Source organism: Varanus komodoensis, unplaced genomic scaffold (assembly GCF_004798865.1).
Source record: "Varanus komodoensis strain SLA01 unplaced genomic scaffold, ASM479886v1 scaffold1, whole genome shotgun sequence".
In the NCBI taxonomy this organism is placed as follows: Eukaryota; Metazoa; Chordata; class Lepidosauria; order Squamata; family Varanidae; genus Varanus; species Varanus komodoensis.
The window spans coordinates 135,598,684-135,670,772 of NW_025335268.1; positions in this window are offsets into that span (position 1 = coordinate 135,598,684).

A 72,089-nucleotide genomic window follows, 5' to 3' on the forward strand; every position below is an offset into this window, starting at 1 on the left:
CACACATTTTCTAAAACTGGGAGCACTCTCTATACATTAAAATCTTTATGGCATCATGTAAACTCTACTAAAATAAGGGTCACCCTCTTGCGCAAGGAGGCAAAGCTAGGAATGAAAATTATTTGCCTAGGAAAATCTAGTTAATAGCTCATGCTTGTACCACCAGCTGTATAAGAAGCATTTTGCTCAAGGACTTCTATGAAGGCATCATAGAATACAGTGAAATTATTAGAGGATATCGAACTGTCTCCAATAGACATCAGCAGTGTGGATAATGGGTATAAGATGGGAGGAAAATTTATAAGAATTTCTAAAATGGGATATGTATGATTAAAAATAAAATAAAATAATAATATAACCCACAGATGGTGATTGTACATTCTGCAATGTCCCTGATCTACAGATTATTGTTTTGCATTCCCCGTTCCTTTGAGATGTGAACCATTTCTCTGAGAAATGGGAAATGATCTGGGGGAAGGTGTTTTTCTTTTTATTGTTTCCTTGTGAGGAAAGAGTACCAGAGACTAATGATGTTTTTGTAATCTCTGTTGATTTACAAAGGTTGCATAAATGTTTTGCATTATGTCTGCGTAGTTTCATTTTGCTGAACTTCTCTGGGAGGTAAATGAGTTGGCAAAGCAAAGGTATAAGCAAAAGTGCTTATATTTGTCAGGGATGCTAATTTAAATACTGGGACCATTCAAGGCATTAGGATTTGGAAGCTCAGACTTATTTTATTTATCTGGAAAAATTATGTCTGCTGACACAGAAGGCACACCTAACACTTGTGAATTTACTGTGCCATCCCTGGGAGGCATTCAAGGGACACTTCAATGGGCTGCCTGCTGGCTGAGATGTGAATGCTTTATTTGAAGAGAGCAGAATGTCACTTGACCATCTTGGTGGTATTGGGCCGAAACTGAATCCATTCATGGCTGAAGGGTGTACATACATAAAACCCTTTTGGAACATGTGTGGAGGAGTTCATGGGTCTGTGCAAGTTAGCTTTGCCCACCATTGATGATGCACACCATACCATGCCTCTGATGAAGATCCATTTGATGCACATTGGAAAAAGCTATTTTTGATTTTATTTTTCAATGCAATAATCCCAAACTGTTACAAAACTTCAGTTTAACACACATAGAATAGAAAGTTTCTATACATGAAGAGCCTATACATGAACCCTACACACACACACACACACACTTGCCAAATGGGATCCATCCTCTGGGCCTGTGGAGAATTCCTGTGGGAAAGCGTACATTTGTTGGGGGAGTATGGTTTTTTGTCTGGGTTAGACAGTAGGTTGTGAGAATATCTCAGGAGGCCCTATAACTCTCTGCAAATATAAAGTGGATGGGAGATGTTGTGTTTCTGTGTTTGATGCACTGATGGTTTGTAGATGGAGCAGTCAGGTGTGGCACCTGCCAGGGGTGTGCCTTAGCATTCCCTTGTTTAAATCCAAAGACATAGTTTGTCAAATTATCCCTGCATCTGACATCCCAGTATGCACTGGTTGCAGTTGCTTTAAAGTGTTCCACTCATGTGAAGGTGGCACCATTTTTAATCAGTTCCATACTTAATAACCATTATTCATAGCATTGAATAGGATGGACTATGTGTGGTCGTTGGCTTGAATAATGTGGGAAACTTGCATTTAGACTATTGTAATGCACTCTGTGTGGTCCAGAGACTTCAACTGGTCCAAAATAGGACAGCTAGACTGCTCATGGGAACTCACCAAGCACATATGCTGCCAGCCTTCTTTACATTGCAGTAGCTACCAGCTGAAGTCCAGGTTTGATTCAAAGTGCTAACACTAACATTTAAAGCCCTAAATGGTTTGGGCACAGGCTCTTCCTATATTTATTTATTTACATATATCCATAGGTGCCTATAATTGCTGAGGCCTTCCTAGGTGGCTTACAATATGAAACATACCAACAGTAAAAACACATTAAAAACCAATGAATACATAACAAATTAGACATCTATACAAACAACTAAAAGGGCCACAGCATACAGGCTACGCGTTTAAAAAGATAGGTATGTATGTACCTACCTGGGCCCTGAGGTCTTCATCTGAGGTCCTTCTTGGAGAACCTCCTCTAAAGGGAGCAAGGAGGGTGCCTACTAGGGGAAGGGCCTTTTCAATTGTTGTTGCTAGTTGCAAAGTTGTGTCCGACCCATTGCGACCCCATGGACAACATTCCTCCAGGCCTCCTGTCCTCCACCATCCCCCGGAGTCCACATTGTAGCACCCCATAATTCAAATCAGCTTCCTAAAGAGGGGCACCTGGGACCACTCTTCATTCCTTTTGGCACCAGGTAAACATCTTATTTAGCCAATATTTGACAGGCAAAATCTTCTATCTACCTTTTAACATTGTATTTTATCATATATTACTCTATTTTATTTAGTATGCTGCTATGCCTTTGGAATGATCAGGCTGCAGTTACTGGGAGTTTGCTGGGTTTGTGGTGGGTATATTGCAGGTTATATTGTTGTTTTTATCTGATGTATTATTTTTGTGATTTTATTGATAGCATATATTTTAATGCTGTAAACCAGCCGGAGAGCCATTTTTGGCTGTTGGAGAGCATAAAATGTTTAAGTAAATAAACCCATATTGGAGTGAACACTCCTTGTCAAAAGGCTAGGGAAAGACTAATCCTAGTAACTTCCTTAAAATGTACCGTCAGGAGATTCTGGGATTTTTCTGTGGTGGGAAAAGCTAGACGTGTCAGAAATAGTTAGATTGTTGTATCTAGTTGCCAGATGCTAATTTAGCTGTTAAGGAACACATTTTGCTTGAGCTGTAGCAGCTAAAACTGTGGAGTAATGTTGTGCTGCCTGTGTGTAATGGGAATAAGCTCTCAGCTCCACATTTGGGCTTGACCTAGTCCAAGCAGAGAAAATGAATTCAAAATATACCTATCCCTTGATGGCTTAGTTTCCTTGCAAGGCAGGAAACCCTTGTTTGGCAGTCAGCCCTTTTCTTTCAGGTCAGTGTATAGATCATGGAGATTAGTAACAGCAGTTTTCACACCCCGGTTTGCTGAGCATAATGCAAATGTATTATGCAGCATGTTGGCAGAGAAATAAGTTATTTAGTCTCACCATCAGACATATGTCTGCCTTCCTCTCACATGTCTTGTAAACAGCAGCTTGGATGTTTGCCTTAGTTTGGCAGTATTCTTTCTGGTTCAATGGTTAGGATTTTGTAACAAAAGGAACTAGATAAAATGGAATGCATTGGTGTAAATTTGATAGGAACTGAAAGGCAAATCTAATAAGAAACAGTGGAAAAATTGGACATCCTTGGTTCTAAGTGTGGATTCCTTGTTACAGAACTAAAATGATTTTTAAAATAACTACTAGGCCCCTAGTTTTGTTCTTAAAACTCATGAATGGGGATCAAAATTTCCACATTAATTCTATAAACATGCATTTAAATGGTGGAGAAATTCTTCATTTTTATATTGTTTAACCATTGTTCTTTCATGACCAAAGAGAGAAATTGTGCCACTCTACTAGCACATATGATGTTTTGCTAGGTGAAGGAACAAAGATTAACATATTCACTTTGTTGATCTTCCTTTGGAGAGGCATTTCTACAAAATAGAAATGTACAAACCTTGTTTGTGGGAGATACTTGCCTCTCATCTATACTTGGCAAACCAGAGGAAGGGGACCTGAATTCTGAATATAATACAAGCAAGGAAGAAAATAATTCAAAGTCTTCCCAAAAATAGAAGGCCCAGGTGTAACCACACAGTTGCCTTTGGAAGTGCTTGGGGCTAGTGCAAGGCTTAGGATGCAGCAACAGGAATTGCTTGATCACAGACTAGATGGACCAGCATCTCCATGTGAAGTCTAGGCATGCTCAAGATTGCATTGACAGCATAGGTACAGGCTGCAATTGCTTTTATCCATGAAGAGCACCGCACATTCCTTTAGACGTCATACTTGTTATCTTAAAACTCCATTTCAGACCAATGGCAATCACCACTGCCCATTTAAACCATGTAGCTCAGAGTGAATGCACTGAAAAGCATCCAGTTGTGTTTATGCAATACATTTTTGGCCAAATTTTCTACATTTATAAATTGCAATCATTAGCTCTTCTTGCCAGTCACTGCTTTAGTAAATTCTTTATAGAACTCTTTTGAAGTCAACTAAAAAACAAGGAAAAAGGAATACAGACACTAGCTTCACTGCTTCTAGTATTCGAAAACATGAAGCAATAAATGGCAGGGCATAATCTAGACAGAATTAGCCAGTGGCCTTCAAAACGATTGATGTTTGTTTGTTTGATTGATTGATTGATTGATTGAGTAAAAGACTGATAAATGAATAAAATGGCATGCCCCTGTTAGTAATCACAATGTAGCAGAGCAATGAGCAGAAGAAATAAAGACTATGAAGAGTAAAGAATAGTTACAAAAATATTTTTAAATGTCATAAAGTGTCATGACTCATAGAATGTTCCTCCTTCATCAATAGTCAGCAATTATGAAACAGGCAGTGCCCCATGCTTTCTGCTCAAAAGAAATTCAAATTGTATGCTGCAGAGAACCTTATTCAGTATTCAGGAAAAAAGTGCCTATTTTAATAATTTAGCTTACTTGAAATACATAATTTATTCTGACTTGAGACCTGTAGCCAAAGATTTCCCTGGTTACTTTGTCTCAGTGTATAAAAAAATTGGTTCTTCTTACCACCCTGCAGTGCTTCCCCCAGTAATCCCTCTTTCTCTATGCCCTGCCTAAGCAATGGCCCATCTTCATGCTGCATCATTGGTCCTGTGCTTCATTCCTTATCTCAGCAGCATTCTCACCTTTCTGTTCATAGATCCTGTTTAACAGGTTTTCTCCTCTTCAAAGCACACTGACCTTATCAGAAGCTGAACGGATTCCTACATGCATCATGAGCTTCCTTGTTACTCGAATCAGTTCTGAATCTGCACTTTCTATGACATCACAGCATCTCAAGCAGTGGGATTGGCTGAGTGTATATAGCCAGGTAACAGTCACATTTTAGTCTATTAACTGTGATAGGAAAAATCCAGGTTTGGGGACCACTTTAGGCAATACATACTTCTTTTTCATAGTTGTCAGTGAAGTTGGGTCTAGGGCATTGATGGTGAACCTTTTAGAGACCAAGTGCTCAAACTGCAACCCAAAACCTACTTATTTATTTCAAAGAGCTAACACTACCATAAAACTTGAAAACTGAGGTTTTAGTTTAGAAAAAACAACTCACAGCCAGTACAAGCAAATATATATATATATCCTTGGCAGCACACTGACTGGCCATGTGAAAGCTTGGACGAGTTGCGGCTAATGAGTTGCGGCTCATGATGCCATCAGCTGGTACCGCTACTCCTTTCCCTATGTGCCCTGTTATCCGATGCTCAGCTGCTGGGGCGATGCTGGGGCGAGTTGGCTCACATACTGACAAAGAGGGTTCTGCGTGCCCACTGTGGCACATGTGCCATAGGTTCGCCAACACTGGTCTAGGGCATACAAGGAATTATAAGACAGTTTCATTTCTGTTTGCAAATCATTTGGACTTGCCCCATTTGCAAGCATGAGCATGAAGGGGAGTACATTAAAATATGTACATTTCCTGAACTTATAAATGCATGTAGATCTTTTTTAAAGAATGCATTTTCACCTTTAGTCAATGAGGGGAAAGTATGCACTCTTAAAAGATATAGAACAAACTGTTCATTTCCATTCATATAAACAAAACAAAGCACAGTTCTCCGATGAAAATGGGATAGGACCAAATCAAGTTTAAAAGTGAATGTTGAAGTATTTCCACAAGGTTGAACATCCCTGATTTCCCCAATCCTGGCCATCTCCACCCTCCCTGCTTCTCCCATTAACTATAAATTCCAATTTAATTGCCTTTTTCTAATGTTAATTAAAAAAAGTTTACTTGGACAGTCACACTCATGGAGCAGAGTCCTGGGATACAGAGCAAATTTAGGTCTGCATGGGTTGTGGCTGCTTTTGTAACAATAAGGTTATAAGAGAGCTTTATAATGGCGATAGAAACCAATTAAACTGCCTTGTAACTTGATATCAAAGCACTGATATAATCATTTGCATATATCTCCCCTAGGAATATGGTTCGATTTACTTCAATGGGCTGAGCTGATGCAACACAAATTATCCATTGACATGAGAGGAATAATGTTCTTGCAGCAGCTGTATGTGCATAATTCTTCCAGCACTTTGCTGCCCGGTTGCAGTGCGGATCAATATGACTCATGTTATAAATTGAATGTGAAAGTCCCCTCTAACAGACCTTTTCCTACCCCTTCCTTGCACACAGCTGTAGCATACTTTCCTGTGATACATTCCACAATAAAACTTGAAGTCGCAGGAAAGTTTGGCTCATGGGGAAGTACATTCATGCAGGAAATCCAAGATGTTTTCTTCATTCTCATATCTTGCTCACAGCTAGATGTGACTACACACTCTTCCAAACTTATGAATTTAGAGCAGGAGCAGTAGGAACAGCCTCCCTTAGAATCCTTCCATACCTACTTGGTGGTACGTGGTTCTATGCGTAGAAGGGAGAGTCCAGTTGGAACACACATTCTGCTCATATATTTCCAGGCATCCGTCAGGATGACCAAGGACATTTCTACCAACATTTGGCCTAGAGCTCATGTGAAATGGACCTATAAAATTAGTTGCATGGAGTTGGTTAAAGAAACCATGGAGCTGGTCAGCCACCACTCACCTGAGTACTTTATCCAAAGAGGAGAGATTATGTGATAACTGGCTTATAGTTGCTATAAACTTCAGGGCTTTGCAGGAAGGCATTGGGATGAAAATGATCTTTTTAGGAATGGTGAAAAACTCATCAGAAGAATGCCCTTCTGAACAAAGCAGTGATGGCCCCAGAAGTGCCTCTTGGGTGTGGGAGGCTGCTTCATAATTCTGGTGCTCCATCCAAATGAAAGGGCATGAGCAGAGAAGGAATAATCATGGGTAGGTCTGCATGGTAGGAGCAGGCTCTGACCCTCAACTACAGCATGCTGAACAAGCAGGTAGCCCCTGCTTGTAGGTGTGGGAAATTGGGGAAGGAGCATGCCCTTGACCTGAGAAATAATACATCATTTGGTGTTCGACCTGAAGTGGCAAAATCTAGTGGGCTGGCCCTGTGTAGGTGGCAGCTCCTAAGATGCTTTAATCACAGGCCATTTAGGGGCTGAAAGTTTAAAACCAACACCTTGAATTGAATCTGGAAACAAACTGGCTGCTAGCAAAGCTGGTCCAGGATCAGGGTGCAGTTTATTTGTTATCTACAACATGCAGGGTCAGTATTTCAGGCTACCTGAACTCCTTATCTTTCACTCATTCATTCATCTCCGACACAGAATATGCTGTTCAAGGAGCTGCATCGTTTTTTATCAGACAAGGGGAGAAACATGAGTGTGGTACCACTGAAGCGAGTGATGCATTCCTTGTTCCAGGCTGCTCTCAAGCACAGCATCAGCCAGTCTGTTGCTGCCTGGTTCCATAGCTAGCTCATGGTGGGGCTGGCCATTTTCCTCCAGTTTCTTCCTCCACCCCCATCTCCCAGTCAGGTAACTGTTATCAGGTGAGGCAGGTAACAAAGCAGGTATGACTTTTTGTGCATGGGCTAAAAACAGTTTAGGCTGTTTTACACAATAGGTTGTTGTGCATTTGCATAAGCCAAGATAACATATAAAACAAGCAATAAAACTTGTGGCAATATTGCCATGTTCCCTGGAATGGATACAGGAGTGCTTCTCAATGGCACTTTCTCAGGCTGGGGAAAGGTAATGAGCGGGCTCATACCAGAAACCAGTGCTCTTCAACCTTTATGACTGAGATGAGTAGCCTTACAGGTCCCTACCAACTCCACTATTCTGATTCTATGAACTTTATTCTTAATATTATAAGAGCATCTCAGTTACTTCACTGAAGCTGAAGTCAGGACACTGCAACACAAGCTTTGTCCCATTCATTACTATAACCACTTTTTTCTTGTAAGATATAGAATACTGTTTCTGATGGGAGAGAAGTGGAGCAGCACAGCATCAGTGGGCCACGGGATTGTATGGGCAGCAGAGCTGAACATCCATGGCCAAGATTACTAATTTTTCTTCTCTCACATTCCTTCGGCAAGATGTGACTTTGTACCGCAGTCCTCACATGGGTAACAGGGCTGGAGCTCCATTTCTTCCATATTCCCTTCCCAGTTACTACAAGCACAGTCTTGGGCAAAATTTAGCTTTGCTTGGAGTGATGATATATCCACCTGACCCAAGAGTCCTGACCCAAGAGTTCATGTGCTGAAGAAGACGTGTCCAAGAAATCCCAAACAGATTCAAATAATTTTGGATTTTTAAGAATCTCATCCACAGATTCTGTAATGGAATATCTTCCAAGTTGCATGAATTTGTTTAGGGGTGGGGAGAGGATTTGTTTTGTCTTTACTTTCCAGAATAGTACACAAATTCAGTAGTGTAAAAATGAAAAAATTGCTGGAAAACACACTAATATATAGACCTATTATAACCACTTATCCCATACATAACATTTTAAACATTTTTGATCTCATTTTAGCTTCTGCTGGGTAGCTTGCTTGCTTTATTTATTTATTTAGGTCTGCATGTGTGCTGCTCACTGATTCTATGCTGAACTAAGAAAAGTATGAAAAATATTGCATGCCAGCAAAAGTTCCTTAAATTGTGGTGAATATTTTGGCAGAAGCAGGGGGAATCCAAATCAATGAGAGGACCATGGAATGAAAGTTGCCTGACAATCTACAGAACATAGACGGAAGCAATTAACAAACCCTATATATACCAATTTGAAGAAGTGCAAACGCCCCTCTGCTCAGTGTGCAGGGAGTGTGACAGCAGCATGGTCCTGCTTCCCGTTCCATGTGAGGAAGGGTCTCTTGTGAACATCCTAGCCATGTTCAAGATGGTATCTTTAATTTGGAAGAAATGAAACTAGGAGTGATCTGTTGTTAGCTATCTATCAGGGTCTACATGGTGCTGACCCAGAAAAAAGGAAAACAACAATGAGACCTTGGAAAACAACGACATCACTGAATGTTCAAGATGATTGCCAAAGCACACTGAATATCAGGTGTGTGTGTCTGTGTATGTTTGTGTGTGTGTGCATATTGCAGCAATGAAAACTGTTTTGGCTCTGCTTCATGAAAGCCCCAGGAAATATAAACCTTTTCTCCTTGGCTCAGTTTCAAAATTTAGCTCCTTTGTTTTCTTGCTTGCTTTAAAGCTAGGCTGGAAAGATATTTGGGTTTTATTCAAAGTAACTATATGGCCTGCAGTAGTTCTTTATTTTCTGCTTCTTGCTGCTGATTACTTTCTTCTCCCAGTCAGTTGTCCCATTTCTCTGCCTGGTTGGAACAGGACACATTTACTGATCTGTATGTTATGACACTGATCACTTGATGCTCTAGATTAGTTTGATTTCACAATGAGCAAGGGTATCTCATATTACCTTGACACATCCATCTGTTGCATCCATTTGTAACTTTGGCATAAGGTATGATTGTGCAGCGATAAGGCAATATGACCAGAATGACAGATACTGCAAAAAGAGGAGAGGATGCTGCATAAAAACATGATAACCTTTCCTGCCAAAACAACATTGACAACAACATGTGAGAATTGACTTAAAGATCAAGACTGTCAGTATATAGAAATAATATAATTCCTTGACCCTTCTAAGGATTGCAGAAGGCCCTTCCTTCTCATCACTCTGATGATGGTCCCATATATGCTCTGCCAAGTGACACCAGTCAACCAGCTGCCCACTGGAAACTCATGAACAGGCCATGAGTGCAATAGCAGGCACCTTTGGATATGCAACTGGACTATACAGGCATGCCGCTTCTGATAGTGTAGGCCAGGGGTCGGCAACCCTTAACACTCAAAGAGCCATTTGGACTCGTTTCCCACACAAAAGAAAACACTGGGAGCCACAAAACCCTTTTGACATCTAAAATGAAGACAATTCCACATATATTGTTTTTTACCTTAATGTTATGTATATCTTCATTATGATTTAGCTGCAGCTCTTGTTCAGTCACTAAAAACTGTTGTTTTCAATCTTATATTATAAACTAGTAGGACTCTTTTCATATATTTTGAATAGCTTCCTGAAGAGTCAAAGTCAGTGCTAAAGGGCTTCATTCATTAAACAGAAAACCCCATAAGTTCATCAGCAGTAAAAGCATATGAATCTACCCATGTATCATTAAACTTTTGGTTTTCTTCAGAAACTTTTCTTTTCTTTGATTTATCCATGGTTGGCCTATGGGGGGAGGGTGCTCAGAGCTCAGTCAATTGGCGATCAGTGACTGTGCCGGAGATATAGGTGTGTTTAGTGACTGATTAGCAGATAAACAGTCAAGTGCTGTGAATTGTGACAGGTCCCAAGCGCAGATTTTAACATTCAGATGAAGGAGATACATTGGGACAAAGAGAATCTTTTCAGCAGCATTTTGTTTTGTGTAACATGAGAGCCTGCAGGAAGCTTGTTTAGCAGAGGAATGTAGCGATTTACTTAACTAGCTGATTTGCTTAACTAGCTAGCGCTGCATTCCTGAGTGGAGCTTTGAGCAGATCAGCGGCTGTGCCGGCATGTGTTTTGAGCGATGGAGCCACAGCAGAGGGGTTCAAGAGCCACATGCGGCTCCGGAGCCATGGGTTGCCGACCCCTGGTGTAGGCTGTCTGCAGACAGTTTCCGTGGTCATGTGGCCAGCATGATGAAACACCAGAGTGCACTGAATGGTGTTACCTTCCCACCAAAGTGGTACCTTTTTATCTACTTGCATTTGTATGCTTTCAAACTGCAAGGTTGGCAGGAGCTGGGATTCAAAGTGTCGACCTTTTAATCAACCAGCCCAGGGGTTCAGCAGTTTAACCCACTGCATCGCCATCACCGTCACTGTCACCGCATCCCTTTCCTAGACCAACATATCTTGGACCACAAAAAAAAAAAAAAAAAAAACCCACCTTGCAAAAGCTGCATAAGAATGGACCTTGTGGGGTGCTTTTTTCTTTTACCTCCAAATAATATAAACATAACAGGGGCCCTTCCAGGAAGGAGACAAACGATGGGATAAAACATTGGTATTGTAAGTTGATAGTCTGATTTTAAACTGAAAGGCTAAACCTTTGTTATGCTGATTGCAGGCTGATGCAGAAATGATCCAGTCTGAAGTTATCTGTACTGCCTTAAAACCGAAATCCATTGTTATACTGGGAGAAGTATTCAGCCAGACAATGGCCTTTTATGCAGAACATTTGCCTCATCAGGGACATTTTTGTCCCTGGGATACAAAATTAACCCCAGAAACAGGTTTTGTTTTGTTCTTTTAATGCTGAGCTAATCTCAGAGGTTCAAAGTCCTTATGGTAATAATAGTGCACCTCAACCTCTTAGCGGCTGAAGGCCATCATTTTTCTTAACATTCCCAGAGTGACCATTGATTCTCTTTACAACCTATCTCTGATTGCTTTAGAATGCGCCACGTCGTATCCTCCAACATCCATGCTGTGAATGTTTTATAAAGGCAGACAGTATAAAGAAAGGAATACAAGGTTATATTTCCCCTCACAATACTGAGAGGTTAATATTGTAGTTAATAATAATATTCAATGAAGTGCATAATGCTTATGTTTATATTACCATTAAATTGGTTTCCTTTAAATTAGCATTCTTCTGGTGTTCTAAAGGAAGTGACAATGCTATGGAGTAGACTATGGAACATCTAAAACACACAAACCACACTAACTCGGGCTGATTCTAAGAGGCTGCGTATCCTAAGGTCCTCAAGACAAGATTTTGTGCTGCTTATTGGAAACTGATTTTAGATCCATAGTCTAGTTCTGACTTCAGTGACTCCAGCACCTTTCTGATTAATCAACTGGTCTCTCCTTTAGTAGAAATCTAACTGCAACAATGTTTAGACAGAAATCTAGGTAACTAACTGAATAATTCAGTAACTAACTGAATTATTTTAAACAGGTAAACTAAAAAACCATCAATAAATATACAAAATTTAAAATCAATTCAATACTATTCAGCTACTAAAATGTCTGGAAAATAGAACTGTCTTTGCCTGGTGGCTAAACGATTGCAATGAAGGCACCCATGGTACTGCTCTGGCGAGCCTATTCCAGAGATGGGATGAAACCACTGAAAAGGCCCCTCTTCTATTCATCATCCTCTTCACCTCTTTAGAGGAGGATTCTTTGAGAAGGCCTGATATGTTAATCACCCATTCGAACTCTTTACCTATGAATTTGCCATGTTCTAGTGTCAGTACTTCATTTTAACTTCTCTGTGTAAAGAACTCATTGAACATTGAACCAACTGATATTTTCTGATCAGATTATGAATTGTTGAAGGACTAAAGTACCATACAAACATAAACCACATTATTGCATACAATATACATATTTGAAAAATATGACACAGCAATCAGCACAAGGATTGATAAAACATTTCATACATTTTCAATACAGTAGAACAATAATTCTTGATTAACAAGGAAGAGCTTGTTTCTTAAGCTACAACTTGCCTCCTCCTTCCTGTCCAGGAAGATCCAGTAACAGCCTGGGAAGGCAGAAGCAGACCAGGGCCAGGCTATTTCATTAGAAGGCGGAATCTCCATTTCTGTTCAACACATGCACCAAGTGGATACAAATCCTGGTAGTTCCTGAAAGGGCGACTCAGTCATGGTGGACTACTCAAGTTGCTTCTTGAATGAATTACACTTGGCTATTTTTCAAACTGCACCAATAAATGCAAGAAAGAAAATAAATATCCTTTGGGCTCTAGGGAAATGTTCTAAACAAGTATACTGATTGTGATTGTGATGATGATGATGATGGCAGCCTGCAGCACTCTTAGCTAATCTGAAGTGCCTTAGGTGTTGATAGCTTAACTCTCATATTACATACTCATCTTAAGAAATGTGACATTCATGCTTAAGAAAGTAGTCAGGTTGATATAGAGTCAGAATTGGGGACTGAGTCCATTTCCCAGTTTAGTTGGGAGAAATCTAGAATCTGAATAAGAATGAAAGAGCCTTTGTCAAGGAATATACAATCTGCCGTGCCCCCTGCCCTGTGTGCATACTCAAAAAAACCCTTTGCTTCTTTTTGATTTAATTAGCAAGACTAATGAAGCATAGATGATAGAACAAATTTATCTTCTGATGTTCTAGAAGGCAGAGATGGAACAAAAGGGTTCAAATGACAAGGAAAAGGCTTTAGGCTTAACATAGGAAGAACTTCCTGATGATATGGTGGCACAGCTTTTTGGGAGCGGTGGACTCTCTTCATGAGAAAAGAGAAGCAAGAGGTTACCTGCTGAAAGTGCTATCTATAGGCAGGGTGTTGGGAAATAGATGGCTTTTTATGTCGCTTCCAACTCTATGAGACTAGGTAGGTATTTTTTAATGATCTATTACAATGAAGGAATAAAGCTTTTTTTCTTTAAATTAACTCTAGACTTTGCCATCTCTGCTACTCAGAAGAAATTTTTATCCTTGATTACAATAACAGCTGAACTACAGTAAGTTTGAATCCCTGTTAAACAATGAATTTTTATTATTTTAAAGTTCCATAAAAACACTTATTTACTATGTACATAAGAAACTCTTTAACCTTTTTTCCCCAGTCTGTCTTGGTCCCTGTAAAGAATCCCAACTGCATACTTGATAGCAATGTTGACTCAAAGCCATGCTGTGCACTGCCCTAATTCTGACATTCAAATGACCTGATTCTCATTGCATCCATCAACATGTCATTGTAGACTTGCAATGACTTTGCTTTGTCTTTGCGCACATCAAAAGTCTACCAAGATATCTTAAGGATGTCCCAGGGGACAGACATTGGCATCAACATGTCACTGTTGCAATATTGTTTAATGACAACACAGTCTATTGAAATGACTTCATTATTCTAACGGTTACTGCTACAAACTACTTAAATTAAACCCAGCAGAGACAAGACTTGAGAAACAAAGGCATTAACTTAAACATTGAGCAACTCATGTATTAAAATGATAATGGTTACCACTCTGAGTGTTATATTCTTGAAAAGTGTCCACCCTCCAACAGCTTCTCTCTCATCAACATGATCTTGGTTCCTACTATAAGTAGTATCTATAAGTAATTAGGCTAGGAAACTGATTCAGCAAAATATATTCATACATGCAGATTGTATAGTGTCATTCTGTTTCCTGTGAATCTCCAAAGAAGTAAATAATCTCCATAGACATACAGAAAGGTATAAAAGGCACACCTGGCCAGGGACAGAACCAGGTGTTCCCTTAAGTGGACTGAGACAAGCTGCCCTGACGTCTATGCTTACCAAGGGCAAGTGAATAATATTGTCTGTCTTTCTTTATCCCTCCATCATCCCTCCATCATGAGGCCTTTATTTTGCCTCTTGAGCCCTTACTCACACAAGTGTGTCCACAATGTCTTCTTCTTCCAGAACGCCTCCCATGTTTTCCAGACTTTTTAGCAAGGTTTTGTTTTGTTTCATTTCATTTTGAGTGAGCAAAGTGTGGTATTAAATGGTATTGCTATACTGCAGTGCCATGTTGTGGTTGGTTAATAGCATATATAGAAATGCAGAGAAACAGAAATTCCAGGGTGGGGGACAGATAAAGGACACATTTTTCTTCCCACAGTGAAAACAGAAGAAACCCACCAGTAAAGTGGTGGGTTAAGCCCCTCATGCAGAGAAGTCCTTGGTGTGAGAAACCAACGCTCAATGAACAAATGACACTGGAGATGTGCCGGGTGAATGGTGCACCTAGCATGTTGGCCAGGAACTGGCTTCACTGTGTGTGGGCTCCCTTGAGAGGAGAAAGCCTGCATGTTCCAGAGACAATGTTATGGAGCAGCCTCCTAGGCTGGAGACCCACATTGTCCATTTGGATCCTGAATCTCCAGGATATCATCTTGCCTCACCACCCAACTATCCATAGGCTTTTGCTGAAATAAAGTATAGGACCCCCAATGATCTCAGTCTCATCTGAATTACCAGGATGGCCTAGCTTTTTTGTTCACATGTGCTTCACCTCCTGAATCTCTTTCCGAAATCAAATGGTTTCCTCTCCACTGTCCATACAGAAAATCTCTTTTCAGAAATAGTGGTGGGCTTTGGAGACAGCGTCCTTTAAAGTCACACATGCACAGACACAGGGAAAGACTTTCAAGCTTATGTAATTATCATGTGCAAATTTGTGCATGTTTTCTGTACTTATCACCCCCATTCTGGACCGTGAAGCCACCCCACCCAATTAGGAGCCCATGAATAGAAGGAGCTAAGGAAGTGCCTTCCAGAGCTCCCACAGAACTGGCAAGTGTCTTCTCTCATCTTCTTCTTTCGCTGCAGAAGAAACATTGAAAGGAAGTTCTGGCTGATATATTCACACATACATTTGAGTAATTCAACAGCTGCAACATTAAGTGATAATTGAAATAAGTGAATTAGTCATCCCAGATCTAACACTACTGTCAGAATATTTATGCCAACTCGAAGAAAATATTTTTTCAGTAGTTTCACTACAGACATTCAGTTAGTAGTTCCCAAGTGATAACAAATCCAGTGATGTGCATACTTGTATAAACCACCAATGAAAAATGCAGAAAGTATATGAATACTATTAGACAAGGAGAGTCAGAAGCACCTGGGGATGGTCGAGTTGTTCACAGTTCTCTTCCAACATTCCTAAAAAGGGTCAAGGGTCATATATTACCTTTCTTTGGATAAACTGGTACTTCTCTTGCTTCTTTTCCTATGTTATTTGCCAAACATCATTCAAATAGAAATCCTTCTTCAAAGGTGGTCCTGGGTATAACCAACCTGAGTTTTTGACCTTCAACTTTGTTGCAAAAAGAAGGATTTACATTCAAAATGTATTGTGCCTAGCAAACATTATTTCTGTGAACCTAGACATTTCTTGCCTCATTTTCCTGTGTTTTGCAACTTTCAGCTTTTCTTTTTCTGTTTGGGAAAAGGATTCGTAACAGCTCTACTGCTTTTCCTATGATTGTCTGGGATTTTATGCCAGATTTTCAGGATGGCTCAGTTTTTCATAGCTGTTTCTTTATGTGAGAATAACCCGATGGCTTAAGCAATAGGTCCTGCTACAGTGAGAGGCATTTCAGCTATATATGCCTATGTATATAAAACCTACACGCATGACTTCAGCAAGGAGTTTACTATTTGTAATGCCATTTTCCAAATGTCAGAGAGACAGTATGGAGGTGAGGTCAGCAGAGGTCATGGGAAAAGAAAACAGCCCGATACCATTTCATTAAACATGCCGTCTTTCTTTTTTCATGTGCATGGCTGCTCTTCACCTCAGAAAGGTGCAGAATTTCCCTTTAACCGACAGCAGTGTAATGGCACTAATACCTCAGGGGCTCCAGCAAGCAGCCTAGGCAGTTACAATACGCTGTCCTAAAGAGATATCCTATTGAGGGCAACAGAAGTTTAATCTCATCCACAGATAAGTTTAATTGGTTATCACAGAACATCTAGAATTCTCTTGACCTTGGTCTGAGTCAGAGGAACGACCGTGAGGCTGACGCTCCACAAAGGCAGGATGGATTGGTTTGTTACCAGTCCCAGTTGTTATCTCTGTGTCTGTTGCCACAAAGAGTTAGTTTATTCCCTCTGCTGTTCTTTGCACAACCTTTGTCAGGGGAGTGAAATAGGCTGCCAGTCATTGGGACTGGGGAATGTGATACAAAGCAATCTCCAGACAGAAACATAATTTATCCAAGAAAGAAAAACTAGCCTGGATCCCAGCTGCTATCATCCCTGGCCATTTTATTGTATTCCATGGGGCAGAACAGTGAGAGAAAGGACGTGCACTTTTGAATGCTTGACTGAGAGACGATGTCCACTTAAACCAAGCTCCTGCAGGGAGGAAAAAGTGGGCTAAGTTTTCACCAGGACATACCAGATCTCAGTCCCAAAACCTGAGAGTTCAGTCCTAGGACATGGGCAGTCTCTTCATATGCAATGGAATTGGTTTGGAAGCAACCTCCAAGGTAGTACCAATTGCATCAATGAATATGTAAAGAAGGGACATCTTAAACTGCAACTGAAATGATGGTTTTAGGCAAGAATCAAAGTTGCTTTGAAAGTTATGTAGAAGTATTTCTCCGTCTCTTTTTGGAGAAAATACTAAATCACTGTCTACATAAATTTGTAAGTTGTTTCACTGTTCTTTTTTGTCCCCTGTATCTGGTACATTCTGAGAATAAGCTGTCACCAAGTGACATTTCCAGAGCCCATCTTGTAATTCTTTGTACATTTTCTGCTGACATGTAGGACATCTCAAATCTCCTCTTGTCAAGGGATGTAACTTCAAAGGTCTGCAACTCCTTATGGATTTAAGGAGAAGGGAAGTAGAATTCCAGACTACAGTCTCACTTTAACTGATGGGAGACATGTATGGCAATTATAATAGGAGGAAAGAGAACTAGTAATTTTTGACTCTGCCTTCACCATATTGATTCCGGCCTTGTTTGCTATACTGTGGTTTGTTTAAGTTAACTATGATTGTTTGTATATCCAAACCTAAACTATTAAAAAATAGTTTGCTTAGAGCCAACAAACTTAGTCTGTAAACCATAGTTGGAAATAAGTTTGCAAATCTTAGATTGTATTAACTGTGATTTTGATGTTATGTCACTATCTTGGTTTGAACCTGGTTTTCATCTGCACTGCTCACCTGCTTACAGAAACCAGTGAATGCTTCAAATCGCTCAAAATGGTAAAAACCTTTTGCTGGAACTTTTTTAGATCACCCCATCCCTGTTCTATCTGGCAATTGCTTCCTTTCTGGTTAGGCCTTTCTCACCAGTGTAGCTGTTTAGCTCACAATAGCCTTGCCAGGTAGGTAGAAAATTTTAAAGCTAACACAAGTATTTTTACCCACATCTAACAACAGATATGTGTTCCAAGCACATCTTTCTTCTTTGCAAGCTATTCTAAATGGATCAATACATTCATTTTCACAGTTTGAGCAACTCCCCATCACGTTCCACTAAATTCTGTTTCTGCCACCACCCACCCCACTCCTTTCTATCCCAACACATCATAAACACTTGTTCTTCTGTTTTTTGTACTGCAGGGGGAAATAATATTGCATATTTGGGCTTTTCCTCATGAAGCATTTATTGTGCACTTATCATTCCTTATTCATGGTTGTTTATGGGCTCTTTAGATAATGCCATGGTCCTCCAGTTTCACTTCTGTTTTTTTGAGTGCACTTTTCTGGTTTCTTTTAGGGCAGAAAAAAATGGAGCATTATTTCTGCAAGTGAAAGAAAACCTGTTTCTGAGCTATGTAATTGCATTATTGATATATAGCACAATGACAACCTGAGCTTATGCACTGGAGAAGCAGGAAAGGGAAAGTTCTTTGTAGATTGCTCAGATATACAAAGTTTAACAGCCTTGTATAGAAAGGCTCAGAATTGCCACAGGTGGAGAAAGAAAGTACTGGATAAGGTTAGAGGCTTGAAGTAGCTGCTAACTTAATTCTTATTCAGGTGTTCTGGGTAAAGTTGATGGCTGTGGGGAAAAAGAGATCACTTGGAATGTTGTGCGGAGATAGGGCATATTTTGCATGGCTCATTTGGGAGTTGGGTGCTTATTCTAAAATGGTTTCATGTGCCAGTTAGAACTGAAAAGGCATTTGGCATTCTGGGATGACTTGATGGGAATAATTGGGGAAGCTTTCCTACTGTGGTCTGTGAGAAACCAGGATCACTGAATCCAGGAATCTTTCTGAATTTGTGGTGGGAGGTTGTATGCATCCACAATTTAAGTTAGCTCTTTGCTGTTGGCTAGTCAGCTTCTGGGGAAGCAAAAGCTGCTATGGGATGTGGTCTGCTAATGTGTTGCATAAAAAGTCTGGGTGTGGGAGTAAGAAAGACTTTTGTTTGGGATGAAAGGGTTAAGAAAAAGGCCATTAGGCCTTCATGGGAAGCATGTAAATATGGAGGAGGAGATGGAAGGTTGGGGTGCATCAAGAAGTACTGAAGAGCTCCAAACAGAAAAGCCATCATATATCTCATGAACCTTTTGCAGCCAATTAATGGCAAAACAACTGGGTATGTGGTCAGTCCTGAAGCACCATATAAAGCAGATGAGTATTTGCAGGTCTGGGCTAGAGACAATAAGCCATCATTAGGTGAAGTAAAACATGACTTGTTTGAACATGTATGCTGATGACAAGCTTTTTGGAAGTTCAACAAACTATGACTTTTAATTTACTTTGGTCAGAATCAGACCAAAGTAAATGTGGGGAAAAGCTTAGAAAGAAAGTTCACATTTATGCACTATTTTTTCAATGTATATATAGGAAACTCTTCTAAGTTTTCATCCATGAAATTCAAAATATAGTTTGTTCAATCCAGGCCAAAATAGGCAATACATATGCTATTTTCCATGTCTGAGCTGCCAAAATGGCTGTCTCCAGGTGATAAATTGCGGTAAACTATTGCTGTGCAGTGGTATGACACTGGAACTGAAGTATCTTCTGTACATCATCACTAACGTTTTAAAGAATTGTGCTACTGTGCAGAGCTGCTTCAAAGAAATGTCTTGCTATGTAGAGATAATTGTCATGGAAATTGTGCAGCCTAGCTACCATTTGGTAGCCATTTCGATTGTTTGGGTACACTGGCTTTTAGTCTTGAAGTCATCTTCCTTTCAAACAACCCAAATTAATACCACTCCTAAAGGATGTCCTGTAGAGCACCGCTTCTGTTACCATCATCATCCTTGTTACTATTATTCTTTTACTACCACCTATTAGGAAAGGTACTGGAGAGATTTTCTAGCCCACGTGGTAGCATAACCTGACCAGCTTTGGGTACTACCGACCTTGACTTGAACGTGTGGTTCAAGAGTGCCCTTTGCAACATTTACTCAAGCAGCGCTACTTTTTATGCTAAATTCCCTATCATTTTATTTTCTCTTGCATTTAGTTTTCTGCCAGAATGACTAAGACTGGATGTAGCCCTCTGGTGTGTGTTGACTTTCAAAAGAATCCCATGCATCAATACAGCTGGTTGTCCCTTCCTAAGAAATTGAAAATTTAGATGGGGAGTATCTTCAAAGTGACCACCTTCCTGACACAGTTGCATTCTTGTTTTGATGCATTATCCAGATGCTCTGATTCTGGAAGACAATGAGGGAAATGTTAGGGAGTTCCATGATTGCTATCAATTTCACGTACGTACGTACGTACGTACGTACGTACGTACGTACGTGTGTGTGTGTGTGTGTGTGAGAGAGAGAGAGAGAGAGAGAGAGAGAGAGAGAGAGAGAGAGAGAGAGATTTTATTTCATAGAAAGGAAAAGGAAAATCTTTCTGTGGAAAATGAAAGCCAACTAATACAAGGGGCTTTCTGGCTGTAGAACAAGGCTTCTGTAGAGGACCAAATCTGTTTCTGCTGGATTTTGCAGCACTTTTGTTGAACATGCCATACCTTGACAGTGTACAATAGGATGGTATAGCAGGATGGTTGCCATTCTGAAACTTGTCCTTACTAATTATATCATTAATACCTGTTTGAGTCAAATGAAGCCAGAAATGTATTGGCCAGGTATGTGTGGAATGATAACATCTTTGCTTGTTTTTCTCTTTTACGTCGCTAGTTACACTGCTCTACAGTGTCTCAACTTGTATTCTTTGTGTCTTTTCCCCTCTTTTTCATTTCTTCCTTATCTTCTTTGCTAGTCCTCAGCTGATCAATTATTTAGCACATTTATCCCAGTTTGGAGCTCTTGAAAATGAGTTGTTTAAAATTAAATACATTTCTCTTTGAATCAGACTCAAGTCCTTGGGAGTTCTTTCTTCCTTCCTTCCGTCTTCCCTTAGTTCGTACCTCCACAATGGGCTTATGTTTAAGATGTTTGTGGCATACCTGTAACTCCTGCAGGTGCAGGGGGTGAGTTTTTGCCTCCCCTTTTGCTGTGCACATTTCAAGCTTTGTTCAAGCCGCTTTGTTTAGGGGTCCGCCTTTCTTCCTGCAGTGCCGCAGTGCCCTCTGCAACAACTTATCTGAATAATTGCAAAGAGAATGTATTATACAGACCAACATGACATTTCCTAAGAGAATTGATGTGGGTTAACTGCCTGTGCCATATCACACTGGCTTGTTTTGGAAGCTTTTTGACAACCTTATATTACAGTTATAAGGTTGAATGATGGCCACACTTAGATGGAAACAAAAAAAATAAGAAAAGCAGTTTATATGAAAGGCTGAGCTGGGGATTTTAATGCACAGTTGGCTGTGAGTTGTGTAGCCAGCCGAGACAGAAAAATGTATTTCTCTTTAAGCAGCATTTGTATTATTTCATGCTGACCTCAACATCTCCCCAAAATACATTTTCCAGGAGTAAAAGAATGTATGCACATCATGGAGCTATTTTGGCTTCCTGATATGTTACGTTTCTGTTCATCTCTCTTTTCATAAAAATTAAGGACAAGGAGTGGATGTGGCATTTGCAAATGTAATCCTGGGGCAGAACAGCCTTCAGGAAATCACCTGTACATTTTTGAGAGCAGGCAGGGAGTGCAGTGGAAAGATGGCATTCGGTAACATATTAATGGTTCTTTGGGTCCCTAGACCTAAACATCACTGGGGAACAGCCTAACAATTAAACACAGTTGTCCTTAATTGGGATGTGCATGCGTGCATGAGTGATGTGGGTGATGTGCCTGAGCATTGTTCCGTTAGTACTCCCCTCACCTCACCTCTATCAGACTCTTTGCCAAGAAGAGCTGGAGGCCCTACCAAGATGACCTGAAGGTAGAATTTTGGAGCAGAAGTTTAGGATCCAGTCGGGAGAATGAGCAAAAAGACCTCTAACTAAAACAAAATACAGTTGGGTAGCACATCAGCTGATCAGGAATGGAGTTCGTGAACATGTTACACCAGTCCTGTGGAGGCTGCACTGGCTGCCAGTTGCCTCACAGACCAGTTCGAAATGCTTACAATAGTATATAAAGCCCTAAAGGGCTTGGGGCCAGGTGATATGAGGGAATGCCTGTCCCCATATACACCCTACCCAGTTATTCTGGTTGGTCCTCATTGGAGGCCCTCCCCTCTATTCCTCCCCCTAATGAAGCAAATGGCGAGGTGATGAGAAAAGGGCCTTTTCCATAATAGCACCCCAACTGTGGAATTTGATCCCACTGGAGATTAGAATGGCGCCATCGGTTTATGCCTTCAGATGTTGACTAAAAACCTTCTGTAACTATTTTGATGGGTGAATTGGTAGGTTAAGAGTGCTGTACTGGAACTTTGGAGAGTTAGTTCTAGCTCCCACTCAGCCATTAAACTCACTGAGTGACTGTGGGCCAGTTACAGACTATCTGCCTAACCTACCTCACAGGGTTGTTGTTGTGAGGATAAAAAGGAGAGAAGGAATACCTTGTAAGTCTCCTTGAGTTCCTTGCAAGAGGAAGAAAAGGGGAATATAAATGCAATGTAATAATTTAAAGCATACAGTCTAAAAATTCATTACACTGGTGCTCTGTGTTGCTAAATGCGATTTCCTGAAGTGACCCTAAAATAATGGAAATAAAGCAAAATACGTGTAGCTCTGAATATTGTGTTTTGGGGCACAGCTGCAGAGGAGGGCCACTTCCCACAAGCCACTGTTGCAAATGAGAGATATTTTACCAGATTCTGGGCCTGACCTTGTAGGGCTCTTAAATATAATCTTAAATCAGCATATTTCATAGAAAGATGTTAGCCTCATTTGCTGTACTTTGCCTTAATGTGTATGCGTGCTGGGCTGTATATCTAGCAAAAGCTTTTAAAAGTGGAATGAAGATATTTCATGTTGCCATGAATCCTAGGTCAGGTTAGGACACATTATTTTCAGTCCTTTCTGTTTTGTGTAGCTGCACATAGAATAAGAGGATCATGCAGAAAGGAAGAGTGTGATTTTATTAGCTATTTCACTGCCACTAATAGAAACTGTAAAGCATAATGGACATAAATAAGTTCAATAAAAATGATGTAATGGATAAATTACTATGCAATCTCATTAAAAGTAAATTTTACTGAGTTTTACCATTCAAGTCATGAATATTCTCTCCATGCTTTGGCGGAAAATATAGTTTTATTTTTTAAAACTGGAAAAGAAAAATGAGCCTAAATTCAGGGAGATTTAACACATGCAGTGCAGATCACATGATTGTGGAAGTGTCACCAACTTTCATGCTGTAAAAGACGTACTAAATTCCCCATTTTACTACCTGATTTCTATCACTTTGCTGCCATAAGACAAGATAACGATGGTTAGTGGTTTAGGTGGCTTTAACAGAGGGTTACTGCAGCAGTGGCAACCTCTCCCCACACTTCCTTAACCACAAGCTCAAGGGCATCAGAGGTTGTCTACCTCTGATGTAGATGAAAGAATAGACTTATGCAGGTAGAAAGCTCAGTTGTAAGAACAGGTCATTGAATTCTATAAGGCAAATATAACAGCTTTTATTCATGATACAAATGGAAAGTGATTGATTTGCTATAGCAATTCAGTTATCAAGGACAGAAGGTAGGTTTAATCTTTACCACAGTGACATTATTGAAGCAACTCCTGTTGAAAGTGGAGAAGAAAGTGCAACAGCAGGACTACAACTGAAGAGTATGAAAATAGAAATTAAAATTGCAGATGCATTACACAATGCTATGGTCAACAATGAAAAAATTGAAATTATGAAAGATTTTGCATACCCTGGTTGAATCTTCACTTCAAACAGAGACTGCAACTGCAGCTGTGAAATTAGAAGACTGAGACTTGGAAGGAACCAGAAAGGATTGTGAGTATTATTAAGATTATTAAATAATAATCATCAATATTATTAATTAATATTAATTTCAACAATTCTATTATTAATAAAAGATTGCTAAGTGTGCAGATGATTACATGATAATGATTTCACCAGAGACCAAGGGTCAGATCATAAATGTTATTGAATTCTCAATCACTGTATATGGGTGTGAAAGTTGGACAGTGAAGAAAGCTGACAGGAAGAAAATGGATGTCATGGTGCTAGAGGAGAACTTTGTGAATACACTGGACTGACAAAAAGATGAACAAGTGGGTCCTGGATCAAATCCTGGTTAGGGACCTAACCCTAACCTTTCCCTGGAATCATAAATGATGGAACTAAGGCTGTCATGCTTTGGACACATCATGAGAAAGCAAGGCTCATTGGAGAAGGCAATCAGACTTGAAAAGTTATGGGCAGAAGAAGAAAGAGAAGGCCATATATGAGATGGATTTATTCCATGTAGGAAGCCACAGCCCTGAGTTGACAAGAGCTAAGCAGGGCTGAACAGGACATTTTTGAGAGTATTTGCTCACAGGATCATCATAAGATGGAAATGATTTGATGGTACACAACAATAGCAACAAAGAGTGACATCCCGCTGTGAACACACTGGTATTGACTACTGAACTCAGCAATAGCTCAGTATTCTTCAACCGAAACAGAAGAGTTCTACCACATTACCACCATGACTTTGTGTATACCATCCTCCAGTACTTTGAAATAGTAACTGGTATTCCAGGTCTGTAACAGAGAATATAGCAGTACTAACTTCCATTTTCCAGCATTGCATTTATGGATTATGTCAGCTCTGGAATCAGGCAAGAGGTCTTGGGTCAGGAACGAAAGGATACAAGACCGTGTTTGAGCACAATGGCTGGGGCAAGATTCCAAGAGGAAGAAAGTGTATGGCTGGACATACCAAGTTTATATACCAATCCCCTCTGATAGGGAGAGGGGACGAGGTGGCTGGAAATAACACAGCTGATTCGTATTGTATAGAAATAATAGTATCCCAGCTTGGTGTGTAATCAGGAATTGACCTTCAAGCAAAATGATTCTAAAAACCCCTTGCAACTGAATGTAAGAGCACAGTGACAGCTCTTCACATCCAGCTATTAAGAAAATAATAACTCCACACAGATATGTAAAAATCTTCTCAATCCAGTCTAAATGAGAGTCTGGCAAACCAGTCCTGTCCATCAGCTCTTTCTAACACACACACAGTTCATTCACTGTAGGTATGCCAACATTTTGATCTCAAGGCAGGCTAGTGTGTCAGTCAGGGAAAAAACATTGTGCAGGAGAAAAAGCTTCATAGGATAATAAATAAGCCCTTACAGGGCTTACCATTTGGTCTGTTCTGTGTCAGTAACCCACAGTTCACAATGAGATTGGGAAATCATTAAACTGACTCACTGTGAGGCTTCTTCAAAGGCAAAGTCCAGTGCGATTCATGTTATAAGGCAGATGTTGGGAAATACAGCACCCTTAGAAAAAGTGCCTTCTTAACCCAATGACTTGAAATACCAGAGAGAACTCGACTCTGTCCAGAAGTCAAAGTGGTTATTTTTTAAGTTCTTCAAAAGACAGTTTTTGTTTTTAAAGGATAACATGTAAAGATGCCACTGAAAGAGCTATTGTAATTTATATCCAGATCCTGCAGCTTTATAATGCAAATCAAAAACTTGCAGGTTCCTAGGCAAGATCATTCTTTTGATGCAAATATGAATGAATTATACTTTCATCCAAGGTTTGCTGCATCTCTGACTTAGAAGCACTGGTAACATCTCACAATTGTCATGCCATAGCGGAGCAGGATGTTGCCTCTTCCTGCTAAGAGAAAGAAGAAAGACCTATTGTTGACATACCTGTTTATATATAATTCAGTATGAGATATTGAATGCATCTTTATTTGAGATGTTTTTATGTTGATCTCTAAGATACATGTCTTTTAAAACCCTTCTCATATTTCTATCAAGCGTGCATTTATGTAAAACAAAACTGAGCATTAAATAGATGACAACAAATGTCCACAACTTTCAACAATGCAAACATGGACCCTGAAAAGCCAAGGAAACAGTTTAGAGACGCAAACATACCAGTGAGAAAATGATTTTGAAAATCCTATCTGTAGATGAGAAGCCCAATATGGTTAATTCACATTTGCATCTTTCATCATAAGATATCAAGCATTATTAATGGCTTCCAGTTGAAAATGTAAATTCACTCCTTTGATTAATGATGACCAAGGAGATACTATTCTATTTAATATGGGATGGCTTTACTCATGCAAGTAAGTTTATGCTACAGGCAAAAGTGATGATTCTGCATGTACAACCACAAGGAAGAACCATCTCATGGGAGATACACTGGTACCAGCCCACATCTCTATGGTACTACTTAGTTCAACAAGATGGATGGTGTGACACCATTGCAGGCATCAATTTTTTGCCCTGCACAGATGCTGATATTTTCCTAACTATAACCCTAAAGTGAAGCTTAGTCCCAACCCTAATAGCCAATCTATTCCCTATGATTTTCAAAGGCTTTAGCAAATATAGACACCTTGCATTTTCTGCCTCATCAAAGCTACTCCCAGGTCCTTAGAAGTACATGGGGACTTATATTTTACTAATGCAATCCTAAGGCTTAAAGCCAAACTTAAGACCTAAATATGCTGCCTATGCTTTGGGAAAGCTTAAAAGAAGACAATGCACTTGGGGGTTTTGGTGATGTCTTGCTTTTGATGACTCACTGGAGCTACTTTAATGCACTTCAAGATGCAATAGGACAAATACTGGTCCTATTGCAGGTTAAGGTTAACCTTAGGAGCACAATAAAAAACCGCTATGAATTTAGAAACAGTCAGAAAAGGCAGCACATGCTTGATTTTTGTAGATAGTTTGCATTTTCTGTGTCATCTGAGCTAGTTTCAGGCCCTTAGACATATAAAGGAAATAAACGTTTCCCAACCTTAACCTGCATGTTGACCCCACCCATAAAAGCACAGTATAATTGCTATAAAATTGGACAGATCAGCACACTCCTGATTTTTGTTAATATCATGCATTTTATGTCCCATCTGTGTTATTTCCTGGCCCTTAAACATGTAACAGGATCGATTATTTCCTAACCAACCCTAACCCTAAGCTAAAGCTTTACCATACCCTTAAAAGCCCTAATTGTCCCTATGAAATTGGCTGGATTCAGGGTTTTTTTCTTCACATCTGGACTTTTCTGCCTCAGTTGAGCTTCTTTCAAGCCCTTAGACATGCTCAAGGGATGATAATTTCCAAATCCTAAACTGAAGCTTCATTGTAACCATCAGACCCTCTTAGAATCCCTATGAAATTGACTGGATTAAGGAAAGACAATGGAGTTATTTTTTCCCCAGATATGGAGCTTTAACAAACTGTAGTCTGGCCCCAGGAGCCTGATCTGTCAATTTAATTCACATCTCACATCAGCAGGATTTTAGGCAAGTTGCTGTCTCATCCTGGAAGAGGAAGAGCATGTAAAACAAGGGTTGGGATCTCGGGGCCATGAGTCTAATCAAGCCCGTGAGGTGCTATATATGGCCTGTAGAGGCTTGAGTCCCCTCCAGAGACTCCTGTCACCCCACAAGCCTTGTCCATCCCCTACTAGAGGTTGTAGAGGATGATAGCAGAAGAATCCCTGCTGTTATCTCTGGCCACATTGTACGTAGTACAAGAATTTTTCCATGCTTTCTCTCCGGCTATCTGCAATGCTCTGTCCAGAGCAGGGATCAAGTCTCCACTGCTACTGACTTGAGAGCCTCAAATTGTCCTAGCCATTCTCTAGAGCTATACTTCATTTTAGTACCAAATTTTTACAAGCTTAAAGTTATAGTAAAGCTAAAGGTTTCCCCTTGACATTAAAGTCCAGTCATGTCTGACTCTAGGGGGCGGTGCTCATCTCCGTTTCCTAGCTGAGGGAGCCAGCATTTGTCTGCAGACAGTCTCCATGATCATGTGGATAGCATGACTAAACAGTGAAGTGCACAGAATGCTGTTACCTTCCCACCAAAGTGGTACCTTTTTATCTACTTGCATTTACATGCTTTCGAGCTACAAGGTTGGCAGGAGCTGAGACGGAGCAACGGGAACTCAGCCCATTGTGCAGACTCAAACCGGCGACCTTTCAACCAACCAGCCCGGCAGCTCAGCAGTTTAAACCACTGCACCAAATGTATCCCTTAAAGTTATACACATACTTTTATTATTAACATTTTTATTGTACTCTGTCAATCAGTGTTTGTTTGTTTGCTGCATTTCTATACATCCCTCACCCCATAGGTTCTCTGGGCGGTTTACAGACATATAAAAGACACAGCTAATAAAATAAACAACCAATAAAATAGTCATATTTAAATAAAAAAAAACAATAAAACTAAAAATCAGTACTACAGTTGTTGCCAAAACTGTCTTCACACTTTTGCACATTTTACTGACTGTACTTTCATTTGTTTGTCTATAGTTTAAAGAAATTCTCCCTGAAATGACTCTGACTTCCTGTATAAATCCTTTCCACTTATGTCAAATTAATAGGACTATTAAAAGACTTATTTGGGAACTGTAAGTTTTCACACTCTTGTAGAAGCTGACAGCCATCAGCGCCGGCACAGAGAACTAATTAATAGGTGCTGCTATCCAACTAGGAACATGACCAAACTTCTTCTCTCACTTGGAGGGACTCTAAATTAATTTCTAAACCAAAGCATTTGGCCAATGTTTATTTCAGCACTTGCTAGCCATGAACGATCAAAGTGATAATTTAAATGTCATCAAATAAAACTTACGGTTTTCTTCTTGTTTTTTCCACCAAATTTTAGGTCATGTACAAAGACTGAGAATGTTTTCATCTTGAAATGAAAGTTTAGGTTTATAGCAGTGAAAACTTTACTTTTATACCTGTGTGTGCATGTGTGCGCATGGGAGTGGGGGAAGTGCATTGGCAATTAATTTTCAATGACTCAAAGTAGGGAGGAATTCAGGTGCATTCTGTATTATCATATCTCAAGGCTATCTGACCAGCATGAAGTGTCAGATGTTCTTCTAAGACATACGCAATCTGTTCACTGACTTAAGGCAGCAACATCCTCTATTTGAAGCAGTCTTCTGTTTGAAGGGCTGCCTGGCCCAAGTCTAGTTTCTACAAAGTGAGCCATAGGAAGAGAGAGCAGAGCCCCCAGAATTGCTCAACAGTTAGTGCTGAGATAGCAGACTGGAAAAGTAGACAGGACACCAAGCCACAGTCTTCCCTGCTAAGCGGAGATTAATTGTATTTCTATTTTTATTACAGTAATTGTTTCTAAAAGTATTATCATATGTATACTTCAGGCAAATCTTTGCCTTCTTATGGTTGCTTTTGTGATAATGATGCCTTTCCTCCTTGTTGGTGAAACATATGTGGGCCCTTACATGGGTTCAGCTAGGTTACCTAGATTCCTTTCTCATGTAAGTGCCTTGGCATTCAGAGGTGGAACAGGATCAGTGCAGAATACTTTGTTGTGAAAATGGGGCTCCTTAGACCCTGGCTGTGATCTTTGAGGAAAACTCTCATTCTAGTGTGTCATGCAGCATACCTCCAAACTGCCAAATGAAAAGAATGCTGAGATCTTGTCAGAATTTCTCCTGAGATCTTGTTAGAATTCATTTCCCCTGGGCCTACTTTTAATATTGGTTCATGGTGAAAATCCGGAGGAAAGTAAGCTGAAGAAGTAAAAGCTGAAGGAGATGCCATCAGTTCCCAGGCCAGAGGTCAAGGGAACTCTCGTGCCCCCAGCTAAGGCTGTTCATGGGGCCCAATCCCCACATTGGTAAATGTATTTATATATCCATTGGGTATCTGAGTTGCATGTCATAATAGCAGATCCTTAGATCAAATCTTTTGCCACCAAAAAACAGGTTCGTGTGAGAGAGAGATAGAGGCTATTCTGATTGCACAACAAGTCACACCAGATGTAGTAGATCTCTGTGTTGAGAAAGTACATAGGTTGTCTACTCTGGATGGTTAGCTTTCAATGCCACATTTTATGTTTTCCCCATAATGCTTCCCCTGCATGTTAAGACAACCAATACTAGAATAAAATACTGAGAGTAGCTAGAATTATCATAGGTTTGATTAACAGGAACCACCTACTTATGGCCATTGTATGAGAGGGTCTCCTGTGTGTAATGTTTCTTTCATGCATTTATTCCCTTCCCTCCTACTTTCACTGCTGCAGACATCTGACAAAGCCTGCTAGATCCAGAAATGTTATTTGAACAAAGCCAAGCAGTTCTGCTGTCTAAACAGCAAATTCTGATAATGAGCTGGGAAATGAACTGACTTAAAATGTGAACAACTCTCAAATTATCCTGTTGCAGAGAAATGAGCCTTTTAGAAGTATGCTGTTGTAAAGGTCAGCATTGCTTCTTAGAACGTATTTCCGTGAGATGCTAGAAATGCGGGGAACCGAAAAACAGATGCAAGTTTTAGGCCTTTGTTTTGATATCATTAAATATTCACCCTTTATACAAAGAGGAATAATAGTGTCATGTTGTATTGCTTATTAGAGACAATGTTTTTAACAGCATTCACAGAGGTTTACACTTTAGTATGGATCTATAAATTGGTCATGACTAAAAGAAAATTGACCACATTTTTATTGTCATCGGACTCCATGAAAAACACACACAGTGCTATTTTTCTTACAAAAATAGTAATTGCATTAGTCAAGAATTGTCATGAATTATCAGTGCCTTTACAGTATTAAAGATCTATCTCTCTATTCTCTTTATCAGTATATTTTGTTAATTCTTGGAATTTTTTGTACTAATTATTTCACTTGAGTCTTTAAAATGTTATGTGCCCTTTTTCACTAAATTCATGCAATCTCTTGTATTATTGACATTATTTCATTCCAAATTTTGCAATTGTTTTCCATTTTTTCTTTTATTAGGGGTTATTATTATTTTCATTATGAATATTTTTCTGTTCTTAGGCAAAACAACACTTTCTGCCCTCATTCTGAATGGAACAACCATTCAGTCAATTAGATTTGACTTTGTGAAAATAACACAAAGCTAATTCTGAGCGAGGGCTACTTCCTGTCCTTACTTCGAAGTGACAGGCATATTTGCCCTGTTTCTTGGCCCCTCCTCCTAATAAATGGTAGGTGGGAGAGGCACCTTTTGCAAAAAGCAAAAGCTTAGGCAAAACGTCTTCCTTTCAAGTTGGTAGTAATCCAATACTGTGTCCATAAATCACTCTTAGTGCCATTTGTTAATGTCGCTCTATGCCTTTACACAACCACTTTCCTTGCCACAATTCCATATACTGATGCTTAGGTTGTTAGTATATCACATGCCTCCCCTTTTCTTTGTGTGCATCATGAAGTATTATATGACATTTTCTTGCAAGCAAACACCTTGTGACCCATTTACTGGTTATTGCCTCCAGCCCCCTGATGTGCGATAGACCATGAAAAAAGTATTCTCAGTCCAAGAATTTCAGGGCGCGCTTCTTCAACCCAGACTGTTTAGTGTGGGGATACACAACAGTTTAGTAGGAATAATGAAATGATGCTCAGTTTTATTACTTTAATATGTGAAATCTCTGCAGCCCATTGCAGGCTTATTGCAGTGTCTTTTAAGGACTCTGGAGGCAGCTGACAGTTTACAAGTGTTTAAGCTTAAATTTTGCCAGTGCAGTTGCGTGCTGTACTTAATCACACAGTGCAAACTTCCCTGATCTGGTGCCACACTGAGTTACAGTTCCTAGCCTTCCTAACCACATGCTAAGTTAGCTGAGGCTGATGGGGGTTGAAGTTGAAAACCTGGGTAGTACCAGGTTGAAGAAAGCTGAATTGCATGTATTTTCAACTCTTTTCCTAGTCTCATATCTGAGCCTAGAATATCATCCTGTCTGATGGTGTTCATTCCCTTAAAGTCCCTTCTCAGGACCAATTCCATACCCTTGTTGGACCCTAACCCTTACCTTCCCTACCGCCCAACTGCCCTTATATCATTTGTATCTGTCAACAAGTCTGAGCAATGATGTCCTCTCCATAGGCCACACATTGCTTCTCCTTTGCTTTTTGTTTTTTGGTGCAATAGAACTAAATGTAAATTTAATATACTGGATAATAAAATTAAACAGGAGAAAAGTTCTTCATAGAATTAACTCAAATTGTGCACCAACAAAAAACTGCGTAGGCAAAGAACTATGTAGGACATTGATGTCAACCCAAGTGCTGCTGCAAATTGCATTCAGCCCTCATCCCATTGCAGAGAACCGAGTCTCTGAAATTTTCCCTCTTTGAAGGGGAAAGAGGTGGGTGGGTGGGTGTGTTAAAGAAAACACACATGTGTGTTAAATAAAAGCACAGTTTCTCAAGTTGCTAAATGTTGCATTCAGTATCAGATTCTGTGCTTGCATAGAATTTCAGAATTCACAAAACCTGGTGCTTAATGGATAAAGAGGCACATTTACAGTTTCAGAAGATGTAAAAGGTAATAGAAGAGGATGACAGTGGTGAGGGAAATGTCCCATTTGCTTATTATTTTGTGTGTGTGCATTTGCCTGTACACACCACGTTTTCTTTCTCTGCACTTCCTTAATGCTAGACTCCCTGGGAGCTTGGCATCTTATTTATTTATTTACCAGTCACTCACAAATGCAGGAAATGCCTTTGAAGCTCCCTTATTTATCTGTTCAGCTGATGAAGGAATATTGCACGTCTTTGTATTTTATTCCGTTTGATCTTGATACAATGATGCCTATTCTCCCTGCCAAGCTACTTGCTCAGGTCTCCATCTTTGATGTGGGTTAACAGTACTTTCCTAGGACCCCCTTTGATGCTTCTTGTAATATTTCTCTTACATTTTTCATCATGGCAGAGCAAACTCTTTCTGATGCAGAAGCTGTGCTGGCTGTTCTGCCACTAACAATATCTGTGCTGGGGACTTCACACAAAACTCTCCTTCTCCTTTTTCAAAGATGTTCAATTATTGACCCCAGTTAGAGATTCCATTAGTGCAAACTGAAGCAGTTAATGTTATCATCAAATTACTTATTTTTACACACATCAGGATGATGCTGATAAAGGGAGAGAGAACAGAATAAATCACATTATGACTGGGAGGTTATACCTTTGGTAGGAAAACCAGAAATGAATCCAATTGATCTGACCAATGTTGATTGCACTAGAATTTGCTTGTAAGAACCACTCATATCCAAAATACTCTCTGGTGTAAGCAAACATCTCTCATTTTACAAGGCTGACAGCCCTTTCCTCCCATACTTGAAGATTGCCAATTATTCACTTTCTTTCTCTAGCTAGCAGAACCTGGTAGATTTTCTACTCCTCTAGAAAAACTCAGAGAATGTTCAGGAATTAAAAATCAGTCTTTAGGATATTACTGTACCAAGCAACTTCAAAAACATATAATCAAAAATTCTTTTTAATGAATATTAGAGACAGCAACTAAGAGGAATCTACTTATCTGTTTCTGGTTAGCTCTCGAAGACATATTGAACCAGTTCTTGTGGGGCATAATCTGGTATTCATGTTAGGTTTTCCTTGATGTTCACTAGAGCTAATTTGTTCTCTCACCCAGGTATTCAGGCTCATAACTGTGACATTATGCATTAGATTCCACTTAGTGATGGCTGATGGGGCAAAGGGCAGTGGATGGAGGAAGAGCTAGATGAGTCAGGAGTAATAAGCAGAGCCAGAGGGTAACTAAAGAAGACAACTAATTCTGTTTTTCCCTTCCTTGGAAAGAAAGTTAAGCAATGCACTAAAATTACTTGGAATCTTATTAAAGAAAGTAACTCAATACACTAAACGAAGAACGGTGTTCTACTTTGTTTCAGAGAAGGTGCATGGCATTCAGTTTGGCTCTGTGCTTAGAAAAAAGGTCTGTCTAGCATCTGCAATTCTTTACTTATGTACCCATTTCTTGGGCAATGAGCTTGGCTACCCCTTTGAAACATAGCTTGTCAGCAAAAGTCTGTTTTGAAAAAGACATTTGGAACAGTTGCTCCTTTTCTTGCATTCTGAACAGGAAGCTGGCCTGATGCTCTTTCTGTCCTGAAAACAGCTCAATTGTCCTCTGACTGAAATTTAATCATCTCGTTCTCAATGGATAGCATTTCCAGGATGCTGAGTCTGTCCTCTGATAAGGTGTTCTGTATAGGAGTCTTTCTTTTCTTCAGGGCTGAGAAGGTTCACTCTGCCTATATACACCAGTTGTTAGAGAACATGGGCAGGAAATGCTGTGTCACTCACACCCTGCTTGTGGGTTTCTATGGGCAACTGTACAGCTGCTCTATGAACAGAATACTGAACTAGATGGACCCTTGGTCTGATCTGTCAGGGTTCTCCTTATGTCCATTGTGACTGTCAGATTCAGGATCATGTAGTACCATGTTTTGTGCCAAAGTTGCCTCCAGGTCATTCTTCAAAAGCTTGCACAGAAGGATTGAAGCATCTCCACAACTGTAGAATAATTCTTTCATATAAAAGAAGGAAATCTAAGTCTTCAGCCTGTTCTTCTGCAGTATTGGGTAAGTCTATAGCTTACCCAAATGCTTGTTGTGGGAATATTCAGTTGTTTCACTGTTACTTGCTAGATGATGGATAACTGCTAAACATAATTTTCCATGTGCAATGATGATGTTTCAATCTTCTATTACAACTCAATGCAGCATTCTCCTTCGTTTTGCCTCTGGGAGTCTGAGATTGCTTCCAATGGAATATTTGACTGAATTGCTGGTGATCATAAAGCCTGTAGTAGCTTTTCTGAACTTTACAGAATGCCTGGGTTCAGAGAACACAGAAAGATGTGGTGGGGGTTTTTTACCATTGTTTGCCTGTTGCATTGCCCAAACCCAGTTGTGGTATTTCATCAGGGTGAGTTTGGTCCCTAAAAACCATGATAAGAAATGACCGTTTGTTCTGTGGTTTCCCTGCACCACCATGGCTGGTTGTATTACCAGTCCTGGAAACCCAGGATTGTGTTTTCCATAGTCCTGTTATGCAACTACACAGAAAGCACTTGCCCCCACTAAAGGTCATGCTCCAATATTATGTCAATCTTTCTCAATGTCAAATGCATGGCTGGTGCAGGGGCAGCAAGGCGGGACAATGAGCTACAGAACTGTAGGAAACAGCTGAGTGTGAGCACAGACTACTTATGTAACATACAGGTTCAGAGAATATGGAAGAGGATTACAGGGGCTCAAGATACAGAATTCTGGCTGGGGAGGGGTGCTCTGGCTGGTGGGAGGGGGCTTGCACACACTTATTGAGGATTCTTCCTTGATTCATCTTTGGGACTACAACTATATTATCCACACAGGATAAACAGGTTCTAAGACAGAACAGTGACTAAAAATAAGGATTGGAAAATCTGTTCAACAATTTTGTTAGAAAAGTTTATAATCTCTTTTTAACAATGTCTGCAGGTATTGCATGAACTGCAGCTTTTCACACTATAGTGTTTAATCATGGAAACTAAAACCACCAGCAATATTCTGCATCACTTTGAGGACTGTGGCATATTCCTCTGGCTAAGCTGACACTTTGCTTCCCTTTCATGCTGCAGTGGCCAGCCCACCTCAGGTTGGGCTTCTTCTGTTGTCCTTTCATTTATTTTGCAGGTCACGTGGAAGAACAATTCTTTACTGTTTCCTTCAAGCAGTGCTGTTAAATGGCACCTCCTGCTAGCTGGAGACCACTAAATGAACTTGCCTTGAAAGTATTGAATAGGATATGGAAGTCTGAACACTGCCCACTGTTGTTGATTAAAGACTAAAGGCTGTAGGCATCAGGATGTGCAAAGTCCAACTTTTTCTCAGGAGTTGACATGCAGCCAGCTTTTTTCATCTAAGCATTTCCATAGGCTTCTTTCTGATTTTCAATGGCCAAGGCTGTCTCTGCGTTCCTGGACTTTTAATGTGTAGATGACAGATTGTCACCTGAAGCAACCATGCCATTGGTCAAGCTTTATAACCACATGCAAGTAATACACTTCATGAACTGTTCGCACTGATACTTCTTTAGACAAGGCCAGTTTTCAGGATAGGAATAGTACAACTGCAGATTGAATTGTGAGACCATGAGCTGCCATTGTCCTGAAGTTTGTATGTCTTCCGACCTGCCCAGAGTGGATTGAGGTGGCCTACAGCAAACAGCAGCTGCTGCTGCTGCAACCAAAGCAAATGCTGTGCTATGGGGGAAGAAGAGAGTTAACCATAATTCAGTGGATGCAGGGTGTGGAAACGTCTGGCAGGCACAACAGAAGATCTTTTGCCATCAGCTAGGAGGAGTTTCTTCATACTTCTGCACCATTGACTATGTTGGCTAAGACTAATAGGAACTGCAGTCCAACCACATCTAGAAGCCCACAAGTTCCCACTGCCTTGTATCCTCCAGAACTGGAGGGGGAATCCCAGTTCTTGAACACGAGCAGTTGGCATCACTCCAACTTTGTCAAGATTTAACTTTGATCTGTTTTCCACCATTTAGCCTCTAATGATGCTCAACCATTAGCTCAAGAAATTCACCACCACTTTTTGACCAGATGCAAATGAAAAATGATATATTACTGATGAACTCCAGCAAATGTGGCTGCATGAAGATATTAATGAACAAGGTTGTGGATGCTATACAGCAAAATTTTTATGGGATAAAACAGCCACAATGCCATTTTACTTTCTGATATTGCCATTCTACATTGGATCACAACTACTTAAAAACACTAGAGTCCTTCATCAGTGTACTCCTGTCAAAACACTGTTACCTCCATTTGTTAAGTGGACAATTCCACTGTCACCTCTCTTCAGAAAGGATTTGATGTCATAATGAATATTGATGGAATGTCAAAAATTACCTGCAAGTTCACATTCTCTTGTTTAGTTCTAGGTGGGCCTATAGATATTCCACTAGGACAATCAAACAGAATCCCATACTATGCCCTAAACCTTTATTGGCTTGGATATAAAGTGGTGCCAAGAATGCTTGGAGCTACCTAGCCTTCACGCATTCAATTACTTTGCCCAAGAATGAAGCATAGGAGATGTGCATATAATTCTCCAAATCATGAGATTCTAAAATTTCCAGAATAGGATGAGTGATACTCTTCATGAAAATGGGAGGAAAAATAGACTTTGCTGCATGTATGCAATGAATGAATGAATTTCCTAGCTCTTTTCAATAACGTATGCAAAATACTGGATCTTATGCAAATGTCAGTGCAAATAATACACAACTACTGTTTATACTGTCCTAAAGAGCTTCATGAAACTTATAAATACCGTAAGAAAACTGTGTGGTTATGGGTATGAAATTCTCTGGACTAGACAGATCAGTCAGCCATTTTTGCATGCATTTGTGGATCTTCAGTCACAAAACAGTTTGGCGGCGGCAGCTCCTCCTCCTCCTCCTTCTCGGAAGACCTTAACCCTTAAATACTACTGACTGACAGAAAAACAGATGCATTTTTGGGAGTTGTGGCCATTTACACCATGGGAAAATTTGGCCCAGCCCAATTTTTCCTGGTTTACTTTATATTAGAAATACAGCTCTCTTCCCTTTCACATCAAATGAATCAAGCTGACATTGGCTGATTCTACTCTCTTTCTCAGTAATTATCAGTGCCTCGTCTTTGATAACTCACAGGCCATGAGATGAATAACAAAATATCTACTTCTGTGGCAATGTTTCAGGGGCCTGCAAAAGAGCAAGTAAGAAAATGCTAATCCTGCCTTGAGGAACACTTCCTTGCCCTGCCATGTCTCTTGCCAAAGAGGTGTGAATGTGTGTGTGATGTGCCCTCCTGAGAACAAGAGAACCCAAAATCATATTATATATAACCTCAGCTATGTTGAACTTCAAGGTCTTGAGAGAATAAGTTAGAAATATTTATATTAATTACCAGATAGCTACTGGCAAGCTAATTTCCTCACCTTTTCCCTTCAATACAGTGCAATATGCAAAAGTAATCTCCATTAAACTGAGTGGGACATTCCTCAGATAGAGTGTTTAGGGTTTCAGTACCTACAGTAGCTGTGAATGGCCAATGGTACATATCTTTATGAATGTTCATTTGTCTGAATTGTTCATCTACCTGTGCATATTAATTATTTGTACTAAAACTTTTATTTCCTGCTGTAATCTCCAAGCATTCTAGACATCTCACACAACTAAATAATGCAACCATTAAAAAGAGTTAAAAGCTTATCTTGCTTAATGCATCCCACATTTCCCTAAGAACAATAAATCTAGCTTTCACTTTCCTTCAGACAATAATTCTGATTTTAGTTCAGATTTTGTTACCACTTGGATTTGTACTTGTATTTTTAACAGAATAGAAGGGTGCTATTTCAAGTTTCAGGAGCAAGTGGCAGATGTGGAATGGTACTAGCTTCTTTCTCAGGGCCATTCCTGTAATCCGTTTTCCCCCTTCTAGCTACTTTCTTACAATGGAGAAGATACAGACTTCTCCCTGTGAACAGGAGAGCAGTTGGGTGGGTTGATCTGACTAATTTGGGGAGATGCCATAATGCAGAGAGAGAATTCCTGGTTTCCATGCAGGAGGTCTCTGGTTCAATCCTCAACATCTACAGATATGGATGGGAAAAACTCTTTGACAGCAGCATTGGGGTAAAGAATGGGGGAAACATCCAGTGCTTCAACCTACTCGGAATGAAGGTTGCCACTTGCCACCACCCCAAGCTAAAAGGGCTTGCTGTGGCCACAGGCATCAAGAAGCCTCTTTCCTACTATTGCTGTTCCGGGTGGGGAAGGTGGGGAAGATACTGGCACAGAGGCTTTGCTTCTGAGCAACTGCACTCTGCTGGGATCTGAGTCACATTCTTCTGGGTCTCCTCCAGGGGAAACTCAGCAGAAAGTGGCTCAGCTCTCCTTTCCTCAGGGATGCAAAGACCAAGCTAGAATCGTGTTCTCTTGCACTTCCCAGGCTTCTTTCATATGCTTGGTCCTGGCCAGGAAGTGAGCCCAGCTAAGATCAAGTCTGCCCTGGACTAGTTGTATTATCCAGGTTTGTATAACAAAGCAAGACCAGGAGTGTTGAGAAACCCTACTGCAGGCCATGCTCTGTTGATACGATTTATAAGGAAGCACACTCAGTTTGCATATGTTTAGCCATGGTGGCTTCATGGTGGCTGTGACTTAGTATGCTGTGTAAATTCAGTCAGTACCAAGCATGACAGACTAGTGCTCTGATTCCATTTGAGACATCTTCCTATGTTTCTATCTCAAGAAACTGCCCATTGTGAAAGAGCTCAGCACCCCTTTCCCATAAGCTACACTTCCACTCAAATTCATAACCCTACCACCACCTGACAATTCCACTTTAGAAAAATGCAGAGAGATTAGTCTTTGGTCTTTGGAACTGTATGTATAGTTTGGCAGACCAGATTCCTCTTTGTAGAATTTCTTGTAATGTCCACCTGGATTTTGCACTCTGGTAATACTGTGTTTCATAGATATTCTTCTATAGTGGGAAAACATGGTGCCAGGGATCAACCCACTTTGAAACCAACATTCTTCTGTTCATACCCTGTCAAGGTCTTGAAGTGATTAGATGAAAGACAGGAGTCTATGAAATGTTGATGCTGTGGGGAAGTTGCAGGGTACCCTTTCAGGTAGCCGAGGTCATGAGGTGTCATGAAAGGCAGCAAATTGGTATTTAGTTTATTATTGCAGTACTTTTACTCCCAGAGATAAGGAGAGATGGTTGTGGGATTCTTTTTGTCACTGTTGCAAAGACAACTTGGCCAGACTTGGCTTGTGGGAAGGGCACCCTGTGCTGTTTCAGGTCAGGCACCAAAATCTGTTGGACTATATGTTAGTGATATAGATAGCCGATAGAAGATGTTTCATGCTTCTTAGGATATTCTTTCTTAAGCAAGAAAGTAGAACTAGAAAATCCATCTTTCCAACTCCATGATTGTACAACTGGCTATAAGGATAAGCCTTGGGAAACACTAAAGATATTGTCTGTGGCTTAGAGGCCCATTTCTTCATTATGGGGTTTTGATATAGTTAACAGAAAGCACATCTGCTTGTTTAAAAAGTACTTATATCAGTATCAACATATAGTGTCTGAGAACTACAAAGGATATGGCAGATCGTATCATCTACCAGCTGTATTTCCAAGAGGTGAATCAATCTGCTAAGTGATATTTTAAATGCAGCTATTATCTTGTGGTTCTTTCAGTGTCCTTTTCCTGCTGCTGTCTGGCTGCTTATTTTAATCGAATCACCTTTCTATAGTGGCAATAAACCATTATCTTGCACAAATGAGCCAAAAGCCTTCTGTAAGCTATTAGCATTGGTATTTCCTTTTCCTCATAGAATCTACTGTTTGTCAATTGCCAGCTGCTCCTGTGGCAGAACTCTGTGAATAAGAATATAGAACTGAGGATTAAGGGTTATGTTTCCAAAAAGCATTTATCAGGTAGCTCAAATCTGGAGGGAAGTATTTCAAATGCACGAAAGTGCAAGCCCAAATGGAAAAACAGGTGGGCAAACAAAAAGGTAAGAAACAAGGAATGTATTTACAGAGAAGCAAAATTACAGAAGTGTTTGCAGAGTAAAAGGCAACCAGGAGGCCAGCATGAAGCTGGGTGTTGCATGCACTGAGCTGGAAATAGGGAGACTGGAAGTGTCTCATACATTTCATTCGCTTGCCCTAAAAGAATCTAGAAAAGGTGGCATTAGACATTTCTTAGTGTATCTCACTAAGTCACCCCTCCAGACCAAAACAAGTCTGTCCAAGGGACAATCCTTTGCATTTTTAGATGGAAATAAGAGCCAAGCATTTCCCAGTCAAACATGCTATCTATGTGCTGCTGGGAAGTTGTAAGACTCATTTTTGTCTCACATGGATAGGGTTGCAGCTGAGGTCTCAGAACTTCATGTAATGTCTGTGAAACTATTGATTGAATTGAGAATCCATGCAAATACTTGCAACTTAGCATGAAGTTCTACTCACACTTTTTGGGAGCTAACCCCATAGAGATCAGTGATACTTAACTTTGAGTAAATATCCCTAGAATTGCATTGTTACCTGATTTACTACATGATATACAGCTCCTTCTCCAAGATGACATATTATATGCTGATCATAGAATGAGTGTGACACATGTGTGAAGGACATCTCTTTTTTGTCAAGATCATATTGCACAGGGAAGAAAGCTTTAATTGCCACAGTATAAACAGTACTTTCATTCTTGGTTTATAAAAGCTGGATGAGGATTTTTAGCAGAGACATGTCAGGGACAGGAAAACCCTACCTGTGTGCTATGGTCATGAAAATCAAGGCTACCTGTGCCTACTATTACTTTTGAATTTCACATGTAGCTTGGGCCTTGGACAAAGGAAAAGACGCAAAGGAAGGGTAATTTGAAGGCTGGGTTATCACTAAGGGCACTTATTGAATGAAACGTTTCAGATTTTTAAATAATGTTTTATTTAAATACAAATATTTATTAAAACGAATGCAGGTTACATCAATCATTTGGAGGAGAATAACAGTTCAGTGATAAAACACATGCTTTGCATATCAAAGGTCCAACAGTCAATCTTTGGCATCACATAGCAGATAATGACTAGGTTCAGCCAGCCTGATAACATACACTCAAGGCTTGAATATGGGTTAAGCTGGGTTGTCATTGAACCATGTGTTGTTGTTGAAACATGCCATTATGTTGGCTGAACCCAGCCCTGGCAACAAACATTGGTGAAAACCCCACAATTCAGAACCCAACAACAAACTATGGATTCTCTTTATGGTTTTGTTTGTGTTTAATAAACCACAGCTTGTTAGCACATCTGGGTTCAGACAACACATTACAACAACCATGCACATTCAGCCTTTGACTGTGGGTTATCATGTTGTTTGAGCCCACTGAATGTGAAATACTTTTGCCTGAGATGCAGAAGGGCCAAACAGCCTGACCAAATACAAGGCAACTTCTTCAATGAGGAATGTTCCTTCTCTCTCACCCAATAATGCTTGCTATAGTATAGATGTACAGCATCTAACAACTGAGACATTTTTGATATTCTTACTTATATGAAAATTATGCCATTTGAATGATTTACTACAGTTGCAATTCCATACACAGTTACCTGAGAGTAAGCCTTACTGACTCCAGTGGGACTTGCATAAAAACTCATATAACACTGAAGTTTGGCTAGTTCCTGCCAGTTTATAAGTGGTATTGTAGGATGTTCTTACTTGTGACTGAAGCTGGCATTTAAGTCAAAATCTTTTACATTGTTAAAATTGGTATGAAATTTTTAAAAGTTAAGCAATAGATAAACTGGATTTGAGATCCTTGGTAATTTGCTTTGGTTTTGTAGTGCTGTATCATGCATACTACATTACTTAAATCTTACTTTACAGCTATTTCACCAAGATTTCTTTAATCAGGTGACAACCCTACAGATTAATATTCAAAACAGCCCTATTCTCTCTTTATCAAGGTACAATCTGGGCCTGAAGTTACTTACACATCAAGACATCAAGCTCAAGTGATTTGATGTTCCTACTGCCAATGGATGCTTAGAAGAGAAAAATTACTATGGTCCTCTGGACTATTTGTTTTTCAGCCCCTCTTCTTTATGTGTATTTCAACATTTGTTTAAGGCTTTCCTAGGACTCAAAGGGATGGAGAGGTTTGTCAGGTTGCTCTCATAAATCCCATCTTCTTCCACTCCACCTTACTAACCTATGTAATCTATCTTTCTTGTTCTATTGAACTGACTGAAGAACAGTAATGACCACCAAGCTTAAATTAGGCAAAACATGAGGTGTGTCCTAATTTCTCCCTTTCAGTTGCATTAGCCATTAATGCAATTACCTTCTAAAACCACTATCAGGACACCCAGCAAGTGAGTGGGGGCAAGGACTTCTCTTTCCCTATTTGGTAGTTTGTGCACTGGATGATTATCTTTAGCAGGCATAATTTAATATCAGGCTAAAGGCATACTAAGAACAGCATCAATGCTTTGATATGGACTGTAGTCAGCTTTTATTCCAAACAAAAAGAGTATTTAAAGACTGCCTTTCCAACAAGTCAGCATACGAAGGATTTCTGAGGTCCACATGCATTAGAAAGATTGATTCTGATTTAAGGGCAACAAAGCTAGTGGATACCAGTGATCAACTGTAATTGATTGATAGAAACAGATTGGACATGGGTGAATGAACAGCCTCTTAGAAACTGTCCCTGTATTCCTCCATCAGCTGCAAGAATGGGATTCACCATCTTGTTCATTCTGTGATGGGATGAAAAGCAAACTCTGAGCTTAGCCTTACGGCCTTCCAGGGATACGGCGTCTGTGGCTTTCAGTCTACCTATTCTGATGTCTAGCCATTCAATGCACATGTTGCTTGTTGACAGCAACATACACTGGACAGGTTTGCTGGACAAAAAAAGCCACATAGCATAAAATACTATGTAGTGTGGCTCATTTGCCCCAGGGATCTGCCAACAGACAGTCACATCATGGATCTAGAGCCAACTTACCTCTCCTACCCCCTAGTCCTCCTGCAGGTATTTTAGGGAAGCCTCCCCGCCCCCCTGCAGTAGCACCACATCAACTGGCTCACAAAGAGTCCTGAACAGCAAGAGTGGAGTAGGACTTTTGCTTGCATCCCTCTGCGCACAGAGGTCAATAATAAACAGCAGCAAGGCCAACTTTATTCCAGCTGATGGCAGCTCAGGGCACTGCTACCAGTACCTGCAGTGCACTGCCCCCTTAAGCCCTGTTTGGGAATTGCAGGGGCAGCACATGGCAGCCACTGGCAGTGGTTCATGCTGCCTCCTCAAGCCCCAGATGGCTAGAAGAGAGTTGTGGCCAGCTGCTTATGATTCCAGCAAAGAGAAGCTGCTGCAAAGAAGCTATCCCACAAGAGGTGCACTGGGTTGAGGGAACATGCTAAGCCATTATGGCCTAGCCCATTGTGTGAACTCAGTCACTGAGATCAGCAAGGGTTTCCTGAAAGAATATGACAAAGGGCCCTCTGACTTGAATCGCTATGGAATAAGTATAATGGGTGCAGACTTTAAAATTCCTCTGTTGGAGTTCTGTAATGAACCCACCATTTTAACTGACCCAGAACACAGCTCCAAACACTTAATAATTTTTATGAGATGTTTTCTGCTTGCACGTTGGGAGATTTCTGGTGATTTAGGTGATGGGACCCCAAGGAGTACTCTTGTTAAAAGAGAGAGAGAGAGAGAGATTGGGGGAGAAAGAGGGAGAGAGAGAGAAGCCACACATGCTGTGTTTTATTTGCAACATTATGTTAATAGCCTGTGGCCTTATTTTGTTGCTCTATAAATTACCTATTCATAAGTAAAACACTTAATCCTGTAAGAATGCACTGTGTTTAATTAGTACTGACAAATCAGGCTGCAGCTGGATAGCATTAAAGTCTGAGAAAACCCATGAAGGCTTCTTGGCAAAAAGCCAGGATACACTTAGAGGTTTTTCTTTCTCTCACTGTAGAAATCAGGGGAAATCTTCCAGATTGACATAGACTGAGAACAAACTGCAATGCTATTCTACAGTACCATGGAACACTGCATCCCACCCAGCAAGGCAGGATGTTAATACATAGGCCACAATTAAAAGGCTTCATAGATTTTAGAATATGCTAGCAAACAGCATGAATGCATTTGATAAACTACACGTCCATAATTTCTATAAGTATTTATGGGGCTGGACTCTACTAAGAGCAAAAAACCTTGTGTCTTGAATACATTCATTTTTACAGAGCTATATATATTTATTAAGAAAGTATGAAGGCTCTCTCTAAAATGTTCACTGCAAAATGCATTTCATTGCAGTATACATACAAATTTGAAGCCAGTATGGTTAACAAGAATGCAATAAAATTGTGGCAATGTTGTGAATATTTGATTCCAGCATTTGCACATAGAAACAAGGAACCCCTCCTGTCTCTGAATACCTTCTTTGGGTTATGGGCATAACCAAGATGTCAGTGGTGGAAAGGAAGAACTGTGGAAGAAGGTATCACATACATTCATAGATTTAAGAGACAATAAATAAATACCCTGATTCACCACTTGCATGGATAATTTGACGTGGTCAATGAAGTACATGGTGGGGTAACTATCCCATGTTAATTGGTCTTGAGTAGACAATGTGTGTGAAACTGCACCTGTGTGACAGATCACATCATCTGGTCCAGGAGATTCAGATCTCAGTATTACAGGAGGGGAAATCACCGCAAAGATTGCCAGAAAGCATTGTGTATTATAAGATCAAGTTTGTGACACACAGATTGTTCACAGCTTGAAGCAGAGACTGATGAACTGGTCTGTGAGAAGTAGGTGTACTGTTACTCCTAGAAAAGTTGATCCAGTGAAAAATTTTATCTGTATTGTGCTTAAAAACTATAGATAAACACTTCCTATGTACACTAATAAGTAATAAAATAAACATGTGCTCAGTGAGTGTATGAAAAATAATAATCTTTGGCTGTTAAAAAAATTCTTGGCTGTTAAGTTTCACAAATACAAATATTTTACTATACTGAACATTAAACATGGATGATTTCATGATACCAAAAGCTTATTGCTGTGTCTTATATGATTTCACATAAATAGGATGGATATAGGATTGTGGGGGAGAGACTGGAATTCAGAAAGCTGAGGTTTGTGCCTCCCATTAACCATTATGGCAAATTTAAAAATGGCTTTATCTTTTTTTGTGTTTGTCATAAGTGGATGAAGTGTGCAGAAATAATAGCCCCTTAAAAGAGAATTAGGTCTGGCAGATTTTTTATCATATAAGGTATGGTGCTTTTTGTGCTACAAACCTTTATATTGTACAAAAAGAAAAAAAAACTGCTTATCTCCTTATGTTCTTCATGGATCCATCTTCTGAAAATGACAAAGAGCCCTAAGGAATCTGTAAGTAAGAAACCTACACAATTTCAGAAAAATAGGTTCAGTGGTCCATATGGAAGAAAAATTCTCCAATTTGGGGTGAGGGAGTGCTTAATGTTTCAGAAGGATATGTATGGGGGCTAGAGACTTGGATTCCTGGCAAGAAATAAATACATTGTAAAAATTGAAAAGAGTTTTAAGGTGGTTTTTTTCCCCCACAGTGAAGTCCGTGTAGAAAAATGGTCATTTTCACATTCTCAAATTTGCCCAAAGGCAAAGTGAATGGACAACATCTGCTAAATATGCCCTGTGATTAGAAGGTATTCAGTCACTCAATCCCATCCCGCTCCACACCATCAGTGTTTAGAGAAAAATAAAGCCAAACACATTTCTGGAGATATACTGTCTTCCTAAAGCCAGACTGTGAATGGAGCCTCATGTGAGTCCTGATTTGTTTCTAGGCACTTCAGAGAGAACTCAATTTCACAATGAGATGCATAAGGAATTTTCAAAGGGGCCTGTAAACAGGCATGAAAATGAAACCCCTTCAAAATTGGGACTGTTATAAATGGGAGGGGACTCCTCCAGGGAAGAACTTTGTATATTAAAGCTGGTGTTCCTTAAACACCAAATCAGAAGTGTTAGTGGCTAACAAATGTATCTTCCTATTATGGGATGTTAGTTTAAGTGAAGTGCATTGGTCATTTTGTTCCATGTTACGTTACAGTGCTCTTGTTTCTTATCCTAGATCATTCTTCAAAGATTTCAGAGGCCTTCGTAGTAGTAAGATTTCCTTAACGTTTACCTTTTCCTCACATTGAATAACCTGGCATATGTGATGATATATGCATAATATGCATGAATGATTTATGCATTGTATGATGGTGCATCTCTGTCTCTGTCTGTCTCTAGTGGTATTCTTACACCTTGTTTAGGTAACAGGTATTCTTATCCCTTGTTTATGTACCCTAAACCAGTTGACCACTCCTGATAGATTCATAAATTCATAAAATAGTAGGGTCAGAGGGGCCAAGGAGGCCATTTGGTCCAACCGCTACTGGTGCAGGACACCAAGTCACATCATCCCACTCAAGTGGCTGCCCAGTTTCACCCTGAATGTCTCTAGTGTGGGGGAGTCCACAACCTCTCTTGGCAACAGGCTCCATTGTCGTATTGCTCTGACAGTGAGGAAACTTCTTGTTATCTAACCTGAATCTTTTGTGCTGCAATTTAATTTTGTTGTTCCATGTCCTACACTCAGGAATAAGTGAGAAGAGGTCTTTTCTTTCCTCTGTGCAACAACCTTTGAGCTACATACTTGTAGAGTGCTACCATAGTGTCATAGTCTTCTCTTTTCAAGGTTCAACATGCCTAGTTCTTTCAGCCTCTCATCACAGGGCATAGTTTCCAGATACTAGATCATAGAATCATAGAAAAGTAGAGTTGGAAGAGGCCATGAAGGACATCAAGTCCAACCCCCTGCTGTTGCAGGACACCACAATACACTCATCTTTGTTGTCCTTTTCTGAATTCTTTCTATTTTTTCTACATCTTTTTAAAACCTGGGTGCCCAGAACTTAACACATTCCAGTGCAGAGTAAAGGGGAATGAGTACTTCTCTTGTTCCCAAAGTGACACTTCTATTAATGTACCCCAAAATAGTGTCTGTCTCTTTTGCTGCTGCATTGCGTTACTGGCTCATATTTAGCTCATTGTCTACAACAACTCCAATGTCTTTTAATTTTTCATTGCCAGCTAATTATAAGATTTTCTCAATTTTTACTCTTTCCACATATTCAGTAACTTGGCATACATGATGATGTATGCATAATACATATGCAAGATTATGCATAACTTAAATGCCTGACCTGTGTATAATGAAGTTATTAATCAGTGACTAAAATAAGTTAGACGTCCATGTTTCCCTGGATAACTAGGTTTCTTTGTCTTGCATTTCATGCCATTTAAAATATTCTGGACTCTGCATGAGCATATTTTACTAGTCCTACCTTTACTCAAATACTTTTGCTTTTCCTAAACCATCTCACTCCTTCATGGATCACTGCCTTGTCGTGGTGAAGGGGCTTGCGTAGTTCAATGAAGCTATGAGCTATGCCGTGCAGGGCCGTCCAAGATAGACAGGTCATAGCAGAGAGCTCTGACAAAACATGATCCACTGGAGAAGGAAATGGCAACCCACTCCATTATCTTTGCCATGAAAACCCCATGGACAGTACCAAAAGGCAAAAAGATATGACACCGGAAGATGAGCCCCTCAGGTTGGAAGGTGTCCAAAATGCTACTGGGGAAGAGCAGAGGGCTAGTACTAGTAGCGCCAGAAAAAATGAAGCGACTGGGTCAAAGCCGAAAGGACACTCAGTTGCCGATGTATCTGGTGGTGAAAGGAAAGTCCGATGCTGTAAAGATCTATACTCCATAGGAACCTGGAATGTAAGATCCATGAATCAAGGCAAGCTGGATGTGGTCAAACAAGAGATGACAAGACTGAACATCGACATCTTAGGAATCAGTGAACTAAAATGGACAGGAATGGGTGAATTTAATTCAGATGACCATCAGGTACACTACTGCAGGCAAGAATCCCTCAGAAGAAATGGAGTAGCCTTCATAGTCAATAAAAGAGTAGGAAAAGCAGTACTGGGATACAATCTCCAAAATGACAGAATGATCTCATTTCGAATCCAAGGCAAACCATTCAACATCACAGTAGTCCAAGTCTATGCCCCAGCCACTGGTGCTGAAGAGGCTGAAGTTGACCGGTTCTATGAAGGCCTACAGCACCTTCTAGAATTAACTCCAAAAAATGATGACCTCATCATCATGGGGGATTGGAATGCTAAAGTAGGAAGCCAAAAGATAACCAGAATAACAGGCAACTTTGGCCTTGTAGTACAAAATGAAGCAGGGCACAGGCTGGTAGAATTTTGTCAAGAGAATACAATGGTCATAGCAAACACTCTTTTCCAAAAACCCAAGAGTCGACTCTACACATGGACATCACCAGACGGTCAACACAGAAATCAGATTGATTATGTGTTCTGCAGCCAAAGATGGAGCAGCCCTATACAGACAGTAAAAACTAGACCAGGAGCTGACTGTGGCTCAGATCATGAGCTGCTTGTTGCAAAATTTAGGCTTAAGTTGAAGAAAGTAGGGAAAAGCACTAGGCCACTCAGGTATGACCTAAATCATATCCCTGATGAATATACAGTAGAGGTGACAAATAGATTTAAGGAATTAGATCTGATAGACAGAGTGTCTGAAGAACTATGGACGGAGGTTTGCAACATTGTACAGGAGACAGCAACTAAAACCATCCCAAAGAAAAAGAAATGCAAGAAAGCAAAATGGCTGTCTGAGGAAGCTTTACAAACAGCTGAGAAAAGAAGGGAAGCAAAAGGTAAGGGAGAAAAAGAAAGATACACCCAATTGAATGCAGAATTCCAGAGAACAGCTAGAAGAGATAAGAATGCCTTCTTAAATGAACAGTGCAAAGAAATAGAAGAAAACAATAGAATAGGGAGGACCAGAGATCTGTTCAAGAAAATTGGAGATATGAAGGGAAAATTTCATGCAAAGATGGAAATGATAAAGGACCAAAATGGCGGGGACCTAACAGAGGCAGAAGAGATTAAGAAGAGATGGCAAGATTACACAGAGGAACTATACAAGAAAGAGCTTAACGTCCCTGATAACCACGATGGGGTGGCCACTGACCTTGAGCCAGGCATCCTGGAATGTGAAGTCAAATGGGCCTTAGGAAGTCTGAGCAACAAAAAAGCTAGTGGAGGTGACAGTATTCCAGCTGAGCTATTCAAAATCTTAAAAGACGATGCAGTAAAAGTGCTACACTCAATATGCCAGCAAATTTGGAAAACTCAACAGCGGCCACAGGATTGGAAAAGGTCAGTTTACATTCCGATCCCAAACAAGGGCAATGCCAAAGAATGTTCAAACTACCGCATCATTGCACTCATTTCACATGCTAGCAAAGTTATGCTCAAAATCCTACAAGCTAGGCTCCAGCAGTATGTGGACCAAGAACTACCAGAAGCACAGGCAGGATTTCAAAGAGGGAGAGGAACTAGAGATCAAATTCCAACATACTCTGTATCATGGAGAAAGCTAGGGAGTTCCAGAAAAACATCTACTTCTGCTTCATTGACTATGCTAAAGCCTTTGATTGTGTGGATCACAACAAATTGTGGCAAGTTCTTAAAGAGATGGGAGTACCAGACCATCTTATTTGTCTCTTGAGAAACCTATATGCGGACCAAGAAGCAACAGTGAGAACTGGACATGGAACCACTGATTGGTTCAAAATTGAGAAAGGAGTTTGGCAAGGCTGTATACTGTCCCCCTGCCTATTTAACTTATATGCAGAGCACATAATGAGAAAGGTGGGGCTAGATGAATCACCAGTTGGAATTAAGATTGCTGGGAGAAATAGCAACAATCTCAGATATGCAGATGATACCACTCTAATGGCAGAAAGTGAAAAGGAACTAAAGAACCTCTTGATGCAGGTGAAGGAGGAGAGCGCAAAAGTTGGTTTTTGCCAAAAACTAAGATAATGGCATTCAGTCCTCTCACTTCCTGGCAAATAGATGGGGAAGAAATGGAGGTAGTGACAGATTTTATTTTCCTGGGCTCCAAGATCATCGCAGATGGGGACTGCAGCCAGGAAATTAAAAGATGCTTGCTCGTGGGGAGGAAAGCTATGGCAAATCTAGACAGCATACTAAAAAGCAGAGACATCACCCTGCCAACAAAAGTGCATATAGTCAAGGCTATGGTTTTCCCAGTTGCAAAGTATGGCTGTGAAAGCTGGACCATAAGGAAGGCTGAGCGCAAAAGGATTGAGGCCTTTGAATTGTGGTGCTGGAAGAGACTCCTTCAAGTCCCTTGGACCGCAAGGCAATCAAACCAGTCAGTGCTAGAGGAGATCAACCGTGACTGCTCTTTAGAAGGCCAGATGCTGAAGATGAAACTGAAATACTTTGGCCACCTAATGAGAAGGAAGGAGTCCCTGGAGAAGAGCCTAATGCTGGGAACAATAGATGGCAAAAGAAGAAGGGGATGGCAGAAGATGAGGTAGCTAGATGGAGTCACTGAAGCAGTTGCTGTGAGCTTGGGTGGACTCCGGGAGATGGTGGAGGACAGGAAGGCCTGGAGGAATGTTGTCCATGGGGTCATGATGGCTCGGACATGACTTCATGACTAACAACCACAAACAAATTATCTCAACTTTTTTTAAAAAACCTGAACAGGAGTCTTGGCTTTTCTTCGTCTGCCTAACTTGCTCTGAGTCAGTCACATGGCAGGCCTGTCCCTCATTTAGCATTGAGCATAGTGAAAAGACGAGGCTCTGCTGCAGTCATATGATGAGCAGTGTGGAAGGAAATGGGCAGAGAGAAAGACATGGAGTCATTCTGGCTGCCTGGTGGCCTTTCTCTACTTCACACATTCACCTCTGACACTTCTACCAGCCCTTTCCAGGGCAAGTTCACCTTGGCTACCAGTACTAGGGTAATGCTGCCAAGCCATGCAGTGCAGTGCAGTTACTCAAGCTGTCATTTGAGATGCATGTTTGTTTGTGTGCTTGTGTTCATACATGTGTATGTGTGATAAGAAATTGAGTGAAAGAACATATTTGTATTTCCTATATGCTTTATTCCTTGACCATATAATCCATATGCTGTTAAACAGAAGTCTGTAATTTGGCTCCCTTTTATAAGATATATGTTGTCCATTTATCTTTTTATTTTGGGTCCTCTTCCAGCAAGTCTCTGTTTTACTCAGCCAATGTTTCTGTACTGTAATTAGTAAATTTCCTACCTGTTTATTTTTATGACCATATGGTAGTTAAAAATGAGGTATTTATTGCCATCTGCAGTTTTGCTTATTTGACTGAGTTCCCTGATTTTCTTAATAGAGAAAATCAGCTTTGCTTATTGAGGCACAGTTGAATTTTACTTGGTGCTGTGATCTTTGGGGACCAGTTATGTGTGATTAGTATTGGCTGGTAACAGGGGACTTAAATCATCAGAACTTTTGCAGGAGTAGCATTAGACAATTAGATGCAAGGATTGATATGAGTTGAGTGTGGGTTGTATGGAACTGGGGACTTTTGTTGAAACATGGGTTATCATGTTTCTGAACTCATTTAACACATCTACAGTTCACACCCCAAGAACAAACCATGAGGTTAATAAGCCACAGCTTGTTAGTTCAACCAGGTTAAGACAACACAATAACCTATGTTTCAACAACCACCTATGTTTAGCAACAACCCACACTGAACCCATACTCACCTTTTCAGTGTGGGTTACTGCATTGTCTATACACAGCCTATGTCTTTACAGTCTGGGGTTATTTGGTTCTGCCTAGGGAAGTACAAGGAATCCAGTGGCAGTGGGTAGCAGAAAATCCAATGGGTTCTTAGAATTCAGCTTGCTGGATGCAGACTTACATGTCTAAGACAGGCCATAGTTTGCACATACTTTTAGATTGCCATAAAGAAAGTTTTGCAAATGGGGCATAACTCATAATTTTGCATAATTTCATGAACATTTTATACATTACAATATTTTTCCTGTTTTACATAAATTGGCACCTGAAAAGCATGTGGATCTACCATAATTTACAAATATTGGCCAATTTTACACTAACAATACTGGTTCCACATGCTTTTTGGATGCTAACCACAGAAGTCCACAGAAATGGTCCACCTCAAACTCCTTCTGATCACACCATCAGAACTGGACAAGAAGGTGGTTGAGCTTGAATGAGCCAGACTTCCCGGCTTTTCCTCTTCCTTTTCCCAAAAGTCGGAACCAGATGCTATATTAATTTAATTCATTAATTGGGATTAGTAGGATTCTTCATGGATCACTGCCTTGTCGTGGCAAAGGGGCGTACGTAGCTCAATGAAGCTATGAGCTATGCTGTGCAAGACGGACAGTTCATAGAAGAGAGTCTGACAAAACGTGATCCACTGGAGAAGGAAATGGCAACCCACTCCAGTATCTGGAGAAATGGCAGAAAGTGAAGAGGAACTAAAGAGTCTCTTGATGCAGGTGAAGGAGGAGAGTGCAAAAGTTGGCTTGAAACTCAACATTAAGACAGCTAAGATCATGACAATCGGTCCTCTCACTTCCTGGCAAATAGATGGGGAAGAAATGGAGGTAGTGACAGATTTTATTTTCTGGGCTACAAGATCACCGCAGACGGGAACTGCAGCCCAGAAATTAAAATATGCTTGTTCCTGGAGAGGAAAGCTATGGCAAATCTAGACAACATACTAAGAAGCAGAGACATCACCCTGCCAACAAAAGTGCATATAGTCAAGGCTATGGTTTTCCCAGTTACAATGTATAGTTGTGAAAGTTGGACCATAAGGAAGGTTGAACGCCAAAGAACTGAGGCCTTTGAATTGTGGTGCTGGAGGAGACTCCTGCCAGTCCCTTGGACTGCAAGGCGATCAAACCGGTCAGTCCTAGAGGTAATCAACTCTGACTGCTCTTTAGAAGGCCAGATACTGAAGATGAAACTCAAATACTTTGGCCACCTAGCAAAAAGGAAGGACTCACTGGAGAAGAACCTAATGCTGGGAACAATAGATGGCAAAAGAAGAAAGGGACGGCAGAGAATGAGGTGGCTAGATGGAGTCACTGAAGCTTAAGTGGACTCCAGGTGATGGTGGAGGACAGGAAGGCCTGGAGGAGTGTTGTCCATGGGGTCGCGATGGGTCGGACATGACTTCACAACTAACAACAACAACAACAAGTAGGATGCAACATAAAGATAATTATGTAAGAATTAATAAATTGGAAAGTCTGAGAAGATATGCACATTTCCCTACAATGCCTTGTATAGCGATAATCCAACAAAAGGAGTTTTTCTATGTCTGTTCAAAAACACACAATAGAAAAAAACACTTATCTCAAACCTTCTACAAACAACACATCTGTGATAGGTTAGAAACTCTTGTTATTGCTCTTGCCACAGGTATATAACTCTTATTTTTTCTGGCTAATTGGACTACCATCGCAACTGGAACACTAGCCCAGGTAGATTAACTTGTGACCAAATGGATTTAAAAGCTCCTTAGAAAGTGATCCTATGGCTGCCTAGAAGTACCTGGGGGAAATAGGATTCTTCAAATTCAAAGATCTAAAATCTGAGATAGAGCTCCAACCTCAGAGTTGTGTATTTGTGCTCTAAACTCTCTCTTCGCCCCACAGACAGTATAAAAAGAACCATGCCAGCTGCTACTCTGTGGTCAGAAAAGTAACCTTGGTGAGGGGGTAAAGGCAGCTTTCAGGGGAGCATAGAGGGAAGGAGACCAGGACCACTAGGATACAAGTAACCTGGTGGTACTCCAGTCTCTTTCCCTCCCTATCTGAAGCACTGCAGTTAAATAGTTAAAATTGGCCATCTAGTTGTCACAACACTGATTTACATAGTACATTTAGGTGCTTTAGGAAGAATAAATATGTTTATATAGCTTTGATTCCTTGAACAAATTCAATTGCCATTGCCAGCCCACATCATTTCTCAATAGGTTTGTAATGTTCTTCTCTTCTCTTCTCTTCTCTTCACCAGAAGTCATATAACCCAGTACTCTTCCATTCAGGAATATTGTATAGCTTCATCCATCACTTCCAGAATTAACAAGCTGAGTGAATGCTTTGCTAGAAAGAGGTACACTGCAGCTTTTTCTTTTGCCTTCTCTTACTGCCTTCCTTTTAAAAAAAAATGGAGGATGTGCTTGTCATTGCCACCTCTTTATTCTCTCCTGTAGCTGAAAACTGGCAATTCTGTGCTTGCCTCACATATTGAAATCGTGTCTTGTTAACCTGTATCCACAAGTCCCACCGGCAGCTAGCCGAGTCTTGGCCTCCTTATCAGCCAGCTCTCTGCTCTGGAAAGGTGTTAACAGAGACCTGCTGACCCAAGTGGCCAAGGGAGCAAGAGCATATGACTGTTCATTAGGAAATTCTTTACAGTTTTTCTTCTGTAGAGATGTTGCTGACAGTGCAAAATGACAGCCGATGCAGTGTTATTCCCATACAAAGTGCTCCAGTCAAGAACTTCTGCATCCTACAGATATTTCCCCAATTCTCATTCCTTTCCCAGTGGCCACTACCCATTTAGCAGTACCAAGGTTAGTTTATTTTTTATTTATATCCCACTTTTTCTTCATAAGATAAGTCAACAGAACTGCTTTTGAAAATAAGTTTACATTTTAAAAAATCGCTAACCTTCCCCTTCCTTTGGGACCTGGCAGCCAGCAGCATTTTCTGTTGTGCATGTGGCGATGGTATCATTATATAGTTTAGTCACTGTTACACTAGACAGAGCTGTACCTGAGTGGAGTCTGCCTTTCCTGTCACTGCTCTTGTTGAGGCAAAGCATTTCAGTTCTTATCTAGCTTCCTAATGGTGCATTATCAAATCTACTTCTAATTTACTGAAGGCTTCTATATCCAAATGTGCCTGTAGCAGATATACTATGCTGACTTTGGAACATGGACTTAGTTTAGATTGAACATATGCACTTAATGCTGAGAGTGTGGGGTGGGATGAGAAGTCATGTGGGTCATGCCAGGCTGAAGGTGGCTGCAGTGAGAGTCAATGGTGGTGGAACACGGAGCAAGGCATCCACTGATCATGGAAGCGAGCAGGCAGCTTCATGCGGAAGACAGAACTATCCTGAAACCAAACCATGTGCAGCTTTCAAGGCAATTTTGCATATTTCAACTATGCTTGGAAAGAAAACAGGGACTAACGGCGAATGATATCTGTACAATAATAGAATAGGGTAGCCAGAAGTAGTACCAGTTGGATCCAGCACTAGCACTAAAGATGTTGTGCTGGCTTAAATCAATGATTATGCAATCTTTAGTATTAGGTAGATGGTGCAAGCACTGGTTTACAGTAACACAGCATCTTAATACTTGCACAGAGAAGCAATTAGACACTATCTCATGAGCCCTACATTCTGTTCAACAGTCCTGTATCTGCAGGGTGACCCCTCTTCTCTTTTTGCTGATGTATAAGCAGCCACCCTATATCAGAGTCTCATCAGAATCCAGGAGTGTAACAGTCAAGTTGGGAAGCCAGGTTCTCCAGTTCATGTCATCATGGCAAGAAGTCAATGAATTGTCTGTGAAAAAGAATACATTCATCCCCAGCCTTTTACACTGTGAATATCCTTCTAAGTTAATTTGCACTTATCAAATTGTTGCACTCCAATGTATGTGATATGGATCCACTTAGCAATTTAAAATAAGATAAGCAACCATTATTGTTGCTTTTTGTTTTTGTTAAGGTGTATTTGCCCTGTGTTAAAACAATTCAGCCCCCAGTGTAGAAACAAGGGGACTTCAGGCTTTGCAAGGAAAACAGAGTAAAAGCAATTCACAGCTACAGCCAGAGGCTTTTACCTGGCTGTTTCTCACACTATTAGCTCTGGCTGACTAAAGACCGATTAAAAATTCATCATGTCCTAAAATGTGAACAAGTTGCATGTGTCTGAACAGAAACTGTTTTACTAATTCTTTAGTAAGATTTTGGACAGAATAATGCAACAATTTAAGCAGCAGAAAACACTAGCCATACTGATGGTCTTTGGCTAATGTCAGCAGTTCTGTAATCCACCAAGACCATATGCCCCACTGAAATGAATGGGAGCTGTAATTTCCCACAATGCCCATTTAGTTCAATAAGATTTCCATGAATGTAGTTCCCCATGCAGTATTTCCAGTATTTCTAGTGCTTCAGCATTGTTATGTTTTATATGTTCTGTGCTGTATAATCAATTCTAAATCACTAAGATTAGCTGATACACAAAGATTTCAAGAGAGAAATTCATGGTGGGTTGACTTAGTGTGCTTTTGGTCTTCATTGGCACATTCATCTGATGATTTTGATGATGGGAATTTCCTGAAAACATTGAATAGGAATGGTGCTGCTGGGGGCATTGATATCATTCCAGGGGAATGGAATGGTCCATAAAGCACTGAACCCTTTTCAGAAGCTACCAGCCATCAAAGAGGTGGGAGTGTGATGGCAAGAGGAGGAGAAGCATGGGAGGGGAGGGATACGCAAATGTCCATCCTCAAAATTTGGTAGCTAACAACTTATTGCAGCACCACACACACTGGAAAACAGCTATTCATCTTTTATTTTCAAATGATTGTTCAGACTGTGCATATTCATAGTTCAAAGCATCCAGACTGTGGAAAAAGTTGAGAATGAACAGCATATTTAGTTTTTTTCTGGATTAAAGTATTTTTCTACCCTGAGACTAAAAGTATCTGAGGTCAAGAAGATTTTAATTGACAATATCAAGAACACAAAAATGTGAATCTTCGAAAAAAGCTGTAATGTAGGATATTGGTGTTGTGTTATTAGACACGGTCTGGGATCCTTAGAAAAAACATGCAGTATGGATTGATATTTAAGAGTCCAGCACTGATCATAGAATTCCCTAAATCACAATTCCCAATTCCCTAAATGCACATACCCCAAACCTCTGTCTAATTCTTCATCAGTTCTCTCTGGTTTGGTCTGATCTGGTCTGACCTGGTTGTTAGAATGGGTTAATATGATATTACTGAACTATATCAGCAAGTATATGGGAATGGATATATTTTAAAACCTACATACTTCTTCCTTCATAGCTAGATATGCAGGTGATCACCATTCCTGTTTGTTTTGATAACATTGTGCAAAAGTACATTTTGGCAGATTCAGCTTGAAGTGGAGAGGTAGGGAAACTTTGATGTATATATGTATTTGGTCTGTATACCTTTGGGACAGTTTACACTAACAAATCCAAACAATGAAATTACATTAAAAACAAATGTTTCAAAATAATACAATATAAACATTAGAAACACTAAACAAGAAGTAAAAAAAATCACTAAAAAATGAAGACCCATAAGTAAAAGGCAGCATCTGAAAAACTGATTGAGACTTTTCCCATCAGAAGGGAAAGATCTTAGCATGGAGATAAAATGTATATAATAAAGCATTAAATGTTCTTCCTGGGGAAGGCATTAGACAAATGAGCAGAGAAGGCTTTTTCCCTTGTAGCTGCCCATTGCATCATTATGAGGAATGGCACCCAGAAAAGGTCATCCAAAGATCATCCAAACATGCGCTTGGCCCCTATGTACACTGTTATCTGATGCTCAGCTGCTGGGGTGATGCTTGTGTGACTTGGCTCGTGTGCTGACAGGGTTCTGAGTGCCCACTGTGGCCTATGTGCCATAGGTTTGCCACCACTGCTCTAGGAGAACACAAAAGAGAAGCAAACACATTCCAAAAAGAATAACACAATGGCATCCTTAATGCATTAATAGATCTGGTGTTCATTTGTAATATATAACTAATGGAAACAAATGGACCCTTCAATTTCAATTGTTTGTTACAAAATGAATCCAAACCTCTACTACCAAAATGAAGAAGCCATATTTATTTTAATGGAGAGAATTCATTTATATCTACCGAAATTTATATCTGCCTCCTGGCTGAACAATCTGGACCACAGATTGAAAACAGCCGTCCCTTAAAAATATAGTATCTTGTTGCCATGTCCCTGTTTGGATTTGCATTTCACCAGGTCCATTGGCTCACAATTGGATTATTTTCCTCAATCTTATTCACTAGTAAGAGGAAAAATAACACAGACACATGCCTGAAAGGGAGGAAAACAACACATGGTATTTTCCTTGATGCCTTTGCAGAAAACTACTTCCTTCCACTAGGGAGAGAATGTGCAGAAGGGGTGGGAGAAGGTTATAAGTTATCAGAGAAGCCTGCTTTGAAGAAAAGTGTGAGTTTATCCTCCAGAGGTTTGGGCAGCATATTACATTAGAACCTGATTAACACCCAGACGCCTTGCGAATGCATTTGAAAATGGCTTTGAACTTTTGCACAGAGCATGATCAGCATACATTGCTGCACAATGCAGAGAAGCGCAAGAGTCTTCAGCTTTCGCTAGCTGGTGAGAAGAAAGCAATGAAATTCCTACAAAGTGAAGATCAAGGCACATTGGAAAGACAAGGGCTCTGGAGAGACGGTACCACTGGTTAAGTAGCAGTAGACCTGTGAGGAGGCCAATTTCTTGATAAAGCTCTGCTGAAGAAAGCAGATTGACAGCTGCCTGCAAAGATTTTGACATAATTAAGAGATGCTTGTTCCAGGCCTCTTGTATGTAGGACATGTATGATTTGCACAGGGTCAACTTCAAGAATAGGCATGGTTGGGCACTTGACAAAGGTGCAGACAAGCCAGCAGCTGACAGAGCCTCAGCAGTTGCTTCTCCCATTCACCAATGCGCCATGGCTCATCCGCCTCTTGCTTTGGCCCAAGCAATGGTCGTGGTGAGAAAGAGGGACAGTAGAAGCCATGGGATGCTCACACACTGGCTCTCTGTCAAGAACATGAACTGGAACAATGATGGAGAGAAGAAGAGCAGCGGCAGCTGGTGGCAATGGCAGTGGGAAGATAGGCTGGACCCAGTGAGAATGTCTTGTAAAAGGTTGGAAAGTTGGAATAGCATAAACACTGGAACAGTATAAATCAGGAGCCTGTTCTCATGCTAGTCCAAAACAGGGATGCTGGCAAAGTGTTTCCAACATGGGAATCAGTGGAAAGGTGGGGTGATCCCATGATGCCTCTCACCTTTTTATTCAGTGTGTAGGTGTCGGGGTGGAATTGTGTAAATCTGCAGATAGTGGTCTGCAGAAGGAAAAGAAAGAGGTGTGTAGCAGTAGAAAGTATTCTTGTGCATTGAATTTCTCAGTCATTGTTTATTATTTTGCCTAAGTTAGTCTGATCAGCGAAACAATGTTGAAAAGAATCCATGCATGCTACAAGTATGCAGGAAAGAAGATAATGCAGCAGGGAGGGGAGGGGAGGGGAGGGAGGGGGAGGGAAAGTTAAACCATTTCTCCCTGCTGCTGCAATTAAATTGTTCAAGCCTCATCCCTCCCCTCCATGCTTGTTCTTCAAATTTTAAAAATGGTCCCACTAATTGCATCATACAATTAACATAGCATCTAGTTATGTTAATTGGGTGCATTCGGTTAATCACGAAGCATAAGGAATCAGATATTTAGCAATGTCAGTAATATCACCTATCATAGGACAGGTTAGGTACTGATTCTCAAAATAGCAAGTAATACTGATCCAGGACTCTCAACAAGATGGCCCCTTTCCCCCACAGCAATTAATTGTTAGCACACAAAGGACGGGGTGCCTTTACAAAACACTCAGCAAATTTGCTGGGCTTTTACTGTTATGTCTACTGTTATTATTTCCAATGGGTTTCCCTGGCCAGGCTTGGCAGTTCAGAACCTTGAATCAATATCAGGCTGGAAGAGCTGATGTTTGAAGCTTGACAAGGTACCTTTAATTGGCTCAGAAGTGGCTCTGCTGTCTCTCTGCTTCATTTGTAATCCTAGAAACAGCCTGGAAGTGGGGGGAGAAATGACTTTATGGAGCCAGAGTGTCAGTAGAAGATGTGTGTGTTGCTCAAGCTGTCCTGAACAACACAAAGATGCCTCATGGCATCTGAAAAAGCCAGTTGATCAGGCATGGGGTGTTGGTGCTGTCAGCAGGACTTGGAGGCAGAATGAACAGGAGAGCTCCCTGAATGCAGTTGGGCTTGCTTACTACATTTGGAAGTCAGTGAAATGCTACATAACCCCATCTAAAGGACAGGGAAAATAAGACCATTAAAGTTTAAATCCTGTGCATCTTTAGACAGGAAAAAGCCTACAACTCCCAGCATTCCCCAGCCACCTTTGTCTAGGACCATGAATTGCCTAACACTGCACTGGCTATGAAACAATTAAATTTCTAATCTTCACTTCAGTGCATTTGTGGCATAGAGACTGTGGAGCATTTACTAACTAGAGATACAAAATTATTTGACAAACTGAATAATTTCCAAACCCTTTTACTGCCGCTGCCACCACCCAATCAGCTTCATATCTGACAGGGTGAATCTGCCAATATAAATCATTCTTTAATCTCTCATTGACCACATTCTTAAACAATCAAAGCAATCTAAGAAATGTTTTTGCCATGAGTTCAATGTGTCTGGCAGATTTGGTGAGATTTAGTCCAAAGTAAGCATGCACAGGATTGCTTGGAAGAGCTTTACCAAATATTTTGGTTGCTACTGATACTATTTACAAGCAAAAGTGAAGTGGTGTATAGCAGTTAGAACATTGGACTAGGGCTCAGGAAACCGAGATTCTAGTTCACACATGGCTATGAAGATCACTGGGTGACTTTCGATCATTCACTGATTCTCAGCTTAACCTACCTTATAGGGTTGTTGCTATTAGGATAAAAAAGAAATGAAAAAGAGGGCTCTGCATGCCACCTTGGATTCTTTGCAGGGGAAAGTTAGGATATAAATGTAAAAAATAATATAGAAGTAAAATTAGCTTCTTTCACATTCCTCTGAAAGTCCCCAGTGTATTGGGGAAGCAGGGCAAAGATCCCAAAGCTGGAAAGGGCTGACATTTCTAAAAATCAAAAACGAGAACATTGGGAATAACAATACAGTACAATCCTCTGCATGTTAATTCCAGAGGTAAAACCTGCTGTTATCTTCTAGAGAGATGTACTTAAGTTTGCTGCCAGATAGTAAGAAGCTCTGCCAAAATCTGGATTGTAAATAGATTTTACCCCTTTTTATGGTTCTGAAGCCATATTAATTGTATAAGTGTTTTTGTCGCCAATATCAATGGATTGAACTCTATTGTAATGAAGAAACAAATAGTACTTGCCTCAGAAGCCAGTGGTGCAAGAAGAAGTATGACTGAGTAGGGTAATAATGGCAATTAGCAATGTGATAGGAAGTTGTACATTTGCCCCAGAGAGTATGCTGACTTCATCACAGCCTTGCTATGCTTGTTGTCATTGCAATAGCACTTTTCAGGGCGAAACCATGTGTTCATGGGAGCCACATGCCATTGTTCCCATTTCATAGACTGGGAACTGAGTTCCAAGTAGCTACCTAGTCAGTCCATGGTTGAGGGGTGCCTTGAACCCATAACTTGCAAATCCACCACACTGAGACGGGCTCAAAACGAATTGCTCCGGATCATTATAAATGCTTCCATTATGCCACTGAAGAGGCCATTACGTTGTACCACTTAGGCTGGCACACATGGCTCCTCCACAAATGAAAAGCTCCATTAGGGTGGTAGATCATACAAAATTAGCAGCATGAGCTGCTGTCAGCCTGGACAGACATAGTTAATCTCACAGAAGTGACAGATTGTTGCTTTAACGGGTCAGATGGTAACTGTAAATCTCTGCTGGAGAGCCAGCTTTCAGTGTGAGGCGGTGAAGCGCACAGAGAGGCCTCGCTTAAAATGGCCTCTCTAGCTGAGAGAATTAAGCTGCCCGTAAAAGTCTGTTTAGAGGCAATTGAAGCTCATCTGCTGGAAATCTCTCCTTATTGATGAGGTGAACCACGCCAGCCAAATTTGTTTCTTTCATATTGTACTATTGTAAAGATAGGAGATTCCTAAGAGCCTTTTGGGAAGGTAGTAGCAACCTGAATATTCAATGCACCCTGCTAGGTTGTCTATTCACCTGTCTCTGGTATGTGGAACTTCAATGGGTTTCCCCATTAAAATTAATGAAGGTTGTGCTTCTATGGCAGAAAAACAGAAAAGAATCCTTCAGTTTCTCTCTCTCTCTCCTCTCTTAGACCTTTTTTTGGACAGACATGCAAATCTGTATCAACACAGGCAAGCATTCATGTTAATATGCATTGGCAGGAATATGCACTCGCACAAGATTATGTTAGCACTGATGCCACTTGGAAGAGCTAGATTCCTAAACTCTCGTACCATGCAAAACTGAGTTCTAGATTGAGACAGAACTTTGGCCTCAACAACAGTTCCATGCTCAATCTCTTGGTATATATACCTAACTTGAATGACTGCTAAGGGCAAGAAGAAGCTACTTGGGGAGTAGAGAGCAGTCTGATATCAGTCCCTGGGAAAATTCTGGAGCAGATTATGAAAAAATCAGTCTGTAAAAAAAAACTGCACCCTTGAAAACTATGCAAGAATAAATTCTGCCTGACTAATCTCTTAGAAATGGTTAGGCTCGACCCACCTGGTACTAAGTTAGCATAACAGGAGGCTTATCAGCTGTGTACTAAAGTTAGCATAACAGGAGGCTTATCAGCTGTCCCAGGAATACACAGGGTGTTCTCTCAGAAGATGGGCAAGGCTTATCAAAGGCGCAAAACTTAAAAGGATAGGCTAACCACAAACTGTTCCGCTTCTGTATCATGCTCGCTTGCTTAGGCTGCTGATAACAACTTTCCATTTGCTTGTAACAAGGTACAAAAACCCCGCTGTTCCTCTCCTGGGGGCCGCACTCATCCCATCCTTGTGTGAGAGTGCTGGTCCCTGCGCAGGTATTAAACTCCTCAAACCATATTCTGGTCATCCATTGGTCTCATTCATATTTGTGGGACACAACAGAAATAGCAAGACATTCCCTGGGGAGTGGGATTTGGTGGTCTAGCCATGCTCACTGGAAGAACCCAAGGAGGCTCTGCAGGCTGGATTAGGCCTGGACTGGTGGTCACAAAAAGGGGTTCTGTAACTCTCCATACAATGGATATATAATTGTGTTGGGTGAAGAGAATAACTATCTCTAGGCTGAGAGCCAATGATATATCCTTAATGGAAAGAGAAATATAAAAAAAAAAATTCTTGCTAAAGTAAGCACTGGTGTTTCTAATGGTTGATGGCAACTAATTGTTATTGAGTGCTGAAAGTAACAGTTTGTTGTTGTTAGTCACAAAGTCGTGTCCAACCCATTGCAACCCCATGGACAACATTCCTCCAGGCCTTCCTGTCCTCCACCATCACCTGGAGTCCACTCAAGCTCACAGCAACTGCTTCAGTGACTCCATCTAGCCACCTCATTCTCCGCCATCCGCTTCTTCTTTTGCCATCTGTTGTTCCCAGCATTAGGCTCTTCTCCAGGGAGTCCTTGGATTGTTGCTATTTCTTCCAGCAATCTTAATTCCAACTGGTGATTCATCTAGCCCTGCCTTTCTCATTATGTGCTCTGCATATAAGTTAAATAGGTAGGGTGACAGTTTACAGCCTTGCCGAACTCCTTTCTCAATTTTGAACCAATCAGTGGTTCCGTGTCCAGTTCTCACGGTTGCTTCTTGACCCGCATATAGGTTTCTCAAGAGACAAATAAGATGGTCTGGTACTCCCATCTCTTTAAGAACTTGCCACAATTGGTTGTGATCCACACAATCAAAGGCTTTAGCATAGTGAATGAAGCAGAAGTAGATGTTTTTCTGGAACTCCATAGCTTTCTCCATGATATTTATTTATTTATCTAGTAAACTTCTATGCCGCCCCATTCGCCGACGCCTCAGGGCGGCTTACAACAATAAATAAATACATATAATCATATAAAAACAATATAATTGGAAACTCCCTGGCCAAGGATATAAAATCAATAAATAAGCTAACAATTAAAATGCCGTTTAAATAAATGATCCAGAGTATGTTGGCAATTTGATCTCTAGTTCCTCTCTCTCTTTGAAATCCTGCCTGTGCTTCTGGTAGTTCTTGGTCCACATACCGCTGGAGCCTAGCTTGTAGGATTTTGAGCATAACTTTGCTAGCATGCAAAATGACTGCAGTGGTGCAGTAATTTGAACATTCTTTGGCATCGCCCTTCTTTGGGATCGGAATGTAAACTGACCTTTTCCAATCCTGTGGCCGCTGTTGAGTTTTCCAAATTTGCTGGCATATTGAGTGTAGCACTTTTACTGCATTGTCTTTTAAGATTTTGAATAACTCAGCTGGAATACTGTCACCTCCACTAGCTTTGTTGTTGCTCAGACTTCCTAAGGCCCATTTGACTTCACATTCCAGGATGCCTGGCTCAAGGTCAGTGGCCACCCCATCGTGGTTATCAGGGCAGTTAAGCTCTCTCTTGTATAGTTCCTCTGTGTAATCTTGCCACCTCTTCTTAATCTCTTCCGCCTCTGTTAGGTCCCTGCCATTTTGGTCCTTTATCATGTCCATCTTTGCATGAAACCTTCCCTTCATATCTCCAATTTTCTTAAACAGATCTCTGGTCCTCCCTATTCTATTGTTTTCTTCTATTTCTTTGCACTGTTCATTTAAGAAGGCATTATTATCTCTTCTAGCTATTCTTTGGAATTCTGCATTCAATTGGGTGTATCTTTCTCTTTCTCCCTTACCTTTTGCTTCCCTTCTTTCCTCAGCTATTTGTAAAGCTTCCTCAGACAGCCATTTTTCTTTCTTGCATTTCTTTTTCTTTTGGATGGTTTTAGTTGCTCCCTGTTGTACAATGTTGTGAACATCCATCCATAGTTCTTCAGGCACTCTGTCTATCAGGTCTAATTCCTGAAATCTATTTGTCACCTCTACTGTATATTCATCAGGGATATGATTTAGGTCATACCTGAGTGGCCTAGTGCTTTTCCCTACTTTTTTCAATTTAAGCCTAAATTTTGCAACAAGAAGCTCATGAGCTGAGCCACAGTCAGCTCCTGGTCTTGTTTTTACTGACAAGTTTAGAGACTGGAATTTAACCAGCAAGATATGGCTGGCAAGATGTAGACTTTGGTAAAACAGTGGAGAAATATAAATACATGCTTTTTGCTGTGTACATCAGCACTGACTGGTTGCTCGCCTGTTCTCCTATTCTTCATGTACATAATACACAAAAACCAAATATTGCAGGTCCATCATAAATCTCAAATGAGTATTCCTTGTAAGGGGAAGTAGTAAAGGTTCACTTCTGCAAAGGAGAGAACAAGACACATTTGGCACTTTTTCTTTAAAATGTATGAATATATCAGTGTAGCCACATCTATTACTACAGGAATTCTTACACCACTCTGCCTAACAGAGTTGTGTTAAAAGAGACTTGTCTTAAGACAACTGTAGCAGAACAGAGACAAGGTGGGAACAGAATGCAAATTTCTGGTCTTCAAGCAAGTTTTTCAGCAGGAGCAGAAATTTTTATCATCACTGGTTGGTTAAAAGAAAGCATGTTTATCAGAACTTTAAAAAAGATATATTTGTAATGGGGAAATACAATGGGCATCTCATCCTGAAAGGATATGATCCATTGAAGTTCATTTGGAAACATTTCTGCTTGTACGAATGATTCTGAGAGGGTCTAAGGTTGTTACTTATTTACAGGTCATGTAAGAACAACTCAGATCAGTTTGCACATTAAGCAACCCCAAGATAAGAAGTCTTTCCATTTGTCATTTTCGGCCTGAAAAGCAGTGTGGGATTTCCCCCCACAAACATGGGCTGATGTTATTCATTTTAATTTGCTACCTCCTTGAAGGTGAATTTAATACCATTCATACATTTTCATTTACAAATTTGTCAGTAATAAGAGAGCTGGCACATGGGAGAAAGTAGCTGCATAATTGCAACTTACACGCTTGTCTTACTGAAAAACTGCTAGCTCAGGAATCGCCCGCTCCTGTGCTCCATGCATGAAATTGCAAATAGAATTTAATTTGCCCTTGTATCCTGTAGGATCAGCTTAAAATGATTAATGCAGGAAAGAATGTTGTCAAGATTTTATTCATTACAATCTCAGAGGACTGCAGTGCAAAACCATCATGTATAACATGGTAATGTATTATATGCAACTCTTTTCTGAACTGCTTTCTTACCACAAACAATCATATTTCTGCTATTTAATTCCATACCTGAAGCGTGCAGAAATGCATTCATTGTGTGTTACTGTGATCTCCTGGACAGTTGGAAATGTAATTTGTTAGAATTTAGAACACTGAAATGGGCTGTTTCTAGCAGAGCACTTGAGAATGTAATATTCGAAGAGCTCCCAGCATGCAACAATGCTGTGACAGCTCAGAGACTTGTAAGTTTAAGCCCTGTGTTAACACCTTGTTGACTGCTATTGACCAAGAAGGGAATTCACTGTTGCAGGAGAACCTCATATGTTTGGCAGGTTTGACTGTGTTTCTATAAGGAGTATCAACACATAGAAAACAGTATTTGATCACACTTATCCCTTCTTATCCTCATCAGTTCTTACTTGCAGTCTCTCAACATGCTTAGATTTCAGCCTGTAGGGTCCTTGGTACAAGGACCTGTATTTTTTTCTGATTCTGTTAAGAGTCATGTACTGATGATGCTGTTATTAAACATCATCATGGCTACTTAGCTGTAACATAGAATCTGGGGGAAATCAGTAGATGAATGTCCAGTTCATTTCAGCATCTTTCTTAGGACTTCACAGGAAATAATCAGTGGACATAATGCTACAATCTCATATGGTTGTGAAACTGTGATTAGGCCATGATTTCAGTGAACATATGACTTTATCAACGTGCCTGGAATTGCAGTACAAGCTTTATTTGGTTGCTCATAATTGTGCAGAAGCAGTGATTTCTCTCAGACAGGCAGAATTCACACATACCTAGTTCCTTGGTGAAGAATTCTGAAAGAAGCTGGGCAAGGGTTATGGAGCAACATTCAGTCCATGTTCATTTACACAGCAGAGTGTAGCACTTAACTGGAAATAAGCTTAAAAGCTTTAAGACTCAGAAAAAGCACTGGTATATAATAAAGAAAGCCATGAGGCTAGTATATATATCTGGGTGAAGATTAGTTTTCTTACTTATTTGAATGGGCTTGACTAATGCCACAGTTGTTGAGAAGGAAAGTTTCCATTACCATGAATAATATGCTTCAGTTAGAAACAGAAAATAATACATTGGAAGCATGACAAGATTATTTCAACTTCTGCCCTACAGATCCAGGTCTGTAAAGCAGCTCTGTAGGAAGATTAAGGTTGCAATCCTAAACACCTTTGCCAGGTTGTAAGATTGCTCACTGATAACATTGAGGCTATAATCCTACAGAAACTCAGCAGGGAATAAGTGCCAGTGAGGCTTATTTCAGAGTATACATGTACTATGAAGTATGTGTACCCACATACTTAGTATTGCCCAACTATGAAGAGATTGCATTCACAAACAAAATGGAACAGTAAGCCTAATTAGTGTAATGACACATAATATAGCTTGGGTTTTGGTGGCCTTATTGTGTACATTCTGCACATTGTGTGCGGTGGGATTGAGCCTTGGCTGATGCACACAGCGTTCATGCATAAGATATTATTCTGCACCAGAGATGACATGAAACATAGAAACAGAGCAAGTCAGAAGGGGTCCCCTGGGTCATCTAGTCTGACCTTCAGCTCCAGCCAGCTCCGCTCACAACATGCCCACCATGTGCATGTCCAGCCTATCTTTGAACACCCTCACCATGAGGTCTCCTGAGTGTGTTTATATGTAAGCAGATCAAGCCATGTGACCAATCCATCCTCCTGCACAGTCTGAGCATGTATTTCATCTCCATGGGGGAACATACCCAATTAGATTACTGTAATGCGCTCTATGTGGGGCTGCCCTTGAAGATGGTCCAGATACTTCAATTGGTCCAGAACAGAGCTGCCAGGATATTAATGGGACTGGCAGGTACTCACATATAATGCCGGTCCTCTATCAATTACATTGGCTGCCAGTTGAAGTTTGGGCTTAATTTAAAGTGCTGATGATGACCTATAAAGCTCTAAATGGCTTGGATCCTGAGTACATGAAGGAGCATCTTATTCCCTATGTGCCCTCCTGCCCCTTGACATCTGAGGCGGGGGCCCTGCTCCAGAAGTGCTCCTTGAAGGAGATTAGGAGAGTGGCTATCTGGAGAAGGGCCTTCTCTGTGGTGGCGACCCATCTATGGAGTACGCTCCCCAGAGAGGTTTGCCTGGTGCCGATGCTTTATTCTTTTTCAGCGTCAGGTGAAAACCTTTTTATTTTCCCACTATTTTTATGTTTAGTTTGTTTTAACTGGGTTTTTAGCTTGATTGCTGGATGCTGTGTTGTTTTGCTATTTTATTGTTCTTTGTTATAAGCTGTCCTGAGAGGTCAAAGTAGTGGATGGGGTATAAAAGTTTTAAATAAATATGGGAAATTGTATGAATAAGTGAGCATTTTATTGACACCATGCCGGAATTGCTCATGTGAGCTATCTGAACCAAAAAGAGGGTGGAGGTGGATTGGTCATATGGTTTGATCTACTTACATATAAACGCATTAATGTCATCTCTGGTGCAGAATAAACGTCCTAAGCATGAACATTGTGCATCAGCCCAGGGCTTAATCCCACCACACACAATGTGCAGAATGTACACAATAAGGCCACCAAACCCAAATGATATTATGTGTCATTATACTAATTAGTTCTATATTATGTTTCCCCATTCTGTGATTTCAAGAGGTTTCATACATTCGTATTTATCATTTGGGCTGTGTGGAAAAATAATCCTTTAAAAGTAGTAAGAGAAAGAGAGAGAGCAAGAAAGCAAGCAACTGTCCTACTTTGTTACCTTGAGGTTTCAGCAGTTATCGCTGAAGTCCCAGAGAGCTAGAATGCCTTTCTGCTCTGCTGCTACTGGGCTAATTGGTTTAACATGGGGAGTAATTATTGAATTGTTCTCTTTTCAGAAATCATTTTAGCAATGGGTTCTTTGAGGAAGTGATGATTTAGAAACAATTCTAATAAGGGTGGTAATTGAGGAATGAAATATGGGTCCATGATTACAGTTATTGAAATTGATTGCCTGGTAATTATATTAATACAACAGAATCACTGGAAATTTGACATTAAGTATCATCAAGGGTATTGTCCATCACAGAGGAATACTCCTTCCTGTTTCAAATGAATCATTTAATTATTCAAACGTTTGTGGAGATTTGCTTTGCCAGTCATCCAAGCAAATCCCAAATATTTTTCCTTTGCTTTCCCCCCTCCAGGCTACAAGAAAAAGTATACTTTAATCACAAACCTGGGACTACTGACTTATTGAATTTAGTGCAGTGGAACCTTGTGAGAACATATATTTTACTGGGACCATATGGGGATTTTTATTGCTCCACTGAATAAAATTCTCCTGTGTGGTCTTTTCCTTTATGGAGTGCTTTATTCCTGCTCACACTGGAATTCCAAAAAGTCTTGTGTTAGGAGAGTGCACCAGGGAAGGGTTAGGGTTACAAAAACGTGGTGTCCTGGCATGATTTTGATGGTTGGAATGTGTTTAGAATGGACAGAAATGATGAGCTGCGCAGAAAAAGCTGCTCAAGGAAAGCTTTTTCAAAATAGCCCTCTTTTCTATGGAACTTTAGCCCTATATTAGGGTTAGCCCTATTATTAGGTTACAGTGCACCAGGGTAGGGTGAGGGCAGTAGTGATGAACCTATGAAGTGGGCCAACAACATATTTGAGGTGATGCCTTCTCAAACCTAAACAGTCTGAAAACATGTCACCCTACTGTTGACGGATCTCAAACTCAGATGTACCAAGTTGGAGGGGACTTTAGTAGACTTATAACCGTGTTTCGTTTTAATCATAACTGTGGTTTGAAATGGAGGCCTGCCTTGAGACGTGAGCCTCCAAGACTGGCAGGTAGATCTGCCAGAAAGTCAAACCCTTGTCACTTCTGTTAAAATGGGTAGCATGAGAGAGGATAGGCACAGTTCTGAGAATGAAAATTATGTAGAAATGCAAATCTGCAGCAGACTAGTTCTCTCTGGCAAGTGAAATTTATAAATCAGTGATAGCGCTTTTTGGCTAGCATCCTGAAAACCCCAGCTTTAATTTGCAATGTATTTACTTTAAGAGAAAAATCCAAGTGTGATTTATTTTCTGAGGGTCTGCCTGTGTGGTAGGACCTCATTATTCACATTACCCAGAGGCTTCATAAGACTTTGAGACTCAGTACAGCTGTTGAATTTAACAATGTGCTTTGAGAAATGAATGTAAGCAGCTTTTGTATTAGGCTACAATATAATTCCCTTTGGGCCATGCCATAGTATTTCCCTCCCTAACTGTCCTATTGCACAGGGGCAGCAAGAACATACTCATCCTCTCTACCCATCACATTTCTCCCATGGTTGTCCACCAGGTTTTCCTCTCTTTCCTCCCACATCCAAGGAAACAAACCATTTCTTTGTGAAAAGCACTGTATTCACCAAAGGATACTTAATAAACACAATTACCACAGAATGCATGGTAAACTGCACAGATCAGTTTGTTGAAGCCACCACCTTCAGAAGGCCTCCTTTTGAGTATGTCTGCAGAGCCTGCTTGGAAGCAAGCATACTTCTGTTCTAGATGCCTGTCCTCTATTTGGCTGGCCCTCCTCCCCAGTGCCATGGGGGTGAATCATACTAGATCTGTCTGACTCTGAGGGCTCTTTTCACACCCCCTCACCTGACACCCGTGCATCTGGGCTTTTCCCAGAGTCTGCCTGAGTACTTGGGGAGAATCCCCTTGGGAAAACTCCCTCTGCTTCTTTCAGGCCAGTGTCTGGAACCCCACATTCCCAAGCCCCCTCTGCATCCTCCCCTTCATTCTCTGACTAGAGTCCAGATTGGTGTAACCTGTGAGTGCAGGCCAAGAACAACTGCTACCCTCATTCCCAACACCCGCCTCTGATGCTTCTGTGCACCACACAGGATGAAGATGACCTTCTCATGCCAAACCCCACTCAAAGTGAGAAGGGCCAGAATGGCTGAGCTTGAAGAGCAAGCAGCTTGCTACTGATGATGCTGGTCTGTGGCCCTATTTAAAGCTTGAAAGGTCAATGCAGCTCTTCAAACTGAGCATAGAATTATGCTGGTAATCTTTACAAATATAAGTGAAAGAGAATTCCCAGATACAGGACGCAAGGTGGAAATAGATAAAAATAAAATATTACATTTTGGGAGGAACAGAAATAATTGACATTTTCTGTCGCATGTGTGCTTAATATTTACTTATTAATTTCACCCAGATGAAAAGGCCATGTAGCTGTAAAGGACTCGTTCCAAGTCAGGTTGATAGAAGGCAAGTAAGCCAGTTTTCAAAATCACTTCATATAAAAGGATGTGTGACTTGGCTCCGGGGGCATTACAACAAAGACTTTTAACAAAGCTGCATCCAGAAGGCATAGGATCCACTAGATTCCCATCTCCTTGGAACTGGGGATCCACATTTGGATCTCCCCATTTGTATCCAGCATA